General features: G+C 42.5%; 1 protein-coding gene across 2 annotated transcripts; it reads left to right on the top strand.

Moving 5' to 3' along the window:
* The first annotated feature begins 16,085 nt into the window (after positions 1-16,085).
* Positions 16,086-18,316, top strand: Cartpt (CART prepropeptide). Of its 2 annotated transcripts, none has more exons than XM_076927274.1 (3): positions 16,086-16,410; positions 16,823-16,945; positions 17,779-18,316. In XM_076927274.1, the coding sequence occupies exons 1-3, from the start codon at positions 16,252-16,254 to the stop codon at positions 17,884-17,886; spliced, it is 390 nt and encodes a 129-aa protein (XP_076783389.1). In that variant the 5' UTR covers positions 16,086-16,251; the 3' UTR covers positions 17,887-18,316. The 2 variants fall into 2 exon arrangements, with proteins under 2 accessions (XP_076783389.1, XP_076783390.1); XM_076927275.1 differs by having other exon boundaries at positions 16,088-16,410; positions 16,862-16,945.
* Positions 18,317-60,948: the final 42,632 nt, after the last annotated feature.

The raw sequence follows: 60,948 nt of genomic DNA, 5'->3' as shown, positions 1-60,948 counted from the left end.
TGACAATTGGTCCCAAGGCTCCTCCTCTATGACTCTGGGGCTAGCAGGGCACAGTGTTTGCCAGATGCCAAGACCAGCTCTGCAGATGTGTTCATTCTTTCCTTGGGCAGAGAGATTCCCAGGTCCTCCGGGACCCGGTGTTGGAAATGCCAAGAACCAAGGCTGTACTCCGAACCTTCAAAGAGTATCAAGTCTGATGACAAGCTTCTAAACTAGAAAGTTTCACGTAAAAATCCTATCCAATATATACAAAGAACTCAAGATATTAGACTCCAGACAACCAAATAACCTTATTAAAAATTGGGTACAAAGCTAAACAAAGAATTCTCAACTGAGGAAACTCGAAGCACCTAAAGAAATGTTCAGCATCCTTAGTCATCAGGGAAATGCAAATCAAAACAACCCTGAGATTCCACCTCACAGCAGTCAGAATGGCTAAGATCAAAAACTTAGGTGATAGCAAATGCTGTCGAGGATATAGAGAAAGAGGAACACTCTTCCATTGTTGGTGGGATTGCAAGATGGTGCAACTACTCTGGAAATAAGTTTGGTGGACATAGCATTACCTGAGGATCCAGCTATACCACTTCTGGGCATATACCCAGAAGATGCTCCAACATATAACAGGACATATGCTCCACTATGTTTATAGCAGCCTTATTTATAATAGCCAGAAGCTGGAAAGAACCCAGATGTCCTTCAACAGATGAATTGATACAAAAAAAGTGGTACATTTACACAATGGAGTATTACTCAGCTATTAAAAATAATGAATTCGAGAAATTTTTAGGTAAATGGATGAAACAGGAAAATATCATCCTGAGTGAGGTAACCCAATCACAAAAGAACACACATGGTATTCACTCACTGATAATTGGCTATTAGCCCAGAATCTTGAAATACCAAGATTCAAACCACATGAAGCTCATGAAGAAGAAAGACCAAGTGTGGGTGCTTTGGTCCTTCATAGAAGGAGTAACAAAATGCTCAAGGGAGCAAATATGGAGACAAAGTGTGGGACAGAAACTGAAGGAGGGCTGTCTGGAGACCATTCCACCTGGGTATCCATCCCATGTGCAGTCACCAAAGGTAGATGCTGATGTGGATGTCAGGAAGTGCATGCTGACAGGAGCCTGATGTAACTGTCTCCTTAGAGTCTACCAGAGTCTGACATAATCAGAGGCAGATGCTCACAGTTAACCATTGAACTGATCAAGGGGTTCCCAATGGAGGAGTTAGAGAGAAGACTGAAGGAGCTGAAAGGGTTTGTGGCCCCATGAGGAGAGCAACAATACCAACCAATCAGCGCTCCCAGGGTCTAAACCACAAGCCTGGGAGCACATAGGGAGGAACCCATGCCTCCATCCATATATTTAGGGGAGGATGGCCTTGTTGGGCATAGGTGGGAGAGGAAATCCTTGGTCCCATGAAGGCTGGATGCCGAGTGTGGGGGAATTTGAGGGTGGGAAGGTGGGAGTGGAGAGGTAGGTAGGGGCACATCTTCATAGAAGCAGGAGGAGGCGGATGGAATAGAGGGTTCCTGGGTGTGGGCGATGGGGTACGGGGATCACATCTGAAATGTAAATAAAATATCTAATAAAAAAATTTTAAGAAAATCCAAATTTCTGTCATCTTTCGAATAGCCTAAGTCTTAGCTCTCCCTGTTGGATCTGGAGCCCCCCATCTTCACTGCCCTTGCTGGCATCTGGAGGCATCTGAGTTTGTATGTAACAAAAGAACGCTAACTGACCCAAATGCCCGGCCAGTGTTTCCTGGGTAGGTCCCAGAAGGGTCATGCTCACCAAGAAAGAAAACAAAAACACAAACAAAACAAAACAAACAAACAAACAATACCCCCAAGCTTCCCAGCTTCCACCCAGGGAGATTTTCAACTACCCCTCCTTCCCTGGGTACCAACCTGCGCCAAGTAGGTCAGGATTTGTAAGGATAGGGCCCAAATCGCTATTTTTTGAAAAGATTCCCAGGCAGTTTTACTCTGCAGCCAAAGTAGGATCTTCCACTTTCGGGTTTTCCCTAAATAGCACTCCTGGCTTCAGACCTTGGTACCAGACTTGGTACCAGGGCTGAAGAAACTTTGCAGGCAACCACTGCTCTTTATCCTCCTAGCGGCCCACTCCTGATGTTCACACGTAGCTCAACCTCTCTCCCTTTCCTGCCTAGCCTGTAGAGCTAAGAAGCATGTTTATAGAGTTCTGGGTGAGGAGAGAGTTATCGAGAAAGAACAGATTTCCTATGAAATGCTTTGAGAGTGTCAGAATTCTTCTGTGACAACCTGGAAATTTTTTTAGGAATCACATAATGGTGTTTAGAAGCCATTTACCATTTCGTACATATTCTTCTTTCAGAAATAAAGACACATAATATGAAATAAAGCAAACGTGACAGCTTCATTTGAAGTCTTTTTATTTTCATTCCTGGAGAAGTAATTTTATTAGTATGTGCTGGGAGAGTCTGTGGGTCGCTAATAGCTGCTATGGGCAACGCTAGAATTACTGGTCTATCCCACAGGACAGGGCACCGAGTAAAGGCCGTGCCTACCAGCAATGCCTTCAACCAGGGCCACCCTGGCCAAGAGTGCAGATGGCAGAAAATGATATTTGTACTCAGGCATAAAGCCCTGTGAATGTCCACAGCTGTACTTCCTCAGGCATCTCTCCCCAGTCAGGCATGGCGGGGTAGATGTCACACAGGCTGTGATCTTCTCTCTTCCTCGGACTGTAGCCCTTGATAGGGCTCTCTTGCCTGTCTCTGATGGGCAACCAGGCAGATCATAGTCCAAAACCGAAGGTCTTCCACTTAAAATGGCCAGCCTTGTTTAATGCTCAGAAAGTTGCTGGTCACACTGAGAAATGCAACCTGACAACCCGAAGGAGAACAACTTAGAATTCCAAGCATCCAAGAGGTTTTTGGTCACCAGGAAGTCTTTTTTCTTTTTTTTTTTTTTTTTTTTTTTTTTTTTCAGAACTTGAAGGGACTCTAGTTGTCCTGGTGAGCATGGCTCTGGCAGGCCTTGCCCTTCTCCCTCATTCCCTCTGCCTTGCTAAAAAACCATTAGATCATATCCCTGAAGCTAGCCACCAAGGTCGATTCCCCTATTTGACCAATTCCTCCTCCTGAGGCTGACTACCCTGGTCTGGCTATTGAAGTATTAAGGTCCAACAATCAGAAGCCCCCCTTGGCTCACCTAGTTAACATGCCCAATTAAAATTAAACACCTCATTCTTTATATATACCACCATTTTCCCTATGGGCCATGCTTGTCTCTTTTCTATGCAGAGACAGTCCTTTGTTCCACTCTGGGACAAATGCCCCTCCCCTTCTCCCTTTCTCCTTTTCTCCTCTCTCCCTTGTTCCTTTCCCCTTCTCCCTCTTCCTCTATCCCGTTTTTTGCATTTTATTCCCCCCCACACACACACACACACTTCTCTCTCTGGGGCAAATAAATCTCCTTTGTGCCAAGAACTTGGTCTTGGTGGTCCCGAGCCGATACCTTTTCTTTCAGTACTGGTTTTATAAAATTCAAGACTTATTTTTTTTTTTTAATCTTTGACTCCTTCTATTTTTATTCATTCTAAAGATGATAAAATACAAAGCTGATGGAGATTTTAAAAACATTTAGTTTGAGGTAAATGCTTCTGTACAAGCATGGGGACTGGAGTTCTATTACTAGTACCCATGCAAAAAATGGGGCATAGTGACTTGCTTGTAATCCTAGTCCTGGGGAGGCTTAGTGGGGATCACTAGTTTAGCCAAATTGTTGAGCTCCAGTTCCTAGTAAGAGACTCCTGAGGATCAATACCCAAGGCTGACCTCTGACACACACACACACACACACACACACACACACACACACACACACACACACAGGTGTACCTACTCACACATGAGAGGGTACATATACGCATACATGTAATATTCCTGCCCTACACACAATCAGAAAAAGACAACAACTTGGTATTCAGATGAGCTAGACCCAACCATTTTTGTGTTTGCTTCAGACCTGGACCCAAGTTGCTTAAATGATCTGTCTGACCATCTACAGAATAAGTAGCTCAAAGTAAGTAGAAGTAAGCCATTCATCAGAATTTGCTGACTTGTTATTTGGAGGCGTGGCTTCACCACACGATAGACACTCTTGGAAAAACCATCAGGGTATGTTCGTGACTATTTACTTAAATGTGGGACGTTCTAGGGGTGACCTGACTTTATCTATTTACAGTGGCTTGTCCATGAGACTCTGTATTTTTCAAGAAAAGTATATTAGAATCCCAGAGAAACTTGGCCTTTGAGACCTTTGAAAGGCAACATGTGCTTACCCGGTACCTCTCATGAAATGACGAGACAAATCTCCTTGAGCAGTGGTGTTTATCCAGGCTGGCAGAGCAGTCAGCTTATAGCAGAATCACTTGGCAGCATTTTTAACCTGTGCAAAAGCAGGACTCCCCTCCTCCACAGAGATCCTGGCGCCCTACATTTTGGGACTGGATCATAAGCATGTTATAGTCTGTCCCGCACAATTTCCAGCTGACATGGATGCTTCTACTTCAAGATGTGAGCTATTTTCTGAGGGTGAATCTAAGAGTTGTTTTTCCTGGGCTCACATTTGATGCACAGTATCCTGGGGACTCATAGTCCTAGACAGTGCCATCTAGTAGGCTTAGGTTGGGGATGAGTGTGGCTTCAGCATTATCTTTTGATGCCGGGGCTGCCCTAAAGAAAGAAGCCTCATCTTGGTCTGTGTGTTGCCAGTGACATCTGTCTTCTCTGCTCCAAGAATTCTACCCATCAAGGCCTGTAATATGACTTGTTAAATAGTGACTTGCCTTTTTGATTGCATTGACTTGAAGAGCTTGCCTCCTCTGCACTCTTAATTCACTTACTGTCTTGATGATTTATTTAATTCAATTAATGATCGATGCCCTCACTTCTGTTGCAGATGAATGCAATTTGTCTTGTATTGCTGTTTAATTTTTCACTTATCTGTCGAGTGGAAGTAGCCTCGCTCTGAGAATTGTTTCTAACTGTGCACCCTAGGCAAAGTGTTTAACCTTCTTGGATTTCAAAGCTTTACTTAGAAAATCCCACCTTTCTTGCCCTTGGGGTTTAGTTCCCTACATGATTCTCACTGACTTATTGTAGTTTTCTGGGGACAGTCATTGTGGTAGGTAGTTTCCTATATGGGTCCCCAGGACACCTGTTTCCCACTCTTGTGTATTCCTGACTCTTGGGTATAGGATGGGCCCAGTGGATAGGACATGGGGAACGTGATGAGGTGTCACTTGTGTGGTTAATTTGGAAGTGTGTGACTTTTCCTTGCTGGTGTTTTTAATCTCTTCTTACACATCTGCTCCTGTGCAGAAAGCCACCTTGAATAGACTTGAGAATGGCCCCAGGTCAGGAGCCTCCAAGCCTGATGCTCACATCATCAGTGTCTGATAACAAAGGGTGGATCTTGCTCCAGCTGACCCATGATGCAACCAAAGACCCAGTCAATGCCTTGTGATCAAACTCTGTGCCCTGAGACTGTGCTGTGACCGTGGCCTCACGACAGAGCCTACAGCAGAAGATTGGCTAAGCCATGGCAGGATTTCAGACCCACAGAAATGCAAAGACACAAAATGTGTGTTGTTTAAACCACTGAGTTTATACAGTAGCTACTCATTTAACAACAGACACATGTCTCCTTGTGTTGGTCAGATTAAATTATTCTGTAATAACAATAGCCTCCCCCAAATTTCAGTGCCGTATACCCCCAAAAGTTTATTCCTTATTTATACTACAGGTCCATCGATAGTTGGCTGCATCTTAGTCTTTTTTCTCTATCATACTTCAGAACCCAGACTGACAAAGATGCCCACACCCGCAATATTGCAGATATATCCTGGAAGGTAAAGGAAAAAGGCCAGTGCAGTGTATTCTTCAGCTTTGGAAGCATCTTCGTGGAAGGACATTTCAGATGCATTCTGAACTCTCCGGTGAATATTGTACACCCACAGTTGAACTTTGGGTTCTGAACAACTATATAACAAGCAAAGGCACCACAAATAAATAATAAATAACAGCAATAAAAACAGCAAATAGAAAAGCATCATCAACTCAGGCACTCACAACACCCAGTGGAAATGACTTGGAATAGCCAGATTGAGAGAACAAAGAAAAGTAACACCATCAAATCATGAGGTTTCAAACACACAGCAGAAATCAACCTGGGAAGCTGAGGCAGGCAGCCCGAGTCTCCAGCCGACCTTCCTCTCCGTGGACAAGCTTCCCGTGGCTGCACTTGGTATTCTAGCCTCCCCTGCAGACACTTTTATATCACGGGCTAAACAACAGCCTCTGTTGGAAATGGTTCACGTTCTAGCTGTTCTCATTGACATGGTGTTGTTCCTTTCTGGCTGTTTTGCTGTTCTCACCCTGCTCTGTGTCAGATAGTTATAGGGACCAGCTCTTCTCTAGACAAGGAATCTTAGAGGATACTTTGAGGCAAACATACTTGGGTATGAAACAGTGTGTGTGTGTGTGTTGGGGGGGGGGGGACAACTCAGCTTCCAGAACTAGCTTCTCAGCAAACTCAAACGATACCTGACACTTTACTGATATGATTACAGTTTGACTGTATTTTGATGGCCAAAGCTAACCCAGAGGAGTTGAATGAGGCCAACAAAACCTAATCTCACCCAGGGAAGCTATGAGGCATCGAGCCTGTGGTACCTTATACTTGTGCACTGGGTCAGAGGAATGGTCATCACTGACTATCATGATGTACAGAGAATCACTGACTATCATGATGTACAGAGAAGAGAAAGACCAGCTAATTTCATACGGATAGATGTACAGGCCCCAGAACCTAAGAGAGGAGAGTATGACTGGAGAGCTAGCTTTCCTGGAGAAGGGTCAAAGATTTAGAGGGCCCAAGGCAATAAGAAAAACAGAGATTTTACCATCCCTCTGATCTTTACCGTCACCTCCCTACAGTGGGATGAAAACTGCATTCTCATGTCAGCAGCATCTCCTAGACACATCCCCTGCTACCCTGGCTGACTGGTTGGTTTGCTTTCCCTAAGCTCTTTAAGCTTCTATATAGAAAGAATAATCCTGTTCATAAAGTTAGGCAGGGGTTTCCAACTGTCACACAGCAATAAGTTAGTAGAAGAGAAATATTAAGGACCTTGGTCAAGCTGCAGTTATCTCACTGCCCATCATCTCCAAGTCCACCCTAATCTTACCTTCCTGAGGGATAAAACGACACCCCCCCAGGGCATCCTGAGCTGAAGAGCTGAAGGAATGGCTAGCACATTCATCAGCCTGGCTTTAGAGGGGCTAGCGTGGTGAGGAGTGCTGAGATAGAACAGCCTACACATTTGCATGCAGAGTGGCTGCCAGGAACCCTTCTTGAGCAGGTAAACCAAGGCAACATGATGAACCCATTGCTGCAACCTGAACTGCACTAAACTACTGGTGCACAGGCAACATATGTCAAGGCCAGACCCCCTTAAACGAAGGCTGGTGACCCCCCTTTCCTATAAAACATACTTTTGCCCGCAGGCCCTGTGTGATCTTTGCATCCTGTCAGTTGGTTTTTGGTTTCTCTTGAGGTTATAGTTTATGTCAAAAGCAATAGACTTCATTTAGATGAGTTCTGAAGGAAACACGGGAGAGCCCCAGAACTGTGGCTTTTTAACACTGACCTCAGATGCCTCTGAAGTCTAACCTCTGCCCAGCAAAGGAATGGCTTTTGTTGGAACCATCAAAATAGTCTGGGGTTTGTTGGTCCAGGGTCATCTTGTGCTGGATTTCTTCCCATATTGCACCATGGAGAAAGTGAGAGGGGCTGGGACAAGGCTCAGGTGTAGGCCCAGCATCTGTGAAGCCCCCTCCCCACAGAAGAAGGGTGTATGTGGAGGGGACAATGGAACAGAAGCTTGCAATGGGCCTAGAGTTATTACTTCTTAGCGACACAGCAATTTGGGCTTTGGGGAAAATATTTCGATCTTAAAGCTGAAATGCATTTAGTTATCACAGGGACCGCTAAGCGAAGCTATCATCATCTTTGCTTTGGAAATTGGCTGTTAAACCATTTTAGCTCTTCTTCTTACATTTTTCCTGGTGTAAGGTGGATAATGTTGTTTCTACATGGCAACTCGGCAGTGCCTCTGAGCTGCCTGCGAGGCTTACCTGTGATAGCCTGCACCACTTTACTGAGCTGCTGTCTCATTCCTGTCTGCAAGCTGTCTTCCATCTCACAGCAGCTAGCATCCCCTGACACTGCTGTGTATCAGGCACTGTCACGAATACAGGGAATACGGAAGCACTTAGATGCCCTCTCTGCTTTCAAGGTCCTCCTTGTCTAGCAAGTGAGTTAGACACCCAAGTGTATGAAGTGACATATGAACTGTGTTAATGAATGTATATTCGAATATCGCCATTATTGGCGAGGCAGACCCAGTAGCATAACAGAGCAGTAGATAAAGAACACAGGAATGATGTGTCTTGACATGTTTTTTAAGTGTTCAAAGTATAGCAAGTAGATGTTAGACACAGACAGGATGTACACACTAAGGCCGACATGTGCGGTGACTATATTTGCGTTACAATATTTGCATTCTGGGCACATATTAACACTGAACTCTAAGCCCCATTTTCTTTGGTGAGGTCACCTAACTAGTTTGGGTACATGAATGAGAGGTAAAATTGAAAATCCAGGTTCAGTGAGATGATCCAGTAAGTAAAAGCACCACCACTTTGCCACCAAATTTGAGGGCTTATGAAAGGAGAGAACCTACTGTCCTCTGACACCCAAAATGTTCATTTTGGGACACATATATACACATACACAGAGACACATGGACACACAGACAGACAGACAGACAGACACACTATGTATGTGTATGTGTGTGTGTGTGTGTATGTATATATATATATATATATATATATATATTATATATATATATAATATATATATATATATATATATATATATTATAATTTTTTAAGTGAAGAACCACTTCTGAGTGCATTCTAGCCCATTCAAGACTACCCAGAGTTTTCCTGAGACTCTCAAAACAAACCAGCCATTTTAGAGATGGTAGGATTTCTGTCATGAGGAGTTCTTGCATGACTATGATGAAGAGAACAGCCAATCGCTCTTGGGACACATGTCAATCACACAAGTGAAAATGTATTTTCATTTTTTTCCAAGTCACTGAAATTTAAATATTCATTTTTGAAGTTGTATTTTTTTTTTTTTTAGCAGAATGACATAATCTGTTTCTCAAATTCAGTGCAAAATTGGCTGATGGCCCATGCTTATATCCAACAGGACCTACTTCCTGAGGCAAAACTTTTAGGTGAAATCACTTGCTTCTAGTGTTTGTTAATGTTCTTTGGCTCACCTATGCTCCTGCTTCTTGCTCACTGGTTCCAAGGTCAGACATTTGCTGCTCTAGACCTTCTGTTCTGTTCTCCTGTTTCTTTGAAAGCCTTGTTTCATGTTACATTTTCCCGTCTCTCATGTGTCCATATACCACACCATGTCAATCTAAGACACTCATTGTGTCCTCAGATGTCCTGCCTTCGTGACATCTGTGGTAGGCACTTCTCTATTGCTGTGTTAAAACATGTGACCAAGGCGACTTACAGAAGGAAGGGCTCACTGGGGGCTTACGGTTCCAGAGGAACAGGAGTCCATGATAATAATGGCAAGAAGCCTGGCAGCAGGCAGGCAGGCATCCATGACACTGGAAGAGCAGCTGAGAACTCACATCCTGATCTACACCGTAAACAAAGAGCACAGTGTGAGAGGCACAAATATTTTGAAACCTCAAGCCCATCCCTCTTCCAAAAAGGCCAAACCTCCTAATCCTTTCCAAACAGTTCCACCAAGTGAGGACCAAGTATTCAAACATGTGAGCCTATGGGGATCATTCTTATTCAAACCACCACAGCTTCTCTTTCCTGCTTTTTAGCCCTCAGGGCACCAGAATGGGAAGTTTGCTTCTGTTGAAAAAAATTTTTTCACCTTTCAAGACCCAGCAACTTGTCTATAGAATTCTTTTTTTTTTTTTTTTCATAAAAAAAACTTCACAATAGAGATAACTTAGTTTGGCTTCCCTGAGCTTCCCTTTCCTAATTACGAGTCCCCTCACTAAGATGATGTATTATAGGTACTTAGTATATGCCAGACTCAACGATCCTCAAGATCAAAAGTTGGCCTGGAACATCTTTTCAGTACTCACAATACATAGCAGTCTTTTGTGCATATGTGATACCCAGATACAGAGTCTTCAAATTGAAACCCTTTGCATTAAAGGCTTAAAATCTTTTGCATTAAAGCTCCAGTTTTCCCTACTTTGCCTTTTCAAAAGTGTCTGTAAAACATACATTTGCTCCACATCTCCAAAACCTCCCAAAGCTCCAAGAGTCTTTTATTTGTGCTACTGTTAGTCTGGGTTCATTGTTTCCAGTTTCTTAGTCTCTTTTGCAAAGGAAATAAGGGACCATACAGATTTTCAAAAGCAATAGAACAGGCCAAAAACCACTCCAAGAGTGACAGCAGACCACAAACCATAAGGAATCTCAGACTAAGTAGGGGCCCAAACCAAGTGGAGTTCTAGGCTACTAAACTATTCCATATGCTCGTCTTCCTCATGTGCAGATTATTTTCTCCCAGACAGTGATACCAATGTTTAGATAGAGCATAGAAAATAACACTTTCTTTGGAAAGCTATGAATTGAAGGTTGGTAAATAGAAGATGGATGTCAATGACAATAGATCTGGCAGTGGGGGAAGTGCAAAATAGACGGTGCAGAAATAGAGTTGGGTGCTACTTTAGAGTTTGCACAGGGAGAACAAAGTGATGCTTCACTTGGAGGAAGTGAAGTTGACTCAAAGGAAGACAAGGGCTTGATATTTAGAGATATTTAAGAAATTAGCGAGTTAAAGTTTTGCTGTTGAATAGAATGTGGTTGGAAGGACAGATAGAGAGAGTGTGACATTTGAACAGTGCAGTAATCTAACAGGATGGTGCTATCCTAAACTGTATGGGAAGAGAAAATATTCAAATTTAAAGGAGAGAAATATAGGAGCCTAAGGGGTGGGGGTGGGGAGACATAATTGCCATGTGGGGACTGTGGGGCTCTTGTTTAGTAATACCAGTTAGTCTATAAATTTTCACTTAAAAAAAAATGAAAACCAAGGTAGTCTCTGTTTTCATTAGAACATTAGAAAAGGGATATGTGCATAGCCCAAACTAAGTCACAGACCAATCCGTGTGTTATTGTTTATTTTTTTATTTTAAAAGTTTCAAAACTGTAAGAGACAGATACGAGTAAGAAGTATCTCCTCATTTGAAATTTTCTCCTCAGAAAGCAGCATGTGCTAAGAGCCTCTCAATAGTGCTAGTTTCCCGGCTCTCTGCTGATGAGATTTCTGTACTTGAGGCTTCAGTGAGCGGACCTACAAGCCTACTCTATCTCAGGAGCAGTTAAGAGAGGTCGGCCCCTGGTAGATCTCTATAGACATATGCTGCTTATTGCTTTTCTTTTGCAAGGTGACCTGCCTTCTTTTTCTATATTTCGGATGAGGAATAGTGATTACTTCCAATGATCACCTTAAAAATTATTTAATAGACAAAGAACTACAAGCAACCAAGGATAAGAGTAGGAAAAAAGAATCTTCCCCAGGGATGAGTCCCTTAAAATTGATAATCCAGTACCAAATGGTCAACCCTCCAATCATATACCTGCACGTAACACTATATGGACTGAGCAGGTTGTGATTTTATATTTAGGCAGCTGTAGCTATAACAACTAAAGGAAAAGAGAATATTACTTCAAGAAAGAGCTAAAAAAAAGGGTTGGGGAAGAGAAGAGGGAAATGATACATTTTAGATATATTTTAATTATATTAGATAGATATATAAGATATATTTTCATTAAAAAAGAAAGAAATCTTTTTTACCTTAGTCCACAAAGATTTCTTCCTAGAAGTATTTTCTTCTAGAAATGATTTTTTTAGGAGTGTTATAGTTCTTAAATTTAGGTCTACAGTCTATTTCAAGTTAGTTTTTAATGTATGATGTGATGAATGAATGAGGTTATTTTATACACATCTTAGCTTGCTCCAGTACAATTTAGACACTATCTTTTTCCTCTTTGGATCACTTTGAGCTGAGAAAGGGATTGGCTTATTATAGGAGCCAGCGTGGCCTGAATACAGAGAGGGAGGAAAGGGGTGTTGAGTGTGGATGCTATGAAAGAAGCTAGGGGCCAAGTCATAAACAGACTTACAAGCCTTGGTAAGACAATTGCAGTTTATTCTAAGAAAACTTAATTGTTTCACGGATTTTAAGCAGAACACTGCATGATCGAATTTACCTCTTTTAAATATAAAGGTGTATTTGATGTGTTCTTTAGCAAATCCAATAAACTCACTCTGATACTTACCATGTAATAGTAAAAAAAGAAACTAATTTGTTATGTGTTTGCATATGTATTATGTGTGTTGGTACATGTGCCATAATGCACATGTAGAGGTCAAAGGGCGATGTTGTGGAGTCATTTTCCTTCTTCCATTTTTATATAAGTTTCAGGGATTGAAGTCAGGTCACCAGGCTTTCTTGGTACCTGCCTTTACCTTCTGGGGCACATAACTAGCCCCAGTTATTACCGTAACGTATAGCATTTGGGTGTCAAAGACATCAAATAGCAGTCAAAATATATAAGCTGTCCTGACGGCATGATACAGAACACTTCATTCTTTATTCCTTCTCTAGTCAAACCAGTATAAATGTTTTTTTTGGGAAGAACATTTCCCAAGCTTTACTGTACAATGCTTCTTCAAGATACTCTAGAATGGAGGTTTTCAACCAGTGGGTTATGACCCCTTAAGGATCAAATGACCCTTTCACAGGGGTCACCTAAAACTATAAGAAACAGATATTTGCATTACAATTTATAACTAGCATAATTACAGTAATGAAGTAGCAACAAAGTAACTTTGTGGTTGGAGGTCACCGTAATGTGAGAAACTGTATCAAAGGGTCTCAGTGTTAGAAAGGCTGATTACCACTGCTCTAGAAGGTCATTCTGCTCAAGAAGTAGAAGACACCGTGGTGTGGAAATGACCCAAATATGCCTGACTTGCTTTACAGGGTGATTCGAGATTCCTTTCCCTGATGGTCTGACTATATGTGATGTTTTTCTAATGTGAGCATGAGGACAATCAACTGAGTATCATCAGGACTTGATTTTTTGGGTTGCTTTCCTAATATAAATGACACCAAGGGAAACTATTACTTGTACTTGGGGAGTACTTGTATTTGAGAGGTAGCCTTGTATTGGGAGTGTTCACACTCTTGTGACGGATGGGCTACGCAGTTGCTTAGAGTTATTATTCTTCTGAAATGTAGATCACTTTTAAGGGCACTGGAGACTTTGTTCAGCAAGTGCCATTTTTTTCTGCGTGAGGTTTAAACAGTAAGATGAGCTGCTGTTGAAATTTCTTGCAAATCAAAAGACATCCGTGAAAAGCAGAACTTGGGGGATGTCTTAGGGTTTTATTTCTGTGAGCAGACATTTGAGCAAGGTAACTCATAAGGACAACATTGAATTGGGGCTGGCTTACAGGTGCAAAGGTTCAGTCCATTATTGTCAAGGCAGGAGCATGGCAGTGTCCAGGAACATGGTGCAGGGGGAGCTGAGAGTTCTACATCTTCATCTGAAGACAGCTAAGAGGAGACTGACTTCCGGGCAGCTAAGGTCTTAAAGCTCACATCCACAGTGACAGACCTACTCTAACAAGGCCACACCTCCTAATAGTGCTACTTCCTGAGCTAGGCATAAACAAATCGTCACAGGGGAGGTGTTAGACATGGTTTCAGGTTGGGCTTAACCCTCCCCGCAAAATATCGTGTGTATGCTATTTATCAGAAGGGAACTTACTTCTTGAATTTCACCCAAATACACATTTGAGTGATAACTTAAAAACTTGATAATTGAAGAAAACAAATACATATTCTGTATTAGCTATTTCAGCAATCCACATCATGTGTTAATCAATAAGGTTGCAGGAGGAAAAAAAAAATTGAAGTATGCCTCAGACTGAGTAGCCATGGAAATTTACAAATTGAGAGTTGTGTCACAGGAAACTGAGATACTTAAAGATGTAGGAAGACATTTCCAGGCAAGGTAATACAAAGGCCAAGCAGGGAAAGATTGACTTGTCAGAGGATCAAGAATGCCAGCCAGAGTGGACTGGCAGGATTTGTGGCCAGGGGCTGAGATGCAGTTAATGCAACAATTTGTAAAGCAGAGTGGGTATGTGTGTGTGTGTGCAGATTCCTACTGAGAAGCCATTAGTGTATTTTAGGGTATGATTCTTTTTTTTTTTTATTATTGGATATTTTACTTACATTTCAGATGTTATCCCCTTACCCAATTTCCCCCCTGCCTCCACCCCGCCCAGGAACCCCCATCCCATCCCCCCTCTTCCTGCTTCTATAAGGATGTGCCCCCACCCAACCCCTCCACTCCCACCTCCCCACCCTTGAATTCCCCCACACTTGGCGTCCAGCTTTCATGGAACCAAGGATCTCCTCTCCCACCTATGCCCGACAAGGCCACTCTCCCCTACATATACAGCTGGAGCCATGGGTCCCTTCCTATGTGCTCCCAGGCTGGTGGTTTAGACCCTGGGAGCTCTGGTTGGTTGGTATTGTTGCTCTCCTCATGGGGCCGCAAACCCTTTCAGCTTTAGGGTATGATTCTATGGCTGGTGGTGGACTGCAGATTAGAGCAAGGCAAGAGAAGAGGGTGGGGATGAAGAACCAGACAGCATGGTGCAGCTGCTGGCCGGGATTGTGCTGTGGTGATGGGCTGGGGCAGAATGGATGTGTTCAGGATCCATTGAGGGGAAGAGAGTGCAATGCAAGAAGCCAGGTCAGAGAGCAGGCGGAAAATCACCACTTCCATAAGGTGTAAGGTCTTGAACTTTACAAAATCACTACTGTATGTCTTCCGAAACCAGAAGACTTGGCTCACCTTGGCTTCTGATCTCTCTGGGAGCTGCATTTTTCACACCTTTATTTTCTGGAATTCTTGGTATACCAGAGACAGTGGGAAGGATGAGTTCTGTGAATAGTTCGATTTGCCCTGAGTTAAAGTTGAGACTGCACGCACACACACACAGTCTTGGGATGGTTTCGCAGTTCCAGGAGAAGGGACCAGGAGACTTAGAGTTTACTGTAATGAGGGTAAGCGACTCTGTACACGAGAGCTGTCACACCATCCTCCTGGTATACATTCTTTCAACTTCAGCTTTACAAGACAAAGGATCAGAGAAGTTCTTTAAAAATATGCTATGATTTTCGTTTTAATTATCCGTATATGTGTAAGTATGTGCACACAAGTGCAGGTACCTGCGGTATTAGGACCTTGAGCTCAGCCTTGTAAAAGCAGTATGTGTTAAAATCATTGAGCCATCTATCAGCCCCACAGAAAGGTTAACTTTGTTCTAAGGTACAGACTTTGGAAGTGATTGGACCAGGACTACGACCACGTCTGGTTCTCTGACTCCCGTTCAGTTGGGTTACTCTACTTTCCACTTCGGGTTATTAATACCACACAGCCTCTACGGAGCCCTTGGTGCAGAGGACATAAATTTCCTTTTGTCTAGTATACTGATTGTCTCCCTCACTCCCTAGCTTGCCTAGAATTGTGCTCCGCAAGTGAGCCTGCTGGAGTCAACATCTCCTTGCTGCCACACCCGAGGCTTGGGGATGAGAAAAGCAAAGTAGAGCCTACGAGCAGAACTCCGGTGCATCTACCACGGCTAAGCTAGGGGAAGCAACTCTTCTGCTTGTTCATCGCCCCGAAGGCATTTTCCATTTTACGGGCCCTCCCGCTTCCTATCCCTCACCTTTTGCCCCTCAGTTTTAGCTCTAGCCCCTAGAGAAATGTCCCTGGCTGCTGCGGGGCTGACAGCGTTTGGGGGCACGGGGTCTTGTTCTCCGCGCTTCAGCCCATCTGTGCGCAGAGCCTCGTTCCCGGGCTCCCGGAGCCCAGCGGGCATTGACGTCAAACGGCAGCGGAGCGCTGCCTACAGACGGCTGACCCGGGCTCTCCTCCACACCCCCGTCCTTCTTCTCCCCCTCCCTCTTCCCGGCACCCGATTTCAACCGGCTATAAGAAGCGGAAGAGCGCAGTGCCCGAGCAGCGAGGAGGTCCAGAACCATGGAGAGCTCCCGCCTGCGGCTGCTACCCCTCCTGGGCGCCGCCCTGCTGCTACTTCTACCTTTGCTGGGTGCCGGTGCCCAGGAGGATGCCGAGCTGCAGCCCCGAGCCCTGGATATCTACTCTGCCGTGGACGATGCGTCCCATGAGAAGGAGCTGGTCAGTATTTGCCTCTCTTCGGGTCCCCCCCCCCCCCCCGGGCCCTTGCTTTGCGTGCGTCCCTCTCTATCCCAGTCCTATCCCAGAGGGCAGAGACCCGGACCCTAGATTTAAAAAAAAGTACCCTGGGTACCCTCTACCAGACAAAGATATTTGAGTTCACGGGCTGCTGGCTGCCTGTCGAGCGAATCCCTAGTTGTGGCCAGTCTGGGCACTATGCACCTTGGAGGCTCTGGAAGGTGAGGTCAGGTCTAGGGGTCTAGGGACTTTGCCCGCTTGGCTTCCTTTCCACCAGTATCTACCCCCACCCCCACCCCCGCGCCCCCGTCCCCCGAGTCCTGCTGCCCCGCGGTTGTGTGTCCCGGGCTTCTTATAACTGGGCTGAAAGTGAGCACCTGCGCTGGGCTCGCAGCCAAGGCGGCAACTTCGGGCTCCCGGCGCTGTGTTGCAGATTGAAGCACTGCAGGAAGTCCTGAAGAAGCTCAAGAGTAAACGCATTCCAATCTATGAGAAGAAGTACGGCCAAGTCCCCATGGTAAGGCTCTGGGTCCCTCTTCCCTTACTTTTCCAGGAGAAAAGAGTGTCTAGAATCTTACACATGGTCTGTACTCTAGCAGGCGGCTGAGCTAGAATCTTACACATGGTCTGTACTCTAGCAGGCGGCTGAGCAGCGAGGTGATGCATTTATCTGGAACACTCTTTGCTTCTGCCCTCACCCCCTTGCTCCTTGGTCTCTAAGAACAAGAGAGAACAAGCAGGCGACTTAGGGCCAGAAAAGACTCTTATGAGTGGGAGTACTTTCTGAAACATCTCAGATGGTCGAGCCCTAGAATCTATTCTGTTCTCTCTAATTCCTCACGAGATTTTTTTTCTTTTTCTTTATTTGTATCTTTTCGTTGTTGTTTTGTTTCTTAAGTTCTGTGATAAAAAGTTTTCAGGATGGGTCACCTTCGTTGGACAGCTCTAGGTAAAAAGAATCTCACACCACACCACACACACACACACACACACACACACACACACACACTTCTGTTTTCCTTCTTTGGGAAGTGGGAAAGTAGAAAGCAAAGGTTATGGGGAAATATATTGTATATTTCTTAGATGCAAGGATCTGGGTGATTTTTCCCCTCTTTAGATAACAAGAAAGGGAACCTGAAAATGTCCCTCCCCAAAGGCAGAAGAACGTTGGAGGGGATCATTCATTTAAATTTCTTCCTTTAAATATCCTCTTTCTGAAATTATAAGCCCGAGGCCCCCTGGGCTTCAGATTTGACTGCTTCGACCTGAGCTGATGGTAGTGGTTTGGTCCTTTCTCCCATGAGGACGCTCCCTTGGGACCCCAGTAACCATCTGTTGTGTTGTTGACAGTGTGACGCTGGAGAGCAGTGCGCAGTGCGGAAAGGGGCCAGGATCGGGAAGCTGTGTGACTGTCCCCGAGGAACTTCCTGCAATTCTTTCCTCTTGAAGTGCTTGTGAAGGGGTGACAGCCTCCACCTCGGTTCCAATATTCCCTTTTTCCCCCAAAGGAGCACTCCTTTATCCCTGAAGCCTAGCTTTAGAAACAATAAAGTTTGCGTTCCCCTCAGAGAGTGAATGGGCTCTTTCCCTGCTGCTTCAAAATAAAAGATTTGACGTTACCATGTGAAAGAAAATGCTGTGAATGGTGTTGGTATGTGTGCAAAGTATTCTTTTCTTGTTTTATCCATCTGACACGTTCTTGTGAACCTTTCTTGGAAGAAGAGGAACTTCGCTTTAAAACTGTATTTTTGTATGTGGTGTGTCACAATGAGAATTACATCTAGTTAATTTTGGTAGATGACATCATAACCCAGAAAACAAATTACCCCAAAGCAACACAAATTGAAGCATGTACAAATTACACATAATAAAGCGTTTTTTAATCATTGCTCACAGTGCATGGCTCTTTTTATATAAGTAATTTAAATAGGAATAATGGGATTAATCATGCTGTTGTTTTCAAAGAGAAATATTTTAAAAATAGCTGTCTATTGGGAGAGCAGCACCTCAGCTCCCTCAAGGAGTTTTGATCATTAATTAGGAGTGTGCTACACCAGCTTCAGTATTCTCTCTCTCTCTCTCTCTCTCTCTCTCTTCCTGTGTGTGTGAGAGAGAGAGAGACAGAGAGAGAGGGAGAGAGAGAGAGAGAGAGGGAGAGAGAGAGGGAGAGAGGGAGAGAGATAGACAGAGAGAGAGAGAGAGGGAGAGAGACAGAGAGAGGGGGAGAGAGAGAGAGAGAGAGAGAGAGAGAGAGAGAGAGAGGAGGGATGAAGATGGTTGGGTTTGAGATGACAAACACATGTATTCAAACCTTAGTTTCAGCTGTGATCCTTGCCAGGGACTCTTACACATATGTGTTTATTGCTGCACTATTCACAAAAGCCAGGAAATGAAATCATCCTAGATGTATAGCAACAAAAAAAACGAGTGAAGAATATGTGCTACAGACACTCAATGGAACTGTGTGCAGCCATAAAGCTAAGTGAAGTGATATCTTCAGGAAAAATGTGTGAAACTGGAAATCATTATGTTAAGTGAAACAAGTCAGACTCAGAAAGACAAATGTCACATGCATAGGGAACCTATATTTGAATGTGTGTGTATATGTGCGTAAATCAATAAGTCCTATCTATATACGAGAGCCCTGTTTCAAGGCAAACAAATGGTTTGCTCTGAGCCAAATCTAACTGGTTAACTACTGGGTACACGTATTCAAGTTACCTTTGATGACATTCTCTGAAACGAAAGAAGTTATATAAACTCTTACAGCCACAGAACAAAGACGACCATAAATCAATACATCCAGCAAGTACATTGCTGGGGGCTTTAGGCAACACCAAAATGAGGAAATCTGTTGTATATTTTAGCTGCTATCCAACAGCCTTAGCTTTAAGGTTGATCAAAGCTAGAGGCCTACCAAGGGCTCCACACTGAATAGTAGCTTCTACATAGTGCAGAAGGCAATTAATAAAGAGTATTCAATCAGAAAAACAAGAGGCTACTTTTCTTAAAGAGCCCAGGGCAATTTTGACTGTGTGTATAATATTTAGTCTTTCACAATCATGAGGCTACTCAGAAATGGCCAGGCAGCTTCAGTGTCTTTATGGGTGTGGCTTCGGATGAGATATTCAGCACCACAGTTCAATAGACATATCCTTTCAAACCTTAGGCACACTTAAAACAAGATGAAAAAATCTGAACTTGTGTTTGGGCAATTCTTTTTGAGGCAGGGTGTCCTGTAACTCTGTCTTGTCTCAAGCCAGTTATGTAGCTGAGGATGACCTTTAACTTCTCAATTTCCCATCTCTGCCTGTCCTGGCATTACAGTCATGTGACATCATAGTCAGCTTATATAGATCTGGGGATCAAACGCAGGGCTCTGTGCATGCTAGGCAAGTGCAAACACTCCACCAAAACACCTACACGCCAGTTCTGGGCAGACCCTTTATTGGAAAATACACTCCTTTTGGAGGTTGCTCATTCTGAGAAAAGGAGTTACTGCATCAAACACTTGAGGAGTGTGAGACTAATTCACTTTCACAGGAAACTCTATCCAAGAAAAAGAAAATTTGCTTAGGTATTATTAGTTTTTAGAGAAACGAGGGGGAAATTTCAACTCAAGAAATAAAAAAGAAAACTAAATGTTACATTTCTTAACTTTTAGACTCGTCTCTGTGCTCTCCTATGAACAAGTAACACACACACACACACACACACACGCACACGCACATGCACACGCACACATCAGTCTCCTGTAGCACAGGCTGGCTCTTAGCTCCCTAAGTAGCTTGAAGCTGCCCTTGAGCTCCAGATGTCCCTGCCCCCTCCACCTCCTGCAGCCCGCAGCAGCCCCGAGATCGCCCGTGCATTGTGCATCGCCACTGCCTATGAAAGTGACTCTTAAGCAGCAGCATTAGGAGAGGAACAGTTGCTAAGAGCTTTGTAATCCAAACTCGAGAGGCACAGGCAGAATAGCAGGATTGAAAGGAACGCTTTGTGATTCCTGAGGAGATGAAGAGCGCAGGCAGGTAGGAAGCATTCTCGTGTACAGTGGCCATCTGCCATGTTCTTATTGTCTTGATTAGCATGCCTAATCTAATTAATCTTGCAAGTAGATGTTTACCAGTTTGCAGAGTACAACACAGAAGCCAAGAGAGATTATAGGATTTGATTATACAATTCCAAATTGTGGGGTTTTTTTTTTCTTTGCTTTGATCTCTTTGCTTGCTCTTTATCTTTTTCTTTAATGTCACTCTGGGTACCAACAGTTATTGATTCCCCCCCCAAAACTTTGCTTAATAGACAGTAGTTTAGTGGAGGAGGGGTCAATGCATATTTTGGAGGACACATTTCCATTCGATTCCCCCTGAGCCACCCTATCTGTGATTGCAATTGGGTTTGCTGTAATCCTGAAGCACTGCAAATGGTTGTTTAACAGCATCACAGTCTGCTACTTTTTCCAGAAATAATTTCCACTAATACTCTAACTTTCTTAATTCCCATAAGCGAATCTATTCATGTCAATCCTAACTAAGTCTGGAGAGGACATAGCTTTAGTCACTGATCAGTGCTCAGGCCGAACTCGTCGGGACGATGACACTTAGAACTGCACAGAATATTTATTCCAAAGCAAAAGATCCTGGAGGAATTTCACACTTAAGCAAAGGAACACAAAGCTCCAAACACTTCAGCCTGGTCCCCCTCACTTCCAGTTCTATAGCATCTTCCTGCCTTCTTATCTAGTAAGAAGCTAATGGCTAATCTTGGTTGTCAATTAGGCACACCTGGGAACAGGAAGCTTGGATTGGGGTGTGGCCTCCATTAGATTATCCTGGAGGCATTTTCTTTGTTGCTAATTGATGTGTGTGGTGGGGGGCGCGGGGGTAGGGACACAGCCCACTATCACAGTCCAATGGTGCAGGAAGTGTAAGCTGAAATAAAATTCTTTCCTCCCCAAGTTCTTTTGGACAGCAACAGGAAGCATCGCAGAAGAAAGAGTAAAGAGTATTGAGAATGTTATGAGCAGTAAATGATGAGGACCCTATTCAGTTGGGTGTAAAATGGCTTTTGCCAAACATTTCATCTGGGGGCCTAGCTTTCAAGTTCATGATGTGAATGACATTCTGCACTGACAAGTAAAAAAAAAAAATTAAATTACTAGCTAAAAGTAACTTTACCTTTGCAGTTCCTCTTCAAATAGAATATTTCATTATGTTTAATTATTGAAGGTCTCTGTGATATAAAAAAAAAGACTGAAGTTAAGAAAGTTTTAATGAGAAAGGGAGTCATCTACAAGTGAGGCCCAAGGGTAGCAAGAGATTGGCTGGAAGGTCTGGCTGCTGACAGAACTGCAGTGGAAGAGATCTAAGGTACGTGGGTGATGCACCCAGCCTGGAGGGGCTCACAGCAGCCAATGTGTCAACGTTACTGGAGAACTTTCCCTTTGTGTAAGTTCTCTGCATCCTATGGTAATTATAGTTATTACATGTCTTGCTTTGTGCCAGAATCTGAGAGGTTTAAAGACTGGTAACATTTCCAGTTTGCTCTCTCTGTTTCATGCTTGCAGTTGAGAATGTGAGCTCTCAGCTTCCTGTTCTGACCACCATCCCTGCAGCCTGTCGCTGTGCAGTGCCTGTCATTATGGATTCATCCAGCCCACTGGATCCGTAAGTCAAAATGAACTCTTCCTTCTGTAAGTTGTTTTGGCCATAGGTTTTTGTTTTGTTATCGCAACAACAGAAAAGGAAGCAAGTCAACCATGAACTCAGAAAGTGATGCCTCCTGGGAAAGCTCTACTCTGACTCTCCCTTTGCCTTGGTCGTTTGACCCGGTCCCTCAGGTGTTTGCTGTGGCCTTCCTTGGTCAGGTAGAATGATAGGTCAGGAACATCTCAAAGGAAAGCAGGGCTTGCAGTGAAGTGGGGGACTGTCCTTAGCTCAGCTTGTAGTATTTAATTTTTGTCAAGCTGGTGTTTGAATGCAATTCTCTCTTAGATGGTTAATCGTTAATTCTGATTGCCAACTTGACAGGATCTAGACTGAGCAAGCAGATGAGCCTCTGGGTATGCCTGTGAGGAATTATCTTGACTGAGGCAGTGCTGGGCATGCCTGTGAAAAATCTAAGTTAGGCAAACTGAGCTGGAAAGAACCACCTTTCTTATTATTTATTAACAAAAAAATTGGGGGTTTTTTTGGTAATAAATAACCAATCTGAATCTTTACCTCCTGACCGTGTTTTTATTATTCTTTTGCTTTTTTGTTATGTTCTCTTAAAGTTTGGCTTGTTTTTTGTTTGTTTGTTTGTTTGTTTTTGCTGTTAGTTTGTCTTACTTTTATTTAGACAAGGTCACAGGCAACTGTAACTGTAGTTGCTGGGGATCTAATGTCTCTTCTGGTCTCTGTGGGTATTGCACACAGCATTACACATACATACACACATACAATTCTGGCAAACATTTATATAGGCACATGTATTTTATATAATAAATCTTTTAAAATACTACTTCTGTCAATATTCCAGTTTTACTTTTCTCTTTCTTGCAATGAAAATTTTTTCTGTGTTCTTGCAATATAAAATTAACATAGCAAATAACTAAAATTACAGACTTGACAAATATGTACAGGATTACATTACTGGCAAGCCACAGAGAGCAAACCAGTATGCAGAATTCCTCCATGGCCTCTGCTTCAGTTCCTGCCTTTAGGCTCCTGCCCTGAGTTCCTTCTTTGACCTCCCTCAGTGGTGGAAATGTAAATAAAATGAATCCTTTTATCCCCACATTGCTCAGTGATAGTGTTTATCACAGTATGAGGACCCGGAAGACATGTGAACCTGTCAATCTTCTAAAACAGACAAAGCTGTGACTGAAACAAACAAGAAACAGATGCTGAGCTACACAGGCCCATGCACGCATATTAAAATCATTCTAATAATTAGAAGCCCAGAAAAACCCAACACCATTAGACAGTCACATTTTCTCTTATTTGTGGTCAAGTCTGTTGTATAATACTCCAATGTGTATTTTCTTTAAACACATTTAGTTTTATTTCAATGTATCATTTCACTCTTAGATGGAATTCTTTTTTCTTCTTTCAGTTCTTTTCTAAGGATTAATAAAACAAATGACAACTCAAAAAACTATATATCTGTGTGTATATTCCACACCTATGGAGGCCAGAAGAGGGTGGTGGATCTCCTGGAACTGAATTTACAGGCATTTGTGAGCCGCTCAGTGGGAGGGCTGGAAAAGGAACATGGGCTCTCTGTAAGAGCAGCAAGCTCTTCTAACTACTGAGCCATCCGTCCACCATCATCAATGAATATCTTCTCTAAAGAGAGAAGACCATGGTGAAACAAAGAGTATCCTTGGTGAAGATGTAGCAGACATCTGTTTTATTTGAAGGGTGGAAATGTTTAGTGTTTTGTGGGTTGCACAGTATTCTTGTTGGTGTCAGTCCTTAAGCAAAATCATTGTTGGTTTTCTGTTTGTTTGTTTGTTGCTTTATTATGGCTTCAGAGTGACTGTTTGAGGTTGGTTCCATCCAGATCATTATTAAAGGAATAGCATGGCTCAGCTACCAGCAATAAGAAAGCCCAAGTGGGAACATTAGAACAGTTCCCAGTGTCTCCTTTGGTGGACTGACTCTCAGCATCCTCATCTCTAGGGTTCTGTTTAAATTACTTTAGTTATTTTGTTACTTTACTGCTACATATGAATTTTAGCATCAGCAAAAATTTATTAAAGGCCCTTTTGTGTATATTTAAGTTATTCAGGGTTCTTTAGGAGAACAGAACCAATGGGTTGTAAGTGAACACTTAAGTCAGCTTATGCTACAATAGTAGCAGCAGTTGCCTCATAATCGAGCAGCTGAGAAACCCATGGTTGCTCCTTCCTTGAGGCTGGGTGCCTCAGCAGTCTGTCCCATAGTGGTTGTCTCTCACTAAGGAGGCCAAAGGCCCCGTAGCTTCTCAGGCCACAAGACTGTGTGTCTCAGCAGCCTCAGTGTGCTTCAGAAAGCCTAGAGGTTCCTTGAGCTGCTGGTCCCCAAGACAAGAAAACCTAGAAACATTGGTTCTGTGTGGGACTGCCTTCTGTCCCGTTGGGGAGCTTGACTGTGCGTATCCCATGTCGGGTGTTGGGTTTTAGGGAAGCTCTGAGACACTGCTCCAGGGGTGAGAAGATGCAGTATAAGATGGGGGAGACCCAAGTTGAGATTCCTTGACTTCTAAGCCTCTGGTCACTGCTGGAGAACCGCACAGAAAAGTCACAGAGAAGTCAGGAACAAAATGTCAGGGGGCCTGATGTGCAAGTCTGGGAATGTTGGGGGCCCGAAGGCTGAGGACAGTGTGTAGCCCAGGGCTGGAGCTGGGATCTCTGGCTTAGCTGATCGGTGAAGGTAGTGGCAGTCATCTGGGGGCACAGTGAGGCCTTCTATGGGAGATTTAGACTGTGACTGTGTAGGTGAAGGCCTTCCCCATGATCCCCCACAGTGGTTTCAATGGAAGAAACAGTCCTTGGTTCGAAACTGTTTACTGGTTGCTCATTGTGGAAAATGGATGCATACCAACTTCTCAAGGTGGATCACAGATTAAATACCTTTTGCAGGGAGGAATATCCAGGAAGGGGAGCTTATTAGGTAAACCCTCAGGGCCTCTAGGGTCCTCGTTAGCATGGAGAACTCTGTTCTGGGCCTATATAACCACAGGTCACGTTTCCTTATGTGGGAAGTGTGGCATGTGCTCCAGGCCAGGAGTCTCTTCCAGGGAGCAGGGAGCTGCTGGCCATCTCAGGTGTGTCCCCAAGTTTCTGCTCTACCTTATCAAGTTTCCTGGCAAGGTCCATTGTCCCACAGTTCTGATATTATTGAAGGAATTAGAAGCAGAAGGAGCAATAGCCAGGTTAAATCAACTCGGCGGCAAAAGGAAGCCACTGAACAAAAGCTGAGCCATCTTCCTTCTGTTTACAGTTTGTGTCATCTGAGCTGATACGAGAAGGTGCTGCTCACAATCGGGATGGGCCTTCTCACATCAATCAAAGCAATCAGGACAGTTCTTCAGCTGAGCCTCCCTAACAAGCATTTCTAATTGGTAGCAAGTTCACATCAACACCAACCGCAATAGACATTGCCTGGAATTATATTGTATTTGGAGAACGTATACGTTTTAAACCATGAGCATGGTAGAGTCTCTATTTAGACCATTCTTCCATATTCTAATTTTTAAAATCTTTTCCGTAAAAGTCTTGGATTAATTACATTGTGAGGACAGTATACCTTGCTTAAGCTAAGTGCGGCCACACTGGGTACCAAGCTCTTAAAACAATGCATCTGCAGCATACACCCCAGACTACATTCAGACTGGAGCCCTTTCTTCATATGTTTTTAGGCTTTATTATCTAGTTTCTTGGAAGGCGACTCGCTTATTTTTTAATACTTTAGAGGTTAGCATGTATCTCCAAAGTAATCAGTTTGCTTTAAAGCACCACCTTTGGTGTTAGCAAAAACAACACTAGCCTCTGAATCACTAACTCCAATATCAGAATGAAGTCAGAATTTTTCCCGAATGTGTTTCTGCCAACAACGGAAAGATCCAGTCCTATTTCTTGTAATGGTCCATATTATAAGGCAGTCTCCATAGCTGGCATGCAAGGAGGAGAAAGCACACATAGCTAGGAGACTGTGGGCAAGCTGTAAAGTCACCTCATCCTATTAGTTAGCACCCTGTAGCACAACCACTAGGCTAACTGTAAGGGCGGCTGAGAAAGTCTTATACTGATAAAAATATTTCTACTTCCCTCCCAGACAACATAAGAAGCTAATACACGTTAGGCATGTGTTAAATAATTGTTTCCTATCTTTTAAAAAAATGTATTTTAGATCTTAAACTCCCTACATTCTCCAAGTGTCTTTTATTCCCAAGTGCTGGAATTACAGGCGTGTACAATAAAGGCCAGCTCCACAGGCTTTGAAACAAGGCTCTGTAGAGTGGCCACAGCATGAATGCCCACAGGGAGACATCAGCACCAGCTTCATCTGCTTCAGACTTCACAGGCACAGGTCTGCCTGGAGATCTTCACACAGAAACCCAAAGGGAAAACCAAGAGCCCCGAGTTGGCGCGTGGGAATGGCACTTACTGGTCTTTAAGTCACATGATTATTTTAACAGCTGTGCTTTTTTTTTTTCACTTTGTTTTACTTTTCGCCTCATAAGCAGAGGGAGGAGAAGGGATAGAGAAGGAAAGAGAGATGGAGGGAGAATTTGTGTAGTGTTAGGGTAGGTATGGCGGAAGCATCTGGAACGGGAATTTGAGCAAAAATGTATTTAATAAGTGTTTACTCATCTATTTGCTATGCTGTGGGTATACACTGGAAACTCTCTTTCTGTTTTCTAATGGGTTCTTTCAAGTCTGGATATCACTGTGTAGCTCTGGCCGATGTGGAACTTGCTATGTAGGCCAGGCTGGGCCCAGACTCACAGACATCTACCAGTCTCTGAGAGCTGGGGTTAAAACTGTGCCCACTCACACTGTCCTTCCAACAGGTTCTTCTTTGCTGGTCTGAGTAATAACTGATAGGATTTTATTTTTAAAATGCTAATAAATATTTGTCTTATGTCAACGCCCAACATGATAAATACCCATTTGTCTATCCAATCATTCCATATTTCACAAATTTTTGGTACCCACCCTGTGCCAGTGCCCAGGCAGACTCCAGGAACACAGTAGAGAAGTTCACCTGCTAAAAAGCGATCTTATGTAACGAGAACGTTCTGCTTGGTGGAAAGTGAAGATAGGCCCGTGGGCAGAGATAGACCCTCTGAAGCACTGGCTCCTTGTCCTTGGGATTCGTATCCACCGCTTCTTTCATCCATGCTTTACCCCTACTTTCCCATGTTCCTGGCCACGGCTTTGGTCTATCTCAGCCCCTAACGTTTGTTGCCAAGCCTTAAGGTCTGTAAGCAAGTAGTGGAAACATATTCCAGGACAGACACCTCAGCACTGATGTTCTTGAGTGCTCTGTACTCTACCCTCAGACTCTGACCTCTCCTGTGCTAATACTCCCTGATTCCAATGTTCAGGTCCTGGTAGCCAGTCTTGACTCCCATGTGGCCTGACATAGGGGGAATGTGAGAGTTCATTCTTTATTCTAGCTGAAAGACGGATCTGTCTCCAGGTCTGATCCATTGTAGGACCGTGAAAGGCAGCCTGGTTTCTGGTCAAGCACTGGCTAGAAAGTGCTGGAGACCCTGCAGGGTTCCCTGCAAAGGATGGCAGGCATTTCACCATGCTCCCAGACTCTAGGCTCCCGACTCGAGGCCACAGCCCTCCATAGATTTGGGTCCTTCAGTCACATAGGGCAATGCCCCTACTAGCTCCTCCACAGGTAGAAGGTGTGACTACAGACCACAGCCTCAAGACAGATCTTCATATTAATGAGGTGCCTAAAGGCTAGAGGGGTGTAGCCAATTAAGCATTCCTTCCCAGCCCCTCCTTCCTGCAAAAGGTATTTAACCTCAGACCCATCCTGAGGAAACTGGGGTACAGTTCTCATCTACTTTCCACCGCGACAATAAACATCTTAAGACCATGGACGGTTTCTCTTCTTTGGGATCCACCGTGAGGAACAATGGAGAAAGAAAGCCTTCGCCTACCTCTCTGCATTCCCAGCCATGGAGACCACCAACCCAAGCAAGCAAACCAAGTGAGCCGAGCAGCTGAGACCAAGAACTCAAATCCCTGCAGGACACAGCTGGAGCACTCTTCCTTTTTACCCTTTCGGCTGGGGGCAATACAGCCCATATGCCCCCACTTTGTTCTCGGCTTTTCCATGGCTTCCCCCAGAGGTGCCTGGAGGCCCAAGAGCCTGAGAACCAGACAAGTTACCTCTGGCTCCCTGTGGGACCTCAGCCATGCTCACCCACGCCCAAGCAGGGTCCCCAGGGCTTCACATAGGGAGAGCACAGCCAAACTTCCCGCACCTGTTTTCCTTGAGAGGTCCTAGATGCAGAACACACAATTCAACCCAAAAATCCATAAGTGATTTTGTATGCAAACGTAGGTAAGTTTGGATATAAATGGCTGAATCTGTGTGCAAAAACGCCAGAAAACGTGCACACATGCACACAGACATACATGTACACAGATAGATGGGCATACAGATATACACATGCACACATGCCCAGCTCTGATCCCCTGCCTACTCTGCCTTTTTCCCCAGAACACTTCCATGCTGTCACCAAGGACAATTCTGCGTAGGGCTGTCTGCTCTCTGGATGATTAAAACCATTAATAATTTACCCAACTCTATTACCCGTTTCATTATTATCATGATGCTAATGATGTCCCTCAGGAAAATGGGAAAAGTTAAGTCCGCCTCCAATGCAGGCTCTGTGGAGACAGACCGAATTTCATAAATAAATCAGATGTGGTATTTTGCCTTGGATTCCTTTGAACTCTTCCTTCACAGAGTCAGAGGAGGCAGAAGTGGGCGTAATAGGATTAAAGGAAACAGGAAGAGGGTTCTGCTGGAATATCAGCATCCAATTGGGCTACCAGTGAGATTACCATTTAGCCTGTCTGCTTTCTTCTTCTTCTTCTTCTTCTTCTTCTTCTTCTTCTTCTTCTTCTTCTTCTTCTTCTTCTTCTTCTTCTTCTTCTTCTTCTTCTTCTTCTTCCTCTTCCTCTTCCTCTTCCTCTTCCTCTCCTCCTCCTCCTCTTCCTCTTCTCCTCCTCTTCTTCTCCTTCTCCTTCCTCCTCCTCCTCCTCCTTTTCCTCCTCCACCTTCCTCCTTCTCCTTTTTTTCTTCCTTCTCTTCCTTCCCCTCCTTCCTCCTCCTCCTTCTTTTGAGACAGGGTCTCTCTAAGTAGCTCTGTATGTCTTGAAACATATTCTGTAGACCAGGCTGGTTTTGGACCTGAGATACACCTGCCTCTGCCTCCCGAGTGCTGGAATTAAAGGTATGCACCACCACTGCCATCTGAAATGTCTATTTCATAGAGGCATTCTTAAAATGTGGTACCATGAACAAGGCAGTAAGCTGCTGACGCTCTGCCTAGGCTGCTCACTTATGACTCACGAGGCGGCTTTTCTCCATTTGATCCAACTGTGTTCACCTAGAGAGGACAGATTTAAAGTAAGAGATAACTTGGACATTATCAGTACTCATACGAAGTAGTGATCTTGAAAACCAAACCATGTTCTGCAGCATTTATAAAAGGCTTTCCGCATTTGTATCCTCTGAGATGCCCCTCATGGACACTGTGAGATGTGACTTGTGGCTTCACTAACGCAGCTGAGTTCATCTGACCAATCCTGCTTTCTTTGCAAGGGGTAGATGTGCAAATGGTGCATTCTGGATCAACACAGGTAGGAGCTTGAGGCTAACTGCTCTAAAGATGTTACATGTCCTGGATCTGGTGTGCAAGTATTATCAGATCCTAAATTTGTTTTAGAACTCTTCAACAGTTGTTTTGAGTAACCAAAAAGACACATGAATCCAAGAAGATTTGAATAACATTTTCATAGGTAATGAAAATTTCTTTCTTGTTTAGTTTTTCAGTCTCAACGTTGTGATTACTTTTTCACAAAAATTGAATAAAAGCAAAATGAGAATAAAATTAGTTTGCTTTCTCACCCCTGTAGTCACAATAATTGACAAAAACAACTTAGAGGAGTGTGCTGGGTATTTTTTGTCAAGTTAACACATGCAGAGGGGTCTCTGTGACTTTCACAAGCCTACAAGGAGACAGTCTGCCAGAGGCAAGACCACAGTTTGGTTCAACATCACTAAGTAGTCAGTGTTGGTTTACACTTGTGGCATCTGACCCTGAGTAGTTTATTTTAGGCATATTTAAGCACAATATAATTTGGTGAATATTTATTCTGGTGATAATTAACTCAATCCTGTGTTCACAACAAAGCATACATAAATCTCCTTGAGGAACAAAGTAAGCTAAATACAGATTAGATGTGACTATACTGAAACTCTTTGTAAAATTCATAAGGATAAATGCTATAGTTTGACCAAGAAAATCAAGCTTACTCTAAGGGGCTGGAGGAGGATCTGGTGCCAGGAAAGTCTTTAAGCACACAGATAGTGCAAAGGTCACCAGGGTAGGAAACATGACTATTCCCAGACTTCTGGTGGATAAGAAGGAACAACCCTGTGTGCTTAACAATCCAATTTCTCCTAGTGTTTATCTGTGAGCACAGAGACCTCTGTGCTTCTGACAGCTAGGACTTAAATCCATGTCATGTCAACAGAGTCCAGACCATGTATTGTCAATGGGGTTTCTCTTTGTGACACCATGACACTATGAGCTCTGGAGGCAGGAACTGAAGCAGAATCCATGGAGGAGTGCTGCTTACTGGCTTGCTTCCCATAGCTTGCTATGCCTGGTTTCTGATAGATCTCAGGACCACCTGTTCAGGGGTAGCACCACCCACATGGCCTGGGCCTTCCCATATCAAGAAAATGCCCCCACAGACTTGTCCATAGGCTATTTTGTTGAGTCAGTTTCTCAGTTAAGGCTCCCTCTTTCCAGATAACTCACAATTGTGTCAAGATAACCAGGACGTACATTTACCTACAAGTGTGTGTGAGTGTGTCTACATACATTTCAGTTTCTTTTAGTTGTATATATAGAGTCCTGGATCATATGCATATTTTATCTTATTGAGGGACAGTTTCCCAAAGTGGCTGCACCATTTTATAATCTGTCAACAATTGTAGTGTTGTGTATAGTAAAGCCTGAGCTTCTATCTCCACTGCAGCACCTATGACTGACATCAAGCAATAAACAATCTTTGGGATTTCTAATTTCTACAGATCCTTGTCAAAGCTTGCTGACTTAGAACCAACAATAAAATAATTGCTATTATAGTAACAGAAAGGTAGCATATAATTGTGATTTTACTTATATATTTTTGTTAACTAGAGAGATCAAACATTATTTCCTAATTTTAGTAACTATTTAAATATCTGGTAGGTATTTGTTTGTTTGTTTATTTATTTATTTAGAGAAATGTTATGAGGAGTTTTTTTAAAACTATTCAATTAGTTGAGTTATTTGTCTTCATTGCTGAGTGGTAATATTCTTTATTTGGATACTAATTTCTTACCAGACATATAATTTTTAGTATTTTCTCCTTTTATCTGCCTTGCCGTTTTATTCAGTTGATCATGTGTTTGTAGCATCAATGTTTTTAAATTTGAGATGACTGAATTTAATTATTTTTCTTTATAACTTATAATTTGGGGTTATATTTTAAAAAATCATTGCATATAATGGATGGGAATTAACACAGAGATCCCCAACTGGACAATATGCAGACAGAGAGACTTGGAGCGTTTGGTTCTAAACGGGATGCCTTCATCAAAGCCCTCACCTCCAGGCTGAAGGCTCAGAGATCTGTAGAGAAGAGGAGGCAGAAAGACGGTTAAGAGCCAGAGGTGATGGATGACTTCAGCGAATCGGTGTCTTCCAAACACAACAGGACTGGTGAACATACAACTTCACAGCGACTGTGGCAGTTTGCACAAGACCTGCACAGGTTCAAGGCAGACAGAGCTCCAGCGCAGAGATGGAAAATGAACAACTCCCAATCAAGAAGCTATTTGCAATTGATACCTGCTGACAAAGGGAAAAATCTGTTTTCTCCAATGGAGTGTCACTGGGCCTATCACACACTCTGCAGAGCAGTCTCTGTACTCAGGAATAGTTGGCCAACACAAAACAAACTCCATGGTTTATTTTTATTCTTGTGTTTTTGTTTGTTTTTAATTTCCTTTTTTGTTCATTTTATTTTTTATTTTTGAGAGAGTGGAGAGAGAGAGAGAGAGAGAGAGAGAGAGAGAGAGAGAGAGAGAGAGAGAGAGAACAAAGTTGGTTGGGTAGGGAGGAGAGGAGAATCCGAAAGGCAGTCCAGGTTGGAGGAAACATGATCAAAATATATTGCATGAAAAAATTTTAATAATTAAAAAAACTTGCGTAGTCACAAGGAATTACTACTGAGTTTTTTCTAAGAACTTTATGTTTTCTACTCTTACATTTAAACCCTTTCTTTGTATTAGTTTCCTGTTGCTTCCATAATGAATTGCCATGAACATAATGACTTAAGCAGCACAAGCTTATAACGTGATTCTGAGCATTGGCGCTCTTCAGCAGATCTCACTGAGTCTAAACAAAGTGTTAATGGCCTGATTCTCTTCGGAAGGCTCCAGGATGACACTGTTTCCTTACCCTGCCCTATCTGGCTTCTGTAGCCAGCTCCGGTGTCAGCTCAGTTTTGTTGTTGTTGTTGTTTGTAGCTCATGGACTTCTTTCTTCATCTTTAAAGAGAACAGTGTCAGGTGGGTCTGCCACACGCTGCCTGCCATCAGGGTCTGCCACATGCCCCCGCCTTTCTTCTTCAATTTCCTCAAGGTTTCAACTCAGGCTGGCCTGCCATTTATTGGATAGCCCCAGGCTGACTTTGAACTTGTGATTCTCCTGCCTCAGCTTCCCAGGAGCTGGTATAAGAATTGAGTATTACCACCCCTGGTTCCTTGTCACTTTCAGTGCCCCTTGTGATTACTGGGGCTTATCTGGAAATCAGGTTTGCTTCCCTGAGTGAAGCTGTGATTGGTGTTATCTTCTTAATGTTTTCAGTTTTACACCAGTCTTTGTCCCCTTTTCTCCTTTGTCCTCCGTTGTGATGAAGCGATTTTCTTACAGTTCATACTTGATTCATTTATTTCTTGTGTGTGTGTATCTACTATACACACATAGGTTCGTGTTTTGTAGTTACTGGGAAGCTAAAAATAACATAGACAAAACAGGTTATTTAAAACTGATGTCAATGTAATTTTGATCATATATACACATACATGAAAACAAAGCAATGCTTTTACCCCGTGCCCCATTTATTATTTTTGATGTCATAATTTATGTCTTTCACATTACCACCATTACAGAATTAGAGTATTCTGAATTTGATTGGGTATTTATGGTTACTGATGAGTTTTGGTAATTTTAGGTATTTCTTTTGTTGCAAGTGGCCTTTCATCTTGAAGAAATCCTTTTTAGCATTTCTCAGAAGACAGCTCTTATTTTTCTGCGGGCAGATAATCTTATTCTGTCCTCTAGTTTTGAAAAGTGCCTTTGCTGGGAGATAATTCTTGGTTGGCGGTGTTTTCTCCCAAGGCTTTGGGTCTCCCACCTCACTCCTGACCTGTCTTGCATTTACTGAGATGTCTCTTGCTAACTATCTTAGAATTCCTTGTTAACTGCTTCTTTCCTCTTACTGTGCAAGCATACCTCTTTGTCTTTGGTAGTTTGGCTGTAATTCTTACTGGAGTAGCCTTGATTGTACTGGATCTGACTGGAGACATTAAATCTTCCTATACTTAGATAGTTAGACCTTCCTTGAGATTTGGGGGATTTTCTGCTGTTATTTCTTTAAATAAGCTTTCTGTCTCTTTGTCCGTAGGATCTGGCTTTCTTTAGAAGGTGGTGATTTCATAACCTATTTCTCCATTTCCCCTCCGCCGATAACTTTTTTTATTTCCCTATTTCTCTTACCTCCCAGAGTTTTTCTAGACTTTCTTAGAACCGTTGTTTTAAGATCTCTGTCAGGAAGCTCATACAGTTCTACTTCTTTTGGGTCAGTGACTAGCAATTTATTTTGTCTGGGGCATCGGTTTTTCTTGGTTGTTTTGGTTTCTTGTAGTTTGGTTTCATGTCTATGTATGATGAGGAAGTAGGTACTTGCTCCAGGCCTCTGTGGGTGGTGCCAACCCTACACAGGTGGCCCTGGGTTGTATGAGAAAGTAGGCTGAACAAATAGTGCCAGGCAAGCCGGTAAGCAGGCTTTCTCCAAGGCCTCCAGTTCAGCCCCTGCCTTCAGGTCCTGTTCTGCTTCAGTTCTTGCTTTGACTTCCCTCAGTGATGGATTATAATCAGGACATGTAAACCAAATAAACCCTTCCCTCCATGTGTTGCTTTGGCCCTGATGTTTTATCACAGCAACAGAAACTTAACTAGGATACTTACATACCAGATAAGAGGCAAAAAGCGATTTGGTCCAAAATATTTTAATTACAAAGCCTCTGCTTACAAACATTGAACTCTTTTCATACAGATTTGTTGTTGTTGTTGTTTTTAAGCTATAAGGCTTTATTTAGCAACATGTTCCTTCAAGCCACTGTGAGGGCTATAGGCAATACATAAGTCTAAGTTCTACATAGTCTTCTCATGAAGACTGTTAAAGTGTTGGTCTCTCTGCCTAGACTAACCCTCTGTGGTGGTTTGAATAAAAATGGCCCCTATAGGTTAACAGTGAGTAGCATTATTAGGAGGTGTGGCCTTGTTGGAATAGGTGTAGCCTTGCTGGAGTAAGTGTGGCCTAATGGGTAGGTGTGGCCTTGTTGGAGGAAGTGTGTCACTGGGGGTGGGCTTTGAGTTTTCAGATGCTGAAGCCAGTCCCATTGTTACTCTCTCTTCCTTCTGCCTTTGAGTCTGATGAAGAACTCTCAGCTACTTCTCCAGCTCCATGTCTTTCTTCATGCCACTATGATCCTTCTGTGGTAACAATAGACTAAATCTTTCAGCCTTTATAACAATTTATAATGTTTTATAAATTTTTTATAATGTTTTCCTTTATAATGTTTTCCTTTATAACAATTGCCGTGGTCATAGTGTCTCTTCACAGCAATAGAAACTCTAAGTAAGATGCCCTCCTTCTCAGCTTCTGGACTACAGAGTAACTCTGCTTCCTCAGAGGCTGATCCAAGACATCAGCTTGGTCAAACAGAATCCTAATGACCTCCATGGACACTGCTTACCACACGGCTGGGCTCGAAAGCACATGAGTGCTTTGCTATCATTTCAGGGTTTGAGATTTTAGTTTTGCCAGTAAGATGAAGACACTTAACTGACTTTTTGAAAGAGGAATTAATCAGAGCTTTTTTTTTTTAGTCCCCAGAGGCCCACAGGGAGTGGCACTATTAGGAGGTATGGCCTTTTTGGAGTAGGTGTGGCCTTGTTGGGGGAAGTATGTCACTGGTTGTGGGCTTTGAGGTTTCAAAATTCCAGCCAGGCCCAGTGTCTCCCTCTCTGCTTGCTGCCTGTGGATCCAGATGTTGAACTCTCAGCTACGTCTCCTGCACCATGTCTGCCTGCATGCTGCCACGCCTTCCACCATGATGATAACGGACTAAACTTCTGAACTGTAAGTTAGACCCCAATTAAGTTTTCTTTTATAAGAGTTGCTGTGGTCATGGTGTGTCTTCACAGCAATAGAACGTTGACTAAGACAGCTCCCAAAGCAAGAACGAGAAAGACAGGAAGAGGAAAAGATGTCAGAAACATGGAGTTCTCAAAGGGACTTGGTTGACAGCAGGCTCAGGTGATGTATCAAAGAGTTCTATTACTATAAAATTAAATAACTTTCTTGCCATGACTCAGGGAGCTTTTGTTTGAAAATCAAGGCCTGGGGAGAGATGAGGCCCCAGCATGAAGCCGCTTCAGAAAATCAATAACATCTGTTTGTCGTTGTATTTTACTGATTATCTCAGCACCAGAGACAAGATCCACAAACATGGAAAGTGGAAGAGACAGTGCAGTCAACAGCACAGAAAACGAGTTTTGTGTTCTTTTCTCTGATCCTCGAGTCCCTGGAGCCCCATGAAGCAAATCGCTCCTGTGACTCCTGTGACGTTGATGTCATCCAGGTTTCTGCTTCTCTTGATTAGACTGAGAACAGTCAAACACTGCTGCTCGAGACAGATATTGATTTTCATCAGGAAGTTCTGTCATCTGCAGTAATTACAATTGCTGTTTTAATTTATTAGATCAGGAAATCCGATGCATTTTCCATGAGTCTTCTCTCAATTTTTTTTGTGTTTGTATAGAATACTCTCACCAAGTAATTTCTGGGAAAATGGACTATAAGATGGGGTTTAGCTATGAAATGCACACTGCTGCATTTCTTGCTCCTGGTGACTGTTCTAAAACCACTCTTTTTGGCTGTGTGGTCTTGGACAAGCAACTTAACCCGTCTGCTTAGTAAGTTCCATACTTCTGTTTTCACGTGGGTAAGGTGACAAGGATTACGATCCTCGATTTGAGGATTTGACGTCCATTTAAAGCCTTCAACATATTCATCCACTAAATACTTAAAGCACAAGAACACGGAGTTGGCTATCAATAACTTAGCCTTCATCGCCATTACCATTAACGAGAACCGAGAAAGGCACCCGAGACATGCATTGCAGAGTACAAATGAGTTACTTTTAAGGTTTGCAATAAGATGGTGTAGAAGTAACTGGAGATGGCAAGTTGAATCTAATATATGGTAAAGGTAAAAATAAACAGGCTTGTCTAATCCTTCAAGCACTGCCTGTATTGAGGGAAAACACAATTACAGAGAGATACAAAATATCCACATTTTGTAACCCACCGTTTACACTGTTACTGTTTTGAGGTTTGCTTGTAGACCTTTATTTATCTTCATGTCTTCATGGATTTGTAACATATTTGGCACTAGGCCATAGGCAGCATTATAATTCTTAAATTACAGTAACGTAGGGAACACTTGTGTGCCAACTCTAACTTACATACTCCTCCTCCATCTCGCTAGGTAAATGCTATCTTAATTTTGTACACTCCAATTGCCTTGCCTTTAAAAACAAAACAATTTCATTGTTTCTGGTAATATATGCTAAGTTTTGAGTTTTGTAAACAAACTGTATTTTTGTGGCTTTTTGGGAACTGCTTCACTAAAAATCTCCATGCATGTCTTAGCTCTGTCATTGTTTTGACAGTGGTACATGGTTTTCAGTTTTTCTATATTTTCTGTGTTTACACCATACCTTATAAAAATACATTTCTGCTCATGGTTATGAAAGTAATGTCTAATTGATGCTATCACAGTGATAAACTTTGCATATTCCAATTAGAAAGGCAAGTTCTAAGCTTCATATCAGATCCAGTAAAGTCAATAACTCTGGTTGGGTTCCCCAAATCTACATTTTATTTATTTACTTTTATTGTCTCTTTATGTAACTCAGCCTTTCTTCAGACTTGCAATTCTCATGCTTTGGCCTCCAGAGGCTGGGATTATATACCTGGCTCCACACGAGAGCTCTATTCATTATCATCCCTTTCGGTATTTAGCTGCAGTTTGAGAGCCATTACTCTAGGGAATTAGGAGTGATACTAGTAGGTCAAAAATATGCAAGTGTTCAAGTTTATAAAAGTCTGACTGTTCAATCCTATAGTCACATGTCACCGGTTAGCCACTCAGAATGCAGCACCAAACATTAGGAATCATTTACTTTACTTAAACACAAACTTAATGCAATGATTGATTTATGCATACTCAGAATGATGCTAGCATATGAATCACTCTTTAAAATGATTTTTATTTTAATTACATGCATGTATGGAGGTATGTGGGCATGAGCATACCAAGTTGCAGCAGAACTAGCAGCATCTTCTATTGAGGCTAGACAAGGCAGCACAGTTAGGGGAAAGGGATCCAAAGTCAGACAGCAGAGACAGAGACAGCCCCCTGCTCCTGCTGTTAGGGGACTAACATGAAGACCAAGCTGCACATTGTTACATATGTGTAGGGGCCTAGGTCCGTCCCATGCATGCTCTCTGTTTGGTAATTCAGTCTCAGTAAGCTCCTATGGGCCCAGGTTAGTTGTTTCTGTAAGTTTTCGTGTGGTGTCCTTGACCTCTCTGGCTCCCTCAATCCTTTCTCTCTTCTTCAGGATTCCCTAAGTTCCACGTAATGTTTGGCTATGGGTCCCTGCATCTGTTTACATCAGCTGCTGAGTGAAGTCTCTCAGATGACTGTTACGCTAGGTTCCTGTCTGCAAACACAGCAGAGTATCATCAAGGAGTGGGCTCTCTCACATGAGATGGGTCTCAAGATGATGGGCAGTCATTGGTTGGCCATTTCCTCAGTTCCTGCTCTCTCTTTACCCCGCACATCTTGTTGGCAGGAAATATTATGGGCCGAGGGTTTTGTGGCTGGGTTGGTGTCCCCTCCCTCCATTGGAAGCCTGGCAGTGATCACCTTTAAAACTACTGATTCTAAAAAATATAGGGATCAAGTATTTCTAGGGCTTATTTGCTTCCAAATTCAAATTTGCTGTAGGTATAAGAAATATCTATATTGTTGAGTCTTACTATGAAAAACAGAACATGTGATATCTCAGTAATTGTTACATTAATTAACATACTGACCTGACACAACAATGTTTCAAATATAGTAGGTACAATACAGTGTATTATCAGAATTAACTTCATTTGTTTCTTCTGTGTGGCTAACAGGAAATTTAAGTATTTACTTAAAAGACAATGACAAAATGTTCTAAAAAAAAAAATGTTGCCTCTTGGAAAGACAAATGCTGTATATCTTTTCTGATAGGTGGGTTCCAGCTTCAAATTTTTAGACTTGTGTATTTAACTTAGAGCACCAATAGAGAGGAGACAGGAAGCTAGAAAGAGGCCATGAGGACTGGTTAAAATAGAGAGGCATTAGAAGATGGATAGAAGAAAATATGTGACATGTGTAGAGAGAATATCTTAACATTTGTATGGATGTGGCACCTGTCAATAACAAATCTGATGGCCTATGGCTTAGGTAGGAAATAGGAGGCGGGACATCTAGGAGGAGAGAGAATTCTGGGATAGAGTGAGGTATGGAAGATTCACCCAGGGAGATGTGATGAGACAGAAGCGTGGCACAGGTAACCAGTCACGTGTCAGAGTGTGGGTTACAGTAAATGGGTTATAATAAGTTATGATCTAGTCAGAGAAGAGCCTAGCTATATGGGCAAGGTATTTGTAAATATATTTGAATCTGAGTCTTATTTCTGGGGCCATGGAATTGGGAGGTAGAACTGGAGCAGTTGTCTACAGACATTTCAGTAGAGATGGGAATTATTGGAGGTGGAGAAGCTTATGTGGAATGGGGGTGGGGTATGGAAAAGAGGAGAGTGGAGGGAAAGGGTTAACACAAACTAAAGATACTTGGAAAAGCCATATGTAACCTACTGTTCTGCATGCTAATTTCAAAACACCGTCATCAGCATTAATTTTGAATGGAAGTACTTTGCATGGGTGGAAACCAGAAGCCATAGGTTATTAAATGAAATCCCAGTGTCAGGTTTAGGATACTTCCCTGTGACTTGTTGGTCAGGGAAGTCTCATAGGCTCCTAAAACAATACAACCTATTGTTTTAACGCTTGGTTGCCTATCAGAACTAGATAGTAAAACCCTGTGGCTGAAGATAACCTAAGTTTTGGCTGTGAGACGCGGAGAAATCAAGCTGGAAGTGATCTGGAGGTTTCTTTTCTGTTGGCTGGCTTTCCTAGTACTGAGCGGTGCTATGCAGGCTGTAGGGTACAGTGGTGTTACCTAACTATTGATCTCAAAGGCTACAATACTGACCTGTCAAACAAAATGTGCCCACTGGTGCGCTAGCAGCACAGTGGTTATTATAACCAACCACTTTATGATTGGATGTCAAACCTTTTCCATGGGAGGGAATTCAAGCCTTGTATCATAAACCTGGCCCAAATATTTATATTTGTGTGCATAAATCAATGTTACTCTCAATGTTGATCAGAGAGCCTTCTTTTTTTGCACTGGGCAGTGATTGGTGCAGTCTTCTATGTGGTCAAGTGCTCAGCCCCAAACATGACATCAGTGTTCCTCCAAGGCTTTGGGAACATGGTAGAAAAGGGAGCAGAAAGAATGCAAAGGCCAGAGATGAAGGAAAGTGCTGTGCAATGATGCTTTCTGGACCTAACATAGCCATTTTACTCATGAACACTAATCAGCGATGACTTCCACTCAAGACCTGTACGAGGCGGGGCCTGACAATATTTCATTGCAAATAGGAGAGGGACTCGTGAGGCTCCATGTGTCCCCTAAGAGCTATTGATAGTTATTGGTTGTTAGAGGTGGAGGAATACTTTCTTCAGTGTTGTAGTCACTGAGAAGTTTCTCAGGTTCCAGTGAATAACCTGCTGCCTACCTCTTGCAATTGGGTCACAAAACCAAGCAACCAAACAAACAAACAACCAAGCAAACAACCAAGCACACAAGAGAGAAAGTAGGAGTGAAAATTGAGAAGAGGTTCAGTGGAAGTGGGAGGAGATGAACACATGGGAAAGGGTTAAAAGTCACCAAAATACATTTAAAAATGTATGAAATTGCCAAGGAACAAAGTAATCTATTTTCTAATTGCCTCAATTTACCCTTCCATCATCAGAATGTGAGAGCTCCCATGTATTTTACATTCCTCTCCTAACTCTGGGAATTATTAGGCTTCCTAATTTATGAATTCGGTCAATGATGAAGATGCTGCCTCGTGTCTGAATCTGCATTTCTCGAGTTGCACATTAGCTTGGGCGTATTTATAACACACACAGGTTCCATTTGTGTTCTCTCTCTTGTGCTATCACTATTCATTCTATTTATTCATTATTTCATTGAAATGTTTGCTCTTTTTATTGCCTTAAAAATAATTAAAAATATATCCAGGATGCTAATCTTGGGTTGATAACATGAATTAGAAACATCTTCTATAATTTTGCTTATCTTTTCACTTTAAGAAGCTCTCGATTTTAACGTAGTTATGCCTACCAATTTTTATCTTGATTGTTATTGCTTTTCATATCTTGTTTGGGATGTTTTTTCTATGTCTCTGGGTCAGAAGATGTAGTTCTATATTTTCTTCTGATCAATTTGAGGTTTCGTCGTTCAGATCTGAGGCCTTTTAATCTACTTAGAATGAAGAGACCCTAGAAGGAAGAATCCCATTTGATGTTTTAATTCATTACTCACTACTCAGTAGGCTCCTTTCTATTGAACGTTCCCTTCTGTCCTAGGATCTGAAAGGTTACTTTGTAACACATTCAACATTTCACATCTGCATGGTCTATGTCTGTGGTCTCTATGGTGTTTTATCAGTTTGTCTTTTGTCTGCTGATACAGACTCCATGGTTTCTGTAACTTAGTGTCAAGCTTTAACATGAAGCCTACATCTAGGATGCTGAGTCCCCTGCCTGTGGTGTGGAGACAGTGAAACATGGACCCTCTCTGGAGGGAGATCAGTGGGAGATGAGGTTTTGAATGCTCTCCTCAGTCTCAGTTTTGTCTTCATTCTTTGCTTCCCATCTGGCATGAGGTAAATGGATTCTTCCTCCACCAGAGGCAGCCAAGATGATTCTTTCACCTCACTGTGGTCCAGACCAATGGAACCATGGACTATGAAGCCAGGGACGACTTAAATTTCTAAAACTTAGAGACAATATAAATCTTTCTTCTCAGGTATTTTGATGTCAGCAACCCAAAATCTGGCTAGTAGAGTCAGAATTTCCCAACCTATTGGCATTTTAAGTAATCTGAGGAAAAAAAATCCTTGCTGGTGTTTTGATCATTAAAAAAAAATCTATAAATTGGTTTGGAGTATAGTTGCATTTTATGACGTTAGGATTTGCTTTTCATGAACATAGTATACTTTAACAATTATTTTAAATTTAACAACACACTTCAGTGAGATTAAAACATTGTCTCTAACATAGGTCTCAAATAATAATTTTCATATTTAATTCTGAGTATCTTGAAGATAGGATATTTTAAAAAGTTGAATATATTAATTTTTGATTGCTAATGCATAGAAATATAATCAATTTTTCATATTGATTTTTTCACCAAATCTCTTGCTGAATGGTCTTTTTCTAATATTTTTCCTGTGAGATTAAGTTTTTATGTGGTTATGTTACCGTAAATAATTACATTTTGATTTTCTTTCCAAAGATGTGTCTTTAATTTTATTGTCTCATTATTAGGTTAGAATTATTAGGTTAGAATTAGGCATGGTGCATAATGGAAACAAAAAAAATGGGTATTTTTTGATTCTTGTTTTTAAAACCTTATGATGTTTGCAATGAGTCTTGGGAAGATATCCTCTATGAGACTAAAAAAAAATGTTTTAAATTTCCAGTTTGTTAGGATGATTTGCAAATATGTGCAGAAGTTCACCAAATGATTTTCCTGAGTCTAAAATGAATTTAGTTTCTAATTTAATGTATGAATGTGACTAACTAGGAGACTGACTTTAATTTCTAATTTAATGTATGAATGTGACTATGAGATTGACTTTAATTTCTAATTTAATCTAATATGACTAATCATGACCTCATCTCAGCATCACCACCCATTTATGTCCCTGGAATAGGTCTAGTTTAAGGTTCCAGAATTATCCTTGTTAAAGTTCAGATTCTGGTTTTGTTTTTTTTTTTTTTTTTAAACATTCTGTTTAGCATTTTTGGACTTGTATTTACTTATAAATGTGAATGGATTATAATTTTATCTTCTTGTTATGCAGTTATTATATTATTATTAGACCAGCTAATTTAAATTATGGCATTTGATCACTTTTGCTAGTATCTGGAAAGAGTTTATCTTTGAGATAGCTTATATCTTGGAAATTTAGTGTGATTATTTTATAAACTGTCTGGATTTAGTGATTTCTCTTAAGATTTTTTTTTCTTGGTGAGAATTTTTAATTTGTAATTGCTTTAGTATTCATGAAAATATTCAGGGGTTATATTTCTAGTTGACTCAGTGTTGGTAAGTTTTATTTTTGTGGGTTATGTATTTAGCTAAATTAAAAATTTTGTCTCATAGAATTATCTTTTAAATGTCTGATATATGTATATATATACATATATGTATATATATATATACATATATACATACACATACATATACGTATATGTATACGTATACATATGCATATATACACATATGTATATATATATATATATATATATATATATATCCATTCCCATACAAGGCGTATGTGTGTGTGTGTGATTTTTGTATTGCTAACACTGAGTCTTAAGTATTTTTATTTTATTTTAGATTAACTTGTTTAGAACTTGGTCATCAATCTTTTCAAAATCTCATTTTGGCATTGTCTATATTTCTATTGTATCTTTCTTTTCCTTTTAAAAAAATACTTATTTACTTTTAATTTATGTGCACAAATGTCTTTCCAGCACGTATAGATGTGTACTGTGTATGTGCAGTGCACATGACTACCAGAAGAGGGCACAATAACCCCTGTAACGGGAGCTATGCAGTTGTGAGCTGCCATATATGTTGTGCTGGTAACCAAACCTAGGTCCTAGAGGACCTTAACTACCAGGCTGTCTCTTCAGCCCTCATGTGTGCTTTACCCTAGGTCTCTAGTTCTTGCTTACCCAAGCAATGTCAGGCAAAAACAACAACAACAACAACAACAACAACAAAAACAAAAACAAACAAACAAAAAACATGAAAATTGCCAGCAAATGGATGAAACTAAAAAAAATAAATAATTCTGAGTGAGGTTACCTAAACCCAGAAAGATAAATATGGTATCTATTCACTTATAAGTGGATATTAGCTGTTAAGTAAATGGTATACAAATTACAGTTGATAGACTCAGAGAGGTTAGGTAAAGAGGAGGGGGTCTAGGGGAACACAGGGATCTCCCTGGGAGAGACAGAAATAGAATAGATTTTATGGACAGCCTGGGCATGGGTGGGTGGGGACAGGAGCAGGTATTGGGTTGGGGGAGATAAGGTGCAGGGAGACAGTGCAGGAAGAGATGTTTGGAATCAGCAGGGAGCATTTGGGGGCGGTGTGGAAACCTAGTGCAGTGGAAACATCCTGGAATCTGTGAAGTTGATCCTAATGAGAATGCTAGTGAGGCAGGACATGGAGTCTCAAGGCCATCCCCTTGTAGCTGTGCGAGGCTTCCAGTGGCAGGACTAGGTTGTATTCACTTGAGTTGTTGGTCAAGTGGTCTTGTGCAGAATCCCAAACAAGACAGGCAGACAGTAGGACAGAGGGTTGCTCTCCAAAAACTGACCAGAGACCCCATTGCTGAGAACGACACCCCCCTACCCCTCCATACACACACCATTGGACATGGAGAAGTCAAGCTGGGGCCTATGTAGAGCCCTAACCATACACTCTAGTCTCCTCAGGGAGGGAAGGAACAGGCTGATGAAAGAGAAACATGAACACCAACTCAGCCACAAAACCTTTGACCCACAGTCTGTCCTGTCTGCAGAATAAGCTAGGGCACAGAACTTGTGGGAGTGACTAACCAGTGTCCAATTGGACCTAAGGCCCACACTATGAGAAGGAGCTTTAAATTTACATAAGATGTCTAGAATCTGCTCACCTTTCCCTCTAGAAAGCAGCTACTTCTTATTCTAGAAGGAAGTAGAGGTTTCACGACTTTGGGTTATCTTTCAAGAAAGAGAGACTGCTAAAGCTTGCTATCAGAAAAGACATCTCTAGGCAAGCATTGGTTGAATGCTTTCACTAGGTCAGAGCACGTGGGCTCAGGAGCTACTTACAGCTACACATTTTGCATTCAAGATTTACACGTGTGTTTATTGTCTCATTTGATCAAGTTTCTGTCTTCTGTCTACTTCTATCTTCCTGGGGGAATGCCATTCTAAGCTGAAGTTACTCTTGGTGAAGTTGCCAGTGGTGATGGTTGTGGTGGTGGTGGTGGTGGTGGTGGTGGTGGTGGTGGTGGTGGTTGTTAAATCTCTGTTATAAAACTTTGGGCTTTGTCTAATTTCTAAGGAAATGCTAGTCTGTTTTGAAGGAGTTACTTGCATGGCAAGGTGCTGACAGAAAGTGTTGGTCTTCTTCCTGTGGATGGAGGTTCCAGAGTCAGTTCACTTTGCAAAGCTCATGCTTGGGTCTGTCCTGTGGGTGTACAGGACAGCCAGGAGCTGGGCAGTGATCTACTTTATATACTGGTTCTTGTAGTGTACTTTGGGTGAGCTCCATGCATACCAAGCTTGGAATTGGGAGTTGACCCCAGAGTCTCAGTCCCTCCCCTTCTTCCCCTCCCTCCCTCCCCCTCTTTCCCTCCCTCCCTCCCCTCCTTCTGTCCCTCTGTTCCTCCCTCCGTGTCTCTCTCTCTTTCCTCTCTCCTCTCTTCTCCTCTCCTCTCCCTCTGTCTCTCCTCTCTCTCCTCTGTCTCTGTCTCTGTCTCTGTCTCTGTCTCTGTGTCTCTCTCTGTGTCTGTCTCTCTCTCTCTCGCTCTCTCTCTCTCTCTCTCCTTTTCTGGCTGTTCTGGTTCCCTTTAAAAATTTCTTGCCTTTCTAATTGTGTTTCATAACAATGTATCTAGGTATGGATTATTATTAATTTTTTTTGTCTTTTGGAAACATGTAGTGTGTCTTAAATTTGTATCTACCAGAGTCTGGAAAACGTCCAGCCATTATCTGTCGAATGCTGCTGTTTCTGTCTCCTTTACTGAGATACTTCCTGCCTTACTTATCCATTCCTTCCCAGGGAAGCTACAATAAACATCCATGCTTGTTTGCTCCCTCTGCCTCCTGAGAAGCCTAGGGCTTGCCTGCGTGGCTCTGTACAGTGGCCCCTGTTTCTAGGACATGGAAGTAGTTGGCCATCTTCCTTCATGGTAGTCCTTTGTGTGTCTTCATGTCTTATCATATTCAGTTAAGACAAATTTCAGGAGCATTTAAAAACATTCAGGGTGCCTTGCTCTCCCACCTTTCCCAACCCTCTTGTATCCATCCCCCATCCTTTCGTCTCTGTAAGGCAGACTGAATGTGTCATCCATTCTCACCTTCCATTTCAATAATTCCCACTTGATTTTTTACAAATCCACTCATTTCCAAATGATTTCTTACAGTATCTTGACTTTTGTTTCTATTTGGAAGCTTATTATTTATTTTAAATCTTTTCTGTGAAGCTCCTCTGTGGCTGGAGCCCTAGAATTCTAATATTTGCAATCTGTAAAGGGCTTAGCCCATTGCTCGTTGCAGATGGTACTTACACTTAAGTGGCTTAGCTTCTCAAGTTCTTCATTAACTCCCTTAGCTTGAGCTTGGAGGAACTCTGTCCCACAGACTGTGTTCAGGGCTTCTCTGACCAATGCTAACAAATTCTTCCATCACAGTTGCATCCTGAAATATCAGATTTAATAGTGTTGTCTTGCACCAGGCATGGTGGATACACGCCTTTAATCCTAGCACTTGGGAGGCCGAGGTAGGCAGATCTCTCTGAGTTCCAAGCCAACCTGGTCTATATAGTGAGACCTTTCTCAAAAAAAAAAAAAAAAAAAGTTTCATGGAATAATCCCTGATGGGAGCTCAGTCTGGTGGTGGGTGTGCCTTAAATCTTGGTTATTTCATAGGAGAAACAATATATGATAAGTGGCCCCAGGACAGCTATACATATGTGAGGATGCATGCTTAGACTTAATGATTCTTGCAATGAAGCTGTCAGTTGTGAGAGACAGAGTGCTGCTCTGAGTGTTTGTCTCCCTGACAGCCTTTACTTCTAACTCATCTCTCAGGGGATAACGAGAGGCAGAAGACTGCACAATTCACTGATGGAGCACAGCTTCTGAAGCAGTGGGTGGGGCAGCCTGCCATCTTCAGTCAGCTCTACCATAGCTCTTAGGTTTTTTTGTTCTGCAGGACTGCTTAAACTAGCAGGCTTCTCTTCCATGTCAAGTCTAAGGAACTGTGAGGTGAACTCTGGGTGGCCACATTTATCTGTTGAGCCTTTTCTATAAGTGCATGAGAGCTTGCTCGTCCCGTGAGGGCTTGGAGGAAATAGTAAGTCCTGTCAGGGTTGCAGGAGAATCTGCTTGTTTTAACTCAGCATTAAAAAGAAATTAAATTATAATTTAACTTAAAATTATATTTAATTTTGTGTTTATATGTGCATCTGTGTGAGAGTTTGTGCACATGGGTGCAGTACTGGCAGATGTCAGAAGAGGGCAGCAGATCCTTTGGAACCCGAGTTGCAGCCAGGTGTGTGCCTGGGGGTATGAGTATTGGGAATTGAAGTTGGGTCATCTGCAAGAGCAGTGTGCACTTTTAGTCCTGAGCCATCTCCAGCGCCCCTAACTCAGCATTTTAAGACAGATCTGTTTTTGGAACCCCAGGCACTAAAAAGCCTTTAGCAAAACGCTTTCCAATTTTTCCTTCTGCCATTGCTTTCAGTTGTCTGGAAGCTTGCTCTGAGAGGCAGCTGTGGTGACAGGGCACACAGTGCACCATTCTGGGTCTTTGATGGTGTGAGCAGGGACAGAATGGCGGACATGCCCTCACCTGCTTTTTAATGATCTGGGTGAAGTGAGAGCTCATGCAGTTCCGCCTCCTAACATGAATGGCTGCCGAGAGCTATAGAAGTAGGAGGAGCAGGGAGAGGAGGAGGAGCAGGGAGGAGGAGCAGGGGGAGGAGGAGGAGTCAAGAGAGAGTGAGCGGCTGGAGCGAGCAGGGGCATGGGATTTGGAATGTGGCGCTTTACTGAGTTCCTCATGTAGTCTCCATCAGGTGCTTCCAAGAATAGTTTGTTGGAATTCAAAGATGGTGTAATTTTATCTGAGAATCAGTTTACCTTAAATGACTTGAAGCTGGATGAGAAACAGAACAGCACAAATTAAAAACTGGGCCCGAGACTCTCCCCATCTTTAGGGTAGCCGTAGGCCTTTTGCTCCAGTCTTTAGCCATGAGTCTCTCCCTAGATGCCTGACTCACAAATGCCACAAAACACAGTGATGGAGGGGCACCGCTGTGCTTGGTAATCTGCCAATAAGATGATAATGCCTGGCCAAACAACAACAACAAACTGTCCTGAGCAAATTACTGATCACTGGAACAAAGAGAGCTCCAACATTGTTTTGTGCTGAGCAGTGATGATATCTCCTACTTCCGTGTGACCCCAGACCACAGAGCAGGCAGGCCCGTGGGTGTCTGTAATTCTTGGAGCTGCCTGCAGCGAGCTGCTGCTGATTCCGAGAGGAGGAAACCACGTGGGCTAACGAGGACCGGATGTTCCATTCAGAACAGCAATAAAGTACTGCCATTAGGGACGCCTCAGCTTGGTCTTCTCTGGGAGGAAGCCAGTGTTCTCACCTACCAAAGAAAAAGGTAAAACAGAAAAAGAACGAAGTCCCAGAGTGACCCAGGGACAGAATCAGGACTGGGACTCTGTGTTCATGACCATCTCGTGCTTCCTGACAGTCGGCAGCTGTTACCTGTGGCCTGTTCTCTTTGTAACTTGAATCTCTTTCCTCACTAATGATTCTCTCGGCCCAAGCAACTCAGAAAAGGAATTGCCACATCTTTGGCCTGGATGCTTGCTACAGTGCTTAGAGTGGGTGTTTGTTGTATTATTTTGTATGATTTTTCAAGGCAGATAGATGTTGCCTTGGGCCTTGTTGCCTAGATCTCTGTGTGGTAGGTAGTGTATTTTACCCACTGAGGGATTATGGGGGTGACAGAATAGTAACAGAAGGTCAGCACCCAGCATCTGCAGCAGACAGGAGGTCACTGTTGGAAGTCCTCACCAGCACCCACCTGTAGGGGAGGAGTCCCAATGTCACATCACATAAAGTTTTTGAATTGATGGTGCTGTCTACTCTCCTGGAATAGAATGGCCCAGGGCTGTAGGAGAAGCTGAGGTGTGAGGAAAGTTACTTGTCTACGCGAAGTAGCGTCAGTAAAGACATACATGCCATTTTCTCTGAGCTGTATCCATCATTCATCCCAGTGGGGAGATGGAAGCAGTTCAGTAGTTTGCTGGGGCCAAAAATTAAATTCTTTCTATATAGTCAGGTATCAGCATAGTGTCTGGTTTGGGACGGTGGTGACAGAAGACTCGGGGCTCAACTAACTTATCTTGAAGTTATTTGCAAACATGGCTGGGCTAACACACACTGCCCTGCATCCACCAGGGTTGATCCATCCAACCTTAGAGAATTACCCACAAGTTTAACTATATAGGGTTGTTTCCTTTTTTTCTTGGTTCATCAAGAGTCTACACACTAGACCCTGGTGGTGTTTTGTGGGATTTTCAAAAAGAATCCTCTTTTTTTATTTCTCTGGTTTTTCATGCCAGTGTTCCTCTGTGCAACACATCCTTGGTTGTCCTGGAACTTGCTCTGTAGACCAGGCTGAGGTGAACTCCCAGAGATCCACCCACCTCTAAGTGCAGGGTATGAGACACCACTGCCCAGCTAAAAAAGAGTCCTCCTGGAAACCATTTATTTTTAAAAGCTGACACCAAGACATTATGCCCTGGGTAATGGATGACACACAGCATTTTTCTAAGATCCCTGATCATTTATTATAAACCAGGCCACAGGCAGCGTGGGTTTAACTTAGCCCCGGAAACTTGCTTCAGGCTTATTGTTTATTCATTGGTGGGATCATTAGGGTCTTAGGAGTGACAGATGATGGGCTTTGTGGGGAGGATGTGGTAGGAGGGAGAAGAGAGGACATTTGTTATGTCTGCGTTCCAGCAAGCAGATTCATGCAGCCTGGAGACAGCTGTCATATTTACTTTATTACGAGTCTGAATTTTCTCTGTTGACTTATAATTGAGACAGATGGGTTGATGTGTCTGTTTTCATTATTTAATAAGTGATGAAATGACACCATTTTGGTAGAGGTCTGGAGGCATGAAGAGAGGCTGATGAGAACAGTACCAAGGAGCAAAGTGTGAGTCACCAGTTAGTTCACCGCTGTGGCTTCAAGCCTCTGCCATATTTTGGTCTCCTAAAGCAGAGGGAGAAGGGGGCCACAGAACAGGCTAAACCACTTGGGGGGCCCTGAGATGGAGAAGGGGTACCAATCAAAGCCAATGGCCTGGAAGCATCAAAACTTCTAAGACAAGAGGACATTGTGACACATCTGGTTTTGCTGTCAGCCTTGTGTAAGGTATCCTGCATCAGGGCATTCGAGGAGTGGCTGTGGTTACAGTTACATATCTGAGGTACAGATCGGAGATTTGCCTAAATCAATTTAGGGAGGGAAAAACCAAGCCCAAGAGGACATAAGCAGGAGATGGCTGAGAGAGACCTGGTCTCAGGTCATTAGGATGTGGCAGGGGCTAGGTTCCAGATGCAGTGACATCATATTGGGAACTGAGGGCTTCAATGTCAAATCTGAGTTATATAGTTATATGTGTTGGAGACGTGGTGACACAGATAGCTGCTTCCGTGGGCTCCAACACAGGTTGCAGACCTTTCTCAAGGACCAGCTGGGGAGCTCTTGCATTCTTTCCAACCCACAGTCTCATGGCCTGTGGCAGAGCTAACAGGGTCAAGCAATGAGCCCCATAAAGAGAAGAAGCAGAAGAAAGAATTCCTCCTCCCCACGACCTGTTTTTCTCCACTGACTGCTTCCTTGTTGCTGGCCTCCTCTTTCCTTAAGCTCCATGTCTCCCACCTGTAAGTGTTACAGCTCAGTGGGGAAAGACTTCTACACTGGAAGTGCTGCAGCTCTGAAGGGAGCGGTATCCTGGCCATTGGGAGCCAAAGAATAACACAAAGTCATTCTGCACAACAAACCTCCCACAAGAGATTTATAGGAAGAGACACAAAATAGTGGCTGGCTCTGCTCAGGTGAGAAGCAGCAGAGAACTGAGCAGGAGAATATATATATATATCTACACACACACACATACATATGTGGGATTTCAAGTCCTTAGTGTGGGGCAAGCCCAGGGATTGGTGAACTTTTGAGCTCAGGGGTCGGTGGGTTTTTGAGCTCATGGATTTAGTAAGTTTTGAAATTTCCAAGTGAGCTCAGACCCTTTTACTAACCTCACTCTTACCTTTCTTAAGGCCTGTTCTCTTGGCACATCTAGTGCCTTTCTGCACTTCTCATCTCATCTCTGGACCTTCTTATTTCTCCTGCCTGAGATGTGACTGTAAGTTCTGTTCTATGTACACGTCTCATCTCCTGCTGCCATCTCCGCCAGCTCCTGCCACAGTATAAAATAGTGTAGAAGGGGTGGTTTTGCAGGCCTGAAGTCTGTGGTCAGATTCTGGTTATGGTCTTCTTTCTGGCTTGTGGAAGTTCATTTTTTGTCATTTTGTTCCTATGATCTCACATCTCAGAGGTATGGGGGAATGGGTGGGAGGGACAGGGCAAGCTCTCTGGTCTCTCTAATAGGGGTCAAATCCTAGCATTTGACCCTTACTCTCATGGTCTCATCTAAGCCTAATTATCTCCCAAACACTCCAAATCCAAGCATGATCACACTGCAGGGTAAGGCTTCATTCAGCACATGGCCCTGAGAGGGGACCTCTTCTCTCCCTCTGGTGAGCAAGTCTGGTCTTACTTCCTCAGGAGGGGAATTTGGAAAATTCTTTGCTGTCATCTCAAGGACTCACTGTCGTTGCTACACACACAAGGATGCTCAAAGCACACTGTCTTGAGCTCCTGGCTTACTCTTGTCTGTTCTTGGCTATCAACTTGACTACATCTGGAATGAACTAAAACCCAAGTGGCTACGTTCACCTGTGAGGGATTTTTTCAACTAAAGCGTTTGAAGTGGAAAGACCACCTTTAACCTAGGCCACACCTTCTGCTGGCAGCCTATATAAAGGACATGGGGAAAGGAAGCTGTCTGTCTATCTGCTTGATCCCACTGGCCAGGCCATCCCTTCACTGGCATTACAGCCTTACTTTTTCTGGCATCTACTGAAGACCAGCTGAGGCATCCAGCCTCATGGACTGAACAGCTACTGGATTCTTGGACTTTCTGTTGGCAGGCAGCCATTGTTGGATGAGCTGGACCACAGCCTGTAAGCCACTCTCATCTCCTCTCTCTATACTGAGATGCTCATTCCATCTGTTCTGTTCCGCTAGAAAGTCCTGACTAACACAGCTACAATTGATTTAGGTTGTTATTGATTCCTGCTGATAAAACCAGCAGCTACATTTAATGATCAATTTCCTTTCTTCTTTGAACAGCTTATTTAGAGGAGACATGTGGCTTTTGCCGGACAAGATAACTAATTTATCATCTGGCAATTTTCTGTCTGTAAGACACAGACGCAGGGCAATCTGCTAACCCCGGGACTGGCTTGGGTAAGACTTTCATTTAGATTGTGGCAACAGATTATGTTTGCTTTCTGAAAACTGACTGCACTTTGAGACCCTTAGACAAGAATAAATCTTGAAATTCAACAGTAAGACAAGCAACTCTGCAGGAAAAGATGGTAAGGGGACTAAATAGGCACACACAGAGTGTGAAATAAAGATACCTGGAAACGTGGGAGAACGGTTGCCATCACCAGACATACAGGAATTAGAAATGAGAGGATACTAAGATAGATTTTTTTTTTTCATAGACTAGGATATTAACAGGCAGGATAATAAATGTAAAATGGCCAATAAATATAAAAAGGTGCTCATTATCTGGAAACAACACATAAAATGACCTAAATATTCATCAATAGAGAAAAAATGCTTAAGTAAATTATTCACTGGATTGATGATAATTGATATGTTGGTAAGGCAGTGTAGGAAATGAACATACATACATACATACACATAAATACATACATTTATCTATCATCTATCATCTATCTATCCATCCATATATTTGCATATTGCTGTTGGTATTAGAAAATTTTACTATATTCTGTAGGACAATTTATCAGCACCTATTAAGAGTTTTTTTTCACTATACATTCAGAATATTTATCTATTTTCTATTTTTAAGAAGATTTATTTATTTATTTATTTATTTATTTATTTATTTAATGTATGTGAGTACATGGTCACTCTTTTCAGACACACCAGAAGAGGGCATCGAATCCCATTACAGATGGTTGTGAGCCACCATGTGGTTGCTGGAAATTGAACTCAGGACCTCTGGAAGAGCAGTCAGTGCTCTTAATCACTGAGCCATCTCTCCAGGTCCCATTTTCTATTTTTTAACAGAATTTCACAGGTGAGTATTATAGTTACGCCATTTCCATCTCTCTCTCTTTCTCTAACACCCGCGTCCCTAACACTTGCGATCTCTTCTTCTTCGTCAGGTGTTATTGTTACACACTCACACACAGAACCTACTGATTTTATTTAGTGTTTCTCATATATATAAGTGGCAGACCACTTAGAGTTTGATAACCTAACCAGGAGAAAACTGCCTCTTTCTGTCTCAGAAGATGTTGATGGCCTCTTCTAGGAGTGAAGCCTTAGGGAACTTTTCTCCATCTGTATTGGCAGCATGTCAACTGTGTATGTGTACATGTACGTGTAAGTGTATGTGTAAGAGATCAGTATCAGCTCAGGATACTGATCTCTTACACATACACTTAGTAAATCTGGTTGGTTTCAGGAACTTCCTGAAGCTATTTAAAGTTGTTTATCTTCTTTCTTAAGGAGATTTCCTGCAGGATGGAATGTTTGAGGAACCCCAAACCAAGTTCTTAGCACAAAGAAGATTTGCCACAGAGGCCAGGGAATAAGAGACAAAGGTGAGAAATAGAAGATGAGGGAGAAAGGGAGAGAAACAAGGGAGATGGGGAAGGACATTTGTCCTTGAGGAACAAAGGACTGCCTCTGGAAAGAGAAGAGACAGACATGGCACATAAGCAAATGGCAGTTTATAAAAGATACATGGGGGAACCCTGCATTAGAATGGGGTGTTTGACTTTAATTGTGTGTGTTAATTAGGTGAGCCAAAGGGAACTTTAAATTGCTGGACTTCAGTACTCTGATAGTTGGACCTTGGTAGTCAGCTTCAGGAGGAAGTGGCCCAATAGGGAATAGACCTAAATGGCTAGCTTTAGGAATGTAATCCTAATGGGTTTTTAGCAAGGCAGAGGGAGTGGGGGAGAAGGGCTAGGCCTGCCAGAGCCATGCTTGCTGTGTTTACCAGGGAGCCTGCGACACACCAAAGTACAGATACCACCAACTTGCTGAACCAGGAGTTTTATTGGGATTACTTACAGGAATATGGGTGAGGGGCTATTAATGAGCAGAAATGACTTAAAGACAGCTGCATCACCAAAGCCCACCCCAGCATGGGTGACAGCTCACAAAAGCTGGGAACTTGGAGCAAACGGCCCAGCCTGTAAGTAGCACAACAGGTTTAAGATTGTCCCTTCCAATGACTCAGTTGTTCTAACCCTCTTCCAGGCAGCTGGTTTCTTCTGAGAGTCTTTGTAGCTGCTCTCATCCGATAGTCATTTTTTCAGCTTGCTTTGTCTGCTCCGGGAGGGAGGAGCTTAGTAAGTCTGCTTGGTTTCAGGAACTTCCTGAAGCTGTTTAAAGTTGTTGTAGCTGCTCTCATCCAATAGTCATTTTTTCAGCTTGCTTTGTCTGCTCCGGGAGGGAGGAGCTTAGTAAGTCTGGTTGGTTTCAGGAACTTCCTGAAGCTGTTTAAAGTTGTTTATCTTCTTTCTTAAGGAGATTCCCTGCAGGATGGAATGTTTCTATCTCTGAGAAAACTGTTACACAAAAGAAGCTATTGTTTAGACAATCATATTGTTTAGACAATCATTCATGCTCTTAAAAAAATCATTTTAGGAGGGTGTTTAGAAGAGGCTAAAAAGATGGCTCAGCAATTATGAACATTTGCTGTTCTTTTGTTTGTTTGCTTGTTTTTGTTTTTGTTTTTTGAGACAGGGTTTCTCTATGTAGTCCTGGCTGTCCTGGAACTCACTTTGTAGACCAGGCTGGCCTTGAACTCAGAAATCTGCCTGCCTCTGCCTCCCAAGTGCTGGGATTAAAGGCGTGCACCACCACCGCCGGGCACATTTGCTGTTCTTGTAGAGAGTGTGAGCTTGGTTCCAAGCATCTCATGCCAGGCTGTTTGCAACCACCTATAACTTCACCTCCAGGGATCTGATGCCCTCTTCTGGCTTCTCTAGGCATTTATACTCATGTGTGCATATGAACACATAAATATACATATATACACATAATTAAAAATAAAATAAATTTGCTTTAAAGTGTCTGATCAGAACTATTTCAATATTGCATGTTTTGTGAACATTTTATCAGTGAAATTTGGAGAAACTCTGGGGTCGTGACAGTGGTAAGTTGTTCATTTCTAAATACCATCTCTCATTAACCTTTACCAAGACATTTTCCGTACGGTTTCGTACCAAAACTACGAAATAAACCAACTTATTTATTTTAGTCATATTTAAAAAGTAAATCTGCTGCAACCTTCTGATTCACTCAGAGCACACACAATATTATATCCGTAGAATAAAGTTAGAATAATTATGAACTCATGTTCTTCAGTAGAGTTTAGTGCACTTTTTCTGGGAGCATAGAAGACAGCATGGCTTCAGACAGTAGACAGTATGACTTCAAGGGCCATATGCATGGCTGTACTCAAAACATACCTACTGATGAATGGAATGATATTTGAAACAAATTTCACATATGAATACCAAAAATCTAGTTTTGTATTATTTTCCATGTTGTAATAATCCTTCCTGTTTTGCTTTTCCTTTCTTACGTTAAAAACTACAAAAGCCATTCTTTGCTCAGGGTTCCTGTGAAAACGAGCGGTAGCTTGGATTTGGCAGACAGGCTTTGGGTGGAGAGGGCCCAACAACAAACACCATCAAGATAAAACTTTGTCTTTGATCAGTATGAGGATATGAGTCTCCATATGAGTATATGTGTATTAGTTTGTGAATATCAACACATAGAACATGCCTGGAAGCAGTCAAGCTGAACTGGTTAAGTGTGATTTGGAGTTCCGAGAAAACATGTGGTATTTTTACTATGGATGCATATCTGTGCTCACATTCATAACTAAAGAGAAACTTTCAAAGAAAGTAAATACAGCAAAGGAGAAAAATTTAAACAAGTCAGTACTGAGAAACTGGTGGCTCTGCTACCCTCTAATGATAGAGCCCTACGTGAGCCTGCCCGGACGTCCCAGTGCCCTTGCTGCTGGAATGTATGTTGTTGTCCATGGGTTTCTAGCAGCCAAGCACCTGTCCTGGCTTCCAAATCAGTTCTTGCCTGGAGCATGAGGTGATGCTAACCACAACCCTTAATCAGCGCAAGGGGGCAGGAAGAATGGGAGGGAGATTTTCTATGGAGTCGGTGATGTTGAATCTTGGTGTGCATGGAAAGGAGGGAGGAGACACTCAAGTGTGAGTCAGGTTGTGCCACAGATCAAACAGGAAAACTCTGGAGGGCCTGCAGAACCTGGCCACTATGCATAGTTGACATATACAGACCCAGCTGGGCTGGGTTATCTCGACTTCAGTGCCTCTTGCTTTTCAAGTCTGATGGATATAGGAAGATCAGGGAACACACTGGTCTTTGGGAACAAGGAGTCTTTGACCTGATAATGAGCCTGTGGAAGATAGAGTATTCACGACTGACTTGAAGCCCTGGCTAAATTTGAGGGGTCTTTGGGAACAAGGAGTCTTTGACCTGATAATGAACCTGTGGAAGATAGAGTATTCACGACTGACTTGAAGCCCTGGCTAAATTTGAGGGATTATTTTCAAGTGCTCAAGCTAGGTGCTACAGAGTGTGGTCCTCCACTGCCCTCTACCGCTGGAAAATGAAACTGCAAGTTGTTGGTTGAGAGTTTTTGGGGTGTGTGTGTGTGTGTGTGTGTGTGTGTGTGATGTGCTAGTGGGGAGACTTATCCCTTAAGAATGTGCAGACCACGACAATGAGGAAAAGAATCTCAAAAGTTAAATGGTTTTTGTGGAAGTTTTTATTTGCATACAGATGTTTCAGCTCACTTGTTAGTTTTGATTTTCAAAATGTATGTATTTTTTGATGCTTCATCTGTTTTGATAGACATCACGAAATAGCTAAATCAAGCTAGTTAACATATTATGACTTAATATACTTAACTTTTTCATGGCAAGAACACTTAACACCTACCCTTTCAGCAACGCTCAAATATATGTTGTATTGTTATTAACTAGGTCTAGGTACCATTACACAGTCTCTTGGGCTCATTCCTCCTACCCAGGTGAGTTTTGCACCCTTTGATCAGTGTCTCTCACCTGCCATACACACACTGTTACTGGAAAGTACTGAACCCCATATTCTGGCAGCCACTGACTCTCTGCTGTTAAGACTTGGACTTTTAAAGATATATATCCAAAGGAGATTTGCAGTATGAACTTCTCTTTCTTAGTTTAGTTCACTTAACATAAGGATCGCTAGGTTCATTCATGCTTCTATAACTGGTGGGATTTCCTTTTACTTCTACATGGCTGAGTGCTATTCTTCTGTATGTATACCACACAATATCTATTCATCCACCAACAGACACTTAAGTTGATTCCCTTCTCTCCGCTGTGGTGCAATAGACATGGGAATAATGATGCCTCTGCCACACACTGATGTCATTTCCTTTGGATCTGTTCCCAGAAGTCGGATGGATGGATCACACCGTAATTCTATTTTTAGTTTTTCGGAAGCTGTTTTTCATAATGGCCGTGCTGGTTAACATTTCTGCTAACAGTGTCCAAGGGGTCTCTTTTTTCTCTGTTTCCTTTCATCTGCTTGTTAACAGCCACTCTAATGGATTTGCATTTTCGTGATGATCAGTCAAGCAGGGGACTTTTTCACGTCCCTCTGGGCCCTTTGTGTTGTTTTCTTTTTGGGAAAAAAAGGTGTCTGCTCAAGTCTTTTGACTGTTTTTTGCTGGTGTTGTTTTCTTTTTTCCACTGAGTCTTGTCCATTTTGACCGTTCATTAAAGATTCTTCAAGGAAAAACACCTCTGAGATCTGTTGCTGCTTGCTGCCCTCTTCCTTCCTAGCTCTGTGCAATCAGGAAAGCATTTCTAAGTGCACCGGGGTTATGCAATGTATAAGCCCCGCCTTCCTTGGATCTTCACAATGGCTGTAACAGGTAGCATAGTGTAAATGGCTGAAAAAGCAAAGAAGGGCTTAGCCAGGGACAGATAGGCTGTGTCAGGAACATTCACTTACATCATGCTCATGAGTTCTTCCTATGGTTGACAGTGGGGCTGAGTCGGGTTCTCTGACTACACCAGGGTTTTTTACACGTTTCCCCCTTTTTACCCAAGAAAAATTTTACTCTGCCTCAAGTATGTAAACACATTAAAATGAGTATAAACATAAATCACTCACTGATAATAAGTCATGAATAAATTAATTTTGAACAGTGTTTTTGGTACACATACCGTTACAAATTAAGACTAAAGCCGATTTGTATACGGTGAAATGGATGCATTTGTCTATTTGTACACGAAGAATAAATCTTGGCTGAGTGGTTGTTAATGAAGAGGGTGGAGCATCTTCAACATTTTTGAGAGCCGACTGATATTTTGATTTTATAATCATCAATGCCAAGAATTCATCTTTCCATAAATTTGTTCTGCGAAATGTCAGAAGCATTGTTATTGCTCTAGATATGATGGGCACCTGGGAGATTGGGGCTGATAACCGAGGCGAACTAAAGTCTCAGGCAGTAGCCAGCTTTATTCAGAGCATCAGACAATTTATAGTCTGAGGGTTAAGAAAGGTCACATGAGTAAGGCTTTCATGAGTTAGAGCTGTATACAATCACAGGAACAAACATGTGGCAAACATGTTTGTTTTTCCATGGAGGCATATAAATGATTGTTTTAACATTTAGTTGAATAATATCAGCAAGTAATATTGAGTAATCAGAAGTAACTCAATAATCAGAATATTAACTCAGTAATCAGAAGTAACTCACTCTTATCCATTATACCTGGGAGAAGTGTGAAAACATTCCAAAAACAACTCCATGTTTTGAAGAAACTGAGGTCACAAGACTCTTGTGTTTTCTCTCAGAGTGTTCTTATAAGCATTCAGAATTCTCATATTGACTCCATTTCTGGACTGTGAACCAACAAAGTATGCTTAGGGATATTTCAGAAATTAAAATTGTATTTAAATCCCAAGCTGAAATTTACTTAATTACTTTTAAAAATGAAACTCAAATTTCATCAACTCAAAGAGAAAATTTAAGAGACCAGATGTTTTAATACAGTACAACCAAAAAATTCGCCAATTTATGCTTAAATGCTGAGAAGTGGCAGAAGGGAATACTGAAAGTCTTTGTTTTCTGCAACTAACCCTTTAAATTTCTGTAAGTACAGAGCACTTTATATGCTCAGTAAACACACAGGCATTCATAACACACAGCAGTAGTGACTCTATGCAGACATGTCATTGGCATCGTATGGCAAGACTGAAAGCGCAGTGCAGGGTTTATGTTTATGTGCAAAGGGTGTGGTCAGTTGCTTGACACAATATGGGGGAAACACCTGGTATTCAATATGAGCTTAGTTTTAAGATTAATTTTGGTCGTTGAACTTTCTGAAACCATTTACAGTTTCCAGTTCTTTTGAGACCTCGTCACTCAGTTACGTGACCTCCATCTGGTGTTGTGACCCATAGTTTAATAATCTGGAACTTAGAGCCTATGGCATGGCCCATGTCACCATGGCATGCGTACCTGTGTGTGGCTGCCCCAGGGGAATGTCTGAAGCTTCACAGCTGCCCTTGGTCATTTGATGCCTGGAAGTATAAATGCTGGTGGATGGCCTTGGCAAGGCAGGCCTATGGATAAAACCTAGGCAGCTGTAAAGGTGTATTAAGGTGATGTAGGCAGGGAATTCCAGGGCTGTGATAGTTTACAATATGATCTAGAAGAGACCTGTGTGGGCATATTCTATTGGTCGCGCAGATTCCTTTCTTTGTGGAGAGGGGCATGACCAAAAGATGTTTGGAATTTTCATGGTCCAGGAACTGGTTGGTGCTATGGAATAGTGTGATTTTTTTATAGCACAGTGAGGTCTATAAGAGAATTGGAGCATAGAGTTGGGACAGATGCCACCTCACTGACAGCTGTTGCTCAGACTGATTCTCTAGGAAACAAGAATGAACTGAGCACAGTGGTTGGTATGGACTGGATACAGGGCATCTCACAAAAGGCTCCTGAGTTGAAGTGATGCTGTTGACAGATGATTGGACCACAGCCTTCACTGCCTTCAACAGTGGGTTAATTCCTTGATGAATTCATAATACCAGGGTGGATGAGGTACTGCTGGAGAGAGAGGGCTCCTGGGAGTGTGTCCTGAGAGGATGTACCTTGTTCCTGATGTCTTGCTGTTCTGTCTCTGCTTTCTGGCAGCCATGAGGTGAGCTGCCCCTGCTGCTGTGAGGTTCTGTTTCATCTCAGGCCTGAGTCGATGGATCCAGCTGAGCATGGGCTAAACTTAAAATCTCTGTAATCACGAGCCTCTCAAATGCTCATCACAGATCTGCCTGCCTGTGAGCTATCACAGAGTCTGGATAGATTTTGCCACACCTGAGAATGAGAAGCATAAACAAATACCATGCTAAGCATGCTCCCAACTGTAAAGACCACATAACAAGGGATAAGAAATAGTATCTTTGAATCTAGAAAGGTCTATCTTTACTAAAGGAAGATTTAGGAGGAAATAGTGTGAGATGATCTAGAATCTGCAATAAAGTAGTTCATTGAGGCACTGAGTTGCGAAACAGAAATAGAACTCTATGAAGGGAGGACAGGGGGGAAGTGTCACGTGAACTCAGAGTGTGGGACCATAACCACCACATAACTGTTTGCATGGAAATACAAATCAACCAAGACAAGAACTCTTTGGCAAAGCTTTTTTATTTAGGATACAGGGGGGAAC

This window comes from Arvicanthis niloticus, chromosome 29 (genome assembly GCF_011762505.2).
Source record: "Arvicanthis niloticus isolate mArvNil1 chromosome 29, mArvNil1.pat.X, whole genome shotgun sequence".
Lineage (NCBI taxonomy): Eukaryota > Metazoa > Chordata > Mammalia > Rodentia > Muridae > Arvicanthis > Arvicanthis niloticus.
This window is presented reverse-complemented; position numbering and strand designations above follow the sequence as displayed.

What these genes read in the sequence shown, in the direction of transcription:
- Cartpt (XM_076927274.1), top strand. Translation starts at nt 16,252, where the DNA reads ATGGAGAGCTCCCGCCTGCGGCTGCTACCCCTCCTGGGCGCCGCCCTG. An exon ending in CGTCCCATGAGAAGGAGCTG is followed by an intron (nt 16,411 to 16,822) that starts GTCAGTATTTGC and finishes CTGGGCTCGCAG; the next exon opens with CCAAGGCGGCAACTTCGGGC. An exon ending in AGTACGGCCAAGTCCCCATG is followed by an intron (nt 16,946 to 17,778) that starts GTAAGGCTCTGG and finishes TGTTGTTGACAG; the next exon opens with TGTGACGCTGGAGAGCAGTG.